This window comes from Pyxicephalus adspersus, chromosome 3 (assembly GCF_032062135.1).
Source record: "Pyxicephalus adspersus chromosome 3, UCB_Pads_2.0, whole genome shotgun sequence".
NCBI classification, from domain to species: domain Eukaryota; kingdom Metazoa; phylum Chordata; class Amphibia; order Anura; family Pyxicephalidae; genus Pyxicephalus; species Pyxicephalus adspersus.
Window position 1 is genome coordinate 77,926,999 of NC_092860.1, and position 72,089 is coordinate 77,999,087.

General features: G+C 36.6%; 2 protein-coding genes across 4 annotated transcripts; one reads left to right on the forward strand and one right to left on the reverse strand.

Annotated features, from left to right (window-relative positions):
- Positions 1-13,067: 13,067 nt before the first annotated feature.
- Positions 13,068-36,740, forward strand: RASSF6 (Ras association domain family member 6). Of its 3 annotated transcripts, none has more exons than XM_072405338.1 (11): positions 13,068-13,208; positions 17,113-17,206; positions 21,154-21,232; positions 23,577-23,725; positions 26,142-26,239; positions 27,300-27,484; positions 31,680-31,781; positions 32,627-32,678; positions 34,109-34,227; positions 34,313-34,410; positions 35,753-36,740. In XM_072405338.1, exons 2-11 carry the CDS (start codon positions 17,142-17,144, stop codon positions 35,826-35,828), a joined length of 1,023 nt encoding a protein of 340 aa, XP_072261439.1. In that variant the 5' UTR covers positions 13,068-13,208; positions 17,113-17,141; the 3' UTR covers positions 35,829-36,740. The 3 variants fall into 3 exon arrangements, with proteins under 3 accessions (XP_072261439.1, XP_072261440.1, XP_072261441.1); XM_072405339.1 differs by having other exon boundaries at positions 13,160-13,290; XM_072405340.1 differs by lacking the exon at positions 13,068-13,208 and adding an exon at positions 16,921-16,943.
- Positions 36,741-38,184: 1,444 nt separating this feature from the next.
- Positions 38,185-51,306, reverse strand: LOC140326604 (albumin-like). Its single transcript, XM_072405347.1, has 15 exons — positions 51,151-51,306; positions 50,643-50,706; positions 49,422-49,554; positions 48,428-48,630; positions 47,223-47,355; positions 46,487-46,584; positions 45,892-46,021; positions 45,493-45,704; positions 44,592-44,724; positions 43,657-43,751; positions 42,239-42,377; positions 41,462-41,685; positions 39,840-39,972; positions 39,051-39,108; positions 38,185-38,314 (listed from the first exon to the last, which is right to left on the reverse strand). Exons 1-14 carry the CDS (start codon positions 51,227-51,229, stop codon positions 39,076-39,078), a joined length of 1,809 nt encoding a protein of 602 aa, XP_072261448.1. The 5' UTR covers positions 51,230-51,306; the 3' UTR covers positions 38,185-38,314; positions 39,051-39,075.
- Between the last annotated feature and the right edge of the window lie 20,783 nt (positions 51,307-72,089).

Consider the following 72,089-nt stretch of genomic DNA (forward strand, 5'->3'; position numbering starts at 1 on the left):
TGGGTGACATCCTGGATTGCTTAAATCTGTGCTTGTGCACAATCACATGCTATGGGCTATGGACACTTGTTACATGCAAATGCATTTGTTTTGCTTTTTTATTTCCTAAATGCATACACTTGATATTCTCCATCATATCTGACTGATGTCGCAATATCCTGGAACAAGATACATGAGATGACTGCTGATTACCAATAGATAGCCACAGTTGTCATAGGTTTGTGGCACGTTATTGTTCATAATGTGGAATGAATATGTAGAACTGACTTTTATTTGATACTGATAGTATTATTATATTTTTATATCATAATATAAAACTAACCATATGACTAGTTCACTCAATTTCTCGATACTCACAAAGGATTTGAGCATATCTCCAGAACACATCAAACTGCTGGTAACTATAACCAGCAGTAAACAGTAAACAGTACAGTATATGTCATCTCATATATATGATACATAGCCTAAACACAACTACCCTAGCCACACTAGTATTTGCCTACAGATACGTATTACTTTACATTTACCTCACTAGGTCCTCCTGCTGGATGGTTCCTTCTAAAAATCAGTGTTTCTCTTCTCTACTATAAGAGACAGCAGACCCATATGAATTTTTTGGGTACTCTTCCCATTGACTATTTATACTCTATATACCCAAGGACCATGTAGGTCTTCTATTTTCTATTAACCTACAATTAGAACACAGTCAGCCATATATATGTTTTTATATATGTTAAAAAAAATGTTTTCTTTCCTTAATAACGCTCTCAATGTGTATACGATTATTTAGGACAATTGAGTATGTCAATCTTTGAGTCTTGATTTACCATAAATGTAACCCTCTATATTGATTTAATCGAACCTATAATAAATATGTATCTGTTAGTTTTTAGACAAAGACACAAATTGATTTCTATTTTGTTTTGATTAGTTTGTTTGCTCATACGTAACCTCTGTTCAATATATTGATTTATTGTATATTTCACTACAAACCAGATATCCTCCAAGTAATTGTGTATACCTGTTAAGCATATCGTTACCCCTGAAGAAGCCCAAGCCTGGGCGAAACGCGTTGGGTTTTCGACATAAACGTATGTGACATGAATTACGTCTTACTATATGTTCTGATTTGAGATCTTTTGTCTAGTGCCCCATTTGGGTGGTCAATGGCCAGTATACACTTACTGACCATTAAAAAAACTGTTATGTTTTTTGTTTCATTAGGAATTGTTATGTATTATGAGAATATATCATTAATACAACCTATTTCTTTGCCAAAAAAAACCCTTCTTTACCTTTGTTTCACTTCCATATTATAAATCAAGGGTTAGCAATCCAGGCCAAATTTTAGGCCTCCATACACCTATTACCCCTGTAAAAGTAAAGCCTTTACCTCAGCTAGAACTGACATTATGAATACTTGCTGAAAATAAACATTTATAAATCGGATACAATAATTTCTACTGACATTTATTTGTCTGCTGCCTTTGTTGGATTTATCAAATATTTATTACATTTATGAAATGCTGCTGTTTAGAGAGGCCTTGTTCTTGGCTAATTCTGTGTATAGGTTGGAACTCATTTATACTATTCCAAGTAAAAATGTATAAGCAAAGAACAAGCAGAAAGAATGGCAAAATTTTAATTGATTGGCCAAAGGGACCTGAAAATACAAAAAATAACAATATTGATCACTATGGGCAACAACCAGACTTTTGTCTCATTTAGTCTCACATACCACGAAGAATAGATAGGTATTTCCATAAATTCTCAATGATAAAAATGGGATTGAAAAGAAAAATACTTCTCATGACAGTGAGCTGTACAATATGAACAGACTTGGATAAGGTTTTTCAAAGTGTAGAATAAATATGTTATCTTTGTGAAAATTGACAATTATCCCGGGTTAAGGGTGGAGGCCTTTCCCTATACATATTACTAATTTAACTACTTTACCCTGTCAATTTACATTCTCTAGCTATGTAACTTAAAGAATTAATACTTGTCCACAAAGCACCATGGTGATTAGGGCATGTTAATAAAAACAGGAGAATTTTACAAGTTTGTACATAAGTAATACATTTTCCATACAATTATATTCTTCCTTGACACTATTCTTATCACTATGGTAAATGGATTAGTTATAAATGCCGGGCATTGTATGTGCAAAATGAGGAATTCACCCGAATGAGACTAAATACTACTAGCCAAGTGTGATATTGACTCATTCTATGCTTCCTTTGACAAATCCCACTTTTTACTCTGAAATTTAGCATAAACAATGTTCAGAAGTTTTTCCTAATTTATACATAGCACATGTGTTTCAGCTAAGCTTTGTAAGTCTTCTAAATAAGTCAAGATGCTGGGCCACAAAGCTTAGGCAACTTTAGCAAGGCTTGTTCAAATTCAAAATGATTTGGCTTAGAGTGACTTACTTGTGCCAAAAACAGCATTGTGTAATGTTTTTCTAGAGATCTGAATCAGAAATGAATCTGTAAGTAGTGTAATTTATTGGAAAATGTAGGTGCTCAAAATAAATGACTGTTCCAGTGCTTGAAATGGGTTGTTGGCAATGGTCTCCCATCTGTCACCATACATCCTCCATAGGTCAGCTGCAGGCAAATTGTTGCTTGCAGCATCCACAGTGATTTTGAAGCTGTCACCATGCAAAGATATCAGATAGATGTCATATTTCTGATGCTAAAAACTATAATTTGCATTTGTTTCCAGGGACAGGAGAACAAACAAGTGGTGTATACATAGCGCTGTTCTGTGGAGAAGGGAGGTGGGCGGATGAGTAAGCAACCCCCATTGTGTTTTCCTCCAAAAGAAAGACCAAAGGTAAGTACAAACACCTTCTCCACTTGGTCCTTCATAAATCTTCCAGGACATTAGAAGACCATTCCAAATCATCTAGGGCTATATTTATAACTTTTTCACCTAAAAATTTGCACTGGATTTGTTCAAAATTTAGTTCATACAGATTGCATTTCCTATTGTGACAGCTGTGCACTTTTGAGAATAAAAACTAGGTGGCAGAATAAGTCATTGGTTTAAAAGGAACTGAAATGGGAAGTGTAGAGATTCAACTCTCTCTGCAAATTTCAGACAGTTTACAAGGGAAAAGTTTATAAATAGAGCCCCTAGTGTATATACATAACTTAAAGGCTTTTAATAAAATGTTTGGTAATGTCACATTCATTGTTCTATAAATTTATACCAAGTGACTGAAACACTAATTCCCATAGCTTTTGATGGCATTTTTATTAAAGAAGATGTTTAAAATGATTGTATAGCTGTTTTTCCTATTCTCTTAATGTGCAATCAACCAATTACACAATTTACATGTATTTTATTAAATTCATAATGACATTATAGTCTGTTTCTTTTATTCAAGTGACCTCTAGTGATGTATGTGTATATGGGCAGTACAGGTATGGTATGTATTTTTGTGTGTGTGTATATACAGTATGTGTGCGTGGGCTATACCCTGAAGAATCCCATACAGGTCAGGATTTGTATATAAACAAGTAATTCTTGACATTTTGTAAAGCACACATTGCTAAATTTCCGGCAGTCTATTAAAAAGTAAAGCTTATTCTGGTCCTTGAGGACTAGAGTTGATCAGGACACATTTATTACTATTTTTGTACCAGAGCTAAACTTGTAATTTCGACTTGTGGATTGAACTGGTTATATTTGAAGGAAGGCTTTACATTAAGTTGAAAAGGTATGCTATTATTTTGTTTTGTTTAGTAGGGATGAGTGCAGAAGTTTCAACCAGGTTAACTTGGACTTAAAAAAAGTTGAGTTTCCATGTAGAAGTGAAAGTCACAGTGAAAAGCCTTTTTATAATTTGCAAGTTAGGTGCAGAGCCTCTGAACATTGTATTGTCCCCAAATTTCTGTGGATGGCTGAGGGACATGTGGGAACATGTCTCAAAAGAAAAAAAATTTTTAAAAAAGCATATTAAAAGTAAAGTATATTATTATTATGATTAATAAACAGTATTTATGTAGCTTACTATGTATTAGGGCAATTGTTTCAACTCAGCCAATGCCATATCGCAACTTAGATTTAGAAAAACAACACAGAAAAAGAGAACAACGGGAAGACAATAATATCACAATATTGTATCAATATTCTAAATAGATAAAACAAATATTTATTTATACATACAAGTATTGATATTACAATAAAAACATTTAGGAGCAATATACAAACATTCTCAGTTATTATTTGTACAACACACTTCGCAGACTATGCCCATTTCCTCAGGAACCAAACTGAGATAGCAAATGTTGACTATAGATTATCCTCTCTTAAAACAAACTTCACAAAGCCACAGTGAGACCCGGAAGAGGCAAAGGTGACAACAGCAGATCATCTCTAATTATATTAACCTATTCAAAGCCTGTAATTCCTGTTTTCAGACAGAAAATATATATTTGTATGTCTCCTGCTCAAAGGATCAAATGTATTTATTTAGGTGGTGAAGTAGCACACAATAGGAGGGGGTATAGAATGGTGGGTAGGTGGTGAGGGTTTAAGGAGAAGAAGATTAGGTAAGTTTGTAAAGGTAAAGATAGAAATAGCCATTTCTAATGCTTGCCACTGACTTTTTGTAAAATACACTTGATTCTTTTTTACATTTTTTAGACATATCCTCATTGGTTGCCCAGACATCTCCAGCAATTTCAGTGACAATACTATGTTCAAGAGCAATACATTTAAAAAAAATCTGCAGCTAATAGTTGAAGTCAAAAGTTCCATCATGAATTATATTTTGATGAACTATGAAACAAACATTTTGCCTATCTCTATTGTTAATAAAGAACTTGATGGATAAACAGTGTAAAAACCACAAATGTTGTACATAGACAGGCCAGCAGAGGGCAGTGATTTATTGGAAACCATTTGTATGGGGCCTATACCTCATATATAAAAGTGGTAAACCGATTGTTCTCCAGAACAGTGTTGTCTTTGTTGCAGAAATATTGATACTTTTCAGATCGTCTTATTTTTTGCCAGATGCCACTTTTTGTCAGGAACACCACTTTTCTAAGACTGCCCCTGTTATATAAGGGTGATTGACATATTTATAAAATAGTGATCTGCATGATGACCACTATATAGATTGCCAGATATTGTTTGCCAATTTGATAGAACATCCCAGTCAGGACACTTTCTGCAAGGAGTTTGTATTTTGTCCCTGTGTCCGCCTCGGTTTCCTCCGGGTTATTCGATTTCTTCCTCCAAAAAGCATGTGGATAGGTTAATCGACTTTCCCTCAAAAGTTGTCCTATATAAATGTGTCCCCAAATGACCTTTGGTTTCCTGTGGAGGATGAAGTACACTATGTCCTCCTATGTACTTCTACATGTCCTAGCATTCAATGCATGCCAAGATACTCCCTCTCTGTTATTATACAGGATTATTATACTCTGTTCACCATATCCACCTGTTAGACAGTGGACATGTTGAAGAAATTTACCAGCATTTATACATCATTCTACCTTAGTAGACAAGTAATACACCTATCACTAGCAATACACAGTCTGTTGAAGCTGACCTTGCCCAAAAGGAAATCAATATTCACCTAGGGGTCAAGTTTCAACCAACAGCTAAAGCTACGTACACACGGCAGATTTTTATCACCCGATAATCGGCATCGGCCAATTATCGGGCGAAAATCTTCCGTGTGTACATTGTCCGGACGACCGACCTGCCGGATCCACGGACGATGGACGACAGCCGATCGTAATGAAAGGGAAGGGGAGAGCGCGCAGCAGGGTGCCGCTCCGTCGCTCTCCCCCTCCCCTCTCCATAGAGCATGAACGGTGCTGTATGTACAGCACCGTTCATGCATCTTGCAGCCCCTTGTCGTTGGAAAGGATCGTGAAAGATCCTTTCCAACGACAAAAATTGCAAGTGTGTACGCAGCTTTAGACAAACAAATGGGGGGAGGGGGGGTAATTGGTTAAAAGCAAAAATTATTAGATAAAGCTGGGCAGGGCTGCTATCAGACTCTGGGCTCCACACTAGTTAAACCTTCTGTGCCCTCCTCCCTCATGTCTAAAAGTTTCAGCGTTGCAAAATCAATCTTTTTTTTGGGGGGACCACTACCCCTTTTTCACTCGGAGGCAGACCTTGAACGGGGCATTATTAAAATGTTTTTTTATAGCTGAAAATGATGGGAAATAAATTTGTTTACCATTGTCCCTGAAACATAAATACAAAGGAAATCTGCCACTTAGAATACCTGTAGCAATGACAACTGTGTTAAAGGAATTTCCTTTTAAAGTGAGTTCTCCAGGAAAAAAAAGTAATTTGGAAACTCCCCAGTATAAAATAGACGTAACAAAACATGCAGGGGATTACACATTTCATAATCCAAAAACTTTCAGCTTCAAATATACTTTCATTTTTATTGAATCTAGGGCAACAAGAAAATTTTTTTCCAGAATGCATGACTAAACATATTCTAAATTTCTGTATTGAAATATTAAAATCCAAGTTCTGCCTGTTAACCGGTTCTATGTCCCACCCATCCCCGGGAATGTCACATTCTTAGCAGGCTGCAGCATGAACATTACATCACACATGCCTGACAAGTAGGAATTTTGAATGACAGATATCCCTTCGGATATTAAATAATCTGGATTTGGGAATGGCATTTTGTTTTCCAATAAACATAGACAAAGCCTCTAGTATTCATGCATTCTCTTTATACATGCTGCATTTTATTGATGTCATCATCACCAAGGAGCTGACTTGCTTCACTCAACAAATTGTGGCCCAGAAAGCAACTGGAAATAAAACAAATTTAGAACATGTGTTTGCACATTACTCCAAGAAAGGAAATGAATTTGTGTGTGTAAATGCATGCATCTTCAGTTTGTAGAAGTGAATCTCATTTTCAGAAATTTTATTAACACTTGTTTGCAATGGTCAGGAGAAGGTACAGGTATTCCTCAAGTTAGGGACATCTGACATACGGACGACTCCTAGATACAAATGGGGCTTCCCTGCTTGTTTATGTGCAGGATGGAGGCTCGATAGGGGGGAAGGGGCTGTTTGCATGATTTTAAGAAGAAGTCTTTCTTTTCTGCAAGCTCTTGTAACACTTTTTAATATCCAAGACAAATTCTTCAGTTGTTTCTGTTTGCATATCAAAGCACAGCTTGCTCCAGAAGTTAAAGGGAGGCCTGCAGCAGGGAACTGAGCGTAGGGTCGGCATGACTAGGGTGTTTTGGGCAGCCCCCACCCCCTTGTCTTTTCTTTTGTTTCTGCTAGAAGGGTCATGCAGGAGTCCTATTGGTAATTGGGAAGGGGAACCCATTGGTAGGGTGCCCATTTAAATGGTATTATGGTGGGGCCCCTGGGGCAGCGCTGGGCGGCTAGGGGCCAGTGTATGGAAAAAAAATTTTGCTGGAATGGACATTACCTGGTTTCCTAGACCTGCAGCTTGGTGGAGAAAACTGGAGTTGTTTGGTGGTTATAGTGCAATCGGGCACAGTATAATGGGGGTTGTGTTATAGTTTATTCTGTTATAATTTATTGTTTGGGAAAAGTTTTATTAATAAATGTAAAGTATATGTAAAGAGTATATTAAGATTATATGCCCTGATATATGTTAATTCTGTTAATATTATTTATATGTTATGCAAATATGGTTATAATTAATGGTTATTTATGGTTATTTATTATTATTTATAGTTATTTATGGTTATTTATGTTGTTGTAATAAACAGCTGCTTGCCAGCCAATTTAAACCCAAGTAAGGTGTTTGTGGTTTTTTGAAAAGGGTGAGGTGTATTGGTTGGCAGGCAAGGTCCGAGGAAGAGCAAGAAAATAAAAGGGGTAAGTTGGGTGCGGGAAATGTTTTATTGAAAATTTTGGTTGGGGTGGTTCTTTAAAGGGGGCGGGGGCGGTAGATCCAAACTACCCTTGGTCATGAATGTCTGGACTCCATAAAGTTTTTTTTTTTTTGCTTTGTTTGTGATTAACTCACAGCGGGGGCTTTATACAGTAACTGACGCCATGCTGCCTAATAATTTATTGAGACAAACATCTGTCCTAATTGCATTTATTAAAATAATGTACCTGTTCCAACTTACATACAAATTCAACTTAAGAACAAGCCTACAGTCCCTATCTCGTATGTATCCCAGGGACTACCTGTATGGCCACGATCTATACATAGTGACAGTCAAGGGATTATAATATTTAATGCCATTACCCAAAAATTCAGGAAAATTATGTTATCCGCTATGATAATAATTATTAAAAGACACCATCCCATCATCATAACATCTTTTTTATTTCTAATGTTCCGTAATAGCAGTATTCATAAAAATATTTAGTAAATGAATTGGAACAGAAGTGACAACCAAATATCCATAACAGAGATGTAACATATATGGGGGAATTTTCAATTTATTTGCAATGCAGAAGCTGTAGTTTTTTTCTGAAGCTCCCTCCAAGTATCCTAGTTTAGGAGATCCAAAGATTTAGGAGGGGTCAGTAATCTTGATTAGGGGATTTAGCATCAAAGACTTTAGGCTTGAAGACCCCAAAGGTGCGTACACACTTCCAATTTTTAGCGTTCCAATCGAACGACGAACGATCGATTGGGCAAAAAATCGTTCGTAAAAAAGTAACCAACGACGCCGACGAACGAGGAATCAACGATCGTCGTCCAATCCGATCCATCGGTCCGGTCATTCGTTTCCAGCGACTTTCCTCGTTCGTCGGCGTCGTTGGTTACTTTTTTACCAACGATTTTTTGCCCAATCGATCGTTCGTCATTCGATTGGAACGATAAAAATTGGAAGTGTGTACGCACCTTAAATGTCATGTGCAAGACCTCTTTTTGTCTCTTTAATCTAAATGCACTATATCATTTTAGGGCTGGCATACCAATCATATGTAACGGTGGAACTAAACTCTCAAATCTAATTTCATACATTTTCATTTGTTGTATTTCCAGCAACATATTTTTGTGTTTCTGTTTTTTTCTAGTCTGTCTGACTGTGCATTATACAGTGCTTCAGTGGAGATTATTTAGCTTTGTGTTACTTGTAAGAGCAAGGAGTTCAACCTATTTCCTAAACAAAAAGAGGCATCCAATGGCAAAAACATTGGACAGAGCAAGCCAAGGTTAACTTCTTGGCATGTTGGCACTTTTCCTTTTAGTTATCGCCCTGTAAGTAGAAAAGGGCAAATTCCACAGCAAGTGAAAATCGGTAGGAAAACATGCTAATGCCTAGAAGGCATGTCCGACAGACAGTCACATTCCATAAATATTTCACAGAGCCTTCTCTGTGACCGCTTCGTAAGGTAGAATTAGTATAAAAAATCAGACAAAAATGGTTACATAGTTTAGTGATGGTCATTTAAAATGTGTGTCCAGACAAAATATATTTCGTTCTGTATATATCGGGTAAGAATTAAACTATTGCTGTTGTTTTTTCTTCAGGTTTTGTTTTCACATCCTGTTTTAGACACAAAGGAAATGACAGGTAATATCTCCAAAATGAACACATTTTTCATCCCAGAGAGTCTTCCGTGGAATTGGTGTCCCTATTGCACGTACAATTGCAAATACAAAACCTGTAAGTAAAGCAAGCCACAAGAAGACATAATATGGAGCACTGTGGTGAAAAGTGGACATTTAATGGAGCTTTACTTAAGTAGGATAGTTCATCTTATTTTATTATCAATTATTTCAAATAAATTCACTGTGATCATGATCAAATTAATCCAATTCATATGATATACTTATTTATTTAAATGTATGTTTATCATGATTCATTTTGCCAAGATCAATGCATAATTTATCAGATGAATAATATATGATTAGTTGATATATAACTGAAAAATCCATATTGGCAAATTTTAAAAAAATGTAATTAAATTCATAAGGATATATAATCAAATTCAGATATTAAGTAATTAAATTGGAGTGCACGATCAAATACCTCTATACCTAAATTCATTCAAATAATCAATTAATGCAATATGACGTTGAAAACTTACTTTTGAAATGTTTTTTTCCCATCATTAGCTCCTGGCTTTCTGTTAGTTTAAGAGCCATGCAATGAGTAGCTGCCCTTAAATGCATCTAGTCCCGTGTCCAACGTGGCGCTATGATGCTATGATCCTTGATGTTTGTTTTTGGGTAAGCACCCAGGAACACGTGGAACAGAGGACTCCTATCAACGAGGGACTATCTCTGCATGCACAGCTTAGCGAATTTTGGCAGATGGGCAGCAATCAGGCAGGTAGCCGGGCCATTTCTGCAATACAACCCTGTCTGATCACACATTTTTGAAATGTAATTTTAGTTGGACTGCATCAAATTAAAACTTCTTGGAGGTGCCATTTACATTAAACAAAGTGTAAGATGAGGGTAAAAAATTTTAGGCCACTTTATGGAGCCTGTCAGTAGCAGGAAAAACTTGCTGCATGTACAAATTTCAAACACATGGAGATTGTTTAGAACTGCATATACATGAGGCAGCCTCACTGAATTCCAATAATCCCTGTCCTTACTGAATCCCAGGCTGTGCCGGAAGGTGAATCCCTGAAATTTCTATTTATAACAGCATTTTCTGTTTGTTTTTGCTGACAGGGTTATTTAAAAGAGGAATATTCAAAGGCTTTTTGCAAATGTAGCTGTTTTAAGGAACAGGACAGCCACTTTCACTGCCTTTATTTGTTAAGTATTAGCTAAACTGATTGGTTAGATAATAGTTTAGGATTAGGAAAAATAAATGGTAAACTGATAGTTTAGGAGTTAAATATTAGAAAGGTGAAGTTAAAAAGAAAGCATAGTTATTTTGTATATATGTATATTGCATGTTGGTTTGAGCCAGTGAGACTCCTACACCTGGTAAATGACAATTTAAATGAAAGGAGACAGAAACATCAGCTTTAAAGTGCATGCAAATCTTAACTGGATATTTCCTCTGCTAATTCACTGTATATAATAAACAATGCCTTTGTGTTTGTGTGTGAGTTTTATCTTAAAATACTGATTTCAATTTATTTTAGTCTTCTCATTGTTGCTGATTTCATGCAGCTACCTTTCTGGAGCTTCCTGTCTATATGCACTCGTTCCAGTTTCAGCCAAACATTTAATTCTGGAATTGCTTCAAGGTGGCAATGGTGGACCATGCCTACATGATGCATCTTGGTTCAGCCACTTGTAGTCTCAACTATGGCTGCATATAAAAACACAGGAGCATAATTGGGGGACTATTGTCAAACTATGGCAGTTTGTTATAGTCAATAATAAACATCTCATAAATACATTTACACATTCATTTTTTATGTTATTTTAGTGATTTGTTTATATCTTTCAAAACTTCAAGTGCTTGTGTGAATGAATATACATAACACTAAACATTCTCCTCTTTTACATATGTGCTTACTGAGCTTAGGTGTCCTATTCAGAGTAATGAAATATTAATATTATTTCAGACACAAAGGGATATATTTATAAAGCACTGAATCTGACATTCACTAAAACATTCCCTGGTGGAGAATTGATTACTAACATTAAAACATCTTGAAACGCATAGATTTTCCATTGGAGAATTTTCCAGTGAATGTCAGGTTCACTGCTTTATAAAAAGACACCAAAAACTAACAGAATATACCTTAGGTACATGGTGCTTCTGACTTTCGTAGGGAATCCTTAGGACATTCATTTTCCAACCTGCTTGTGTCATTTATTTTCAGTTTCTGATAATATGTAAATCATTACGAATGTTAGATATTTTCAGTGTCCTAACTTCTCCTATGCAAACAATATGTATATAATTATAATACTTCTCTTTCACTGCCTTTAAACATATTTAAACTCAAGAATACAAATTTGATACATTTTTAAGTTTACCAGATCTGATAGGTGGCAGCAGCACTCATTTTCCTTGGCTGTAGCCACAGAGATGTTGTATCTGGCAAATCCAGGTAAGAGCAAATGTGTAGGGAGAATGGGTGGGTTACCTAAGGTCAGGGAAAGGAAAACTGGAAGAGGCTCGTTTCAGACCCACAGTGAAACCTTAGTATTCTGCTGTGGGTTCAACCACTGTCCCAACCTCTCCAAAACCATTTTTGCATCCCACTGCAGCAGATCATGGCACAATTCAAGAAAGCAACAAGCACTCTTGCCTGCAAGGTTGTTTTTAGAAGATTCCCACCACCAGCAAACATATTACCTGCAGTTTGGTTTTCTGCTCTCATGCCCAAAGCAGCAATTTGCTATGTGCCTAAATGTATTTGTATGCACATTCATGTTTGAAAGTACAGTTATCCTATAAATATGTTCCGCCAACACACAAACAGAACAGAACTCCTGAGAACTTTCCCTGTGATCTTGTACATCACAAAACATATACCCTGAATTGAATATATTACCTTAGAAAAATATAATTAATAAAAGTGCAGTATACACAGAAATTACAGAAACTTATTAGCTAACATGATTTCTGGCATGATGAACAGGTATTTATTGCACCTAATAAAAAAGATAAAAAAATGCATTTTTAGCAAAGTACACAAGAGAAGTTCTTTGTTAAGATTTACACAGGGGTGCTGGCTATACACTATAGTCAAATTGTACAACCTCTGTATAGACTCCTAAAACAGTAATATGAGGATTACACATATAAATAATATTTATTTATTTTATCAGATTAAGCAAGCCATTGCATTACATAATTGATCTGAAGAAGATTTTATAGTGTATGATCAGCTTTATTTTACTAAAAATAGTGTCTGACACGCATTAAACATCTTTTCAGGTTGTACTTTGCCTAGTAATAAAATGACATATTTAGTTATTTTGAATGAGTGTTTGAGAAGTATGTGTCAGAACTAACACTTTGCTAATAGCAATTAAAATATATCATTTTTGGTTGTTGTGATATGAGTTGTGCTTTAACTGAACACTGGTCATTAAGTAAACTTTCTAGAAGAGGAGAGTACATGCCCTGCAGTGACAGATGTCTGAGCCAGCCATAAGTCACACCCCTCACACAGGTATGAATGTGCATACAAGTCTCTTTCTATCGGCTGCAGCTATCAGGTCTGGTAAACACTCCCGAAATGCACTGAGGCACAAAGGAGTGGCTTAATTCTTCATTACCTGTGTGTCCGGAGAACTATTAACTCTTCATTGGCGTCTATGAGCTGTTCAGGTGAGCCTTCAGGTGATTTGTACAGTGCCATGTTGTATTGGATTCACCATGACCCTACATATGAAATGAACAACAAGACAGGGTAAGGGTAGTCGAGTTATATCACCTATTACATTACCTAGTCAGTGACTTTAAACAAGGAGGTGTAAATCCTTCTTGTTTAAAATCTCATAGCAGAGCCATTTAACTATATAGGTCATTGCATTATTTAAGAACACAGGGGTGCATATTCACTACATAACTCTAGGTACCGTCCTATAAAAACAGGATTCAGGGATCACTGACTTTAACTTCATATTCTTATGAAAGCATTCAACCTTTTTAAATGTTTAACTGAGGTCATGTGTATGTGTACACAATAGAGATGAAAGTCTTCCCTTTGGCTTTTGTATGAAACCATGCATGACGTGCTAACATACTATGCACTCTTTTCACTGAAATTGTTGTGCTGTCCGTTACAGTTTCTGTGACTTTTATTTATAATATAATATATATAATATATAATAATATATATATATATATATATATAATATATTTCAGTGGATACCAAAGATATGGTTGTGTTTTCATGTATAAATGTATTTACTGATCACGAGCAAATCATTCCTCTGGGTACAAGGTTTACAAAAGTCCACAAAGGTCCACCAGCATTTTTTTTACTTTAATAAATTTAATTAGGCACATAGCTGACAATATCGACTTAGCACATTATGGATATGTTTTTTTACAAAAAAATATTTCTGGCAGCCCATAAGCCCCTTACTAGACAAGATCCTGAAAATGCATCTCTTAAAAATCTCACTCTTTTGTGATGCGTACTATTACTCTTCTGCAGGTATTTGCAGCTTATCTGCCTCCTATTTATGTTAGCTAGGATAAGTGTCCTTTGGAACTTATAATTACTAAACATATTAAAAGGGGGTAAGCAAAACATGCAAATTCTTTGATTTGTTTAAACAAAAAAACTTCTTATCCCTTTATTTACCACCAATTATTTAAAATGTTCAAAAATAGATCTCAACTATCTTTTGTCTTTGGACCTGAAAAGTCCCTTTACCAAAAGCCCAATATGTAGTGCCAGTGTTGCTATGCATGGGTTGAGGTAGGTCTAGAGTCTGTCCTAAGTCACAGAAATTGAAACAATGGGCCTGATTTAATAAAGCTTTTGAAGGCTGGAGAGCATACACTTTCATCAGTGAAGCTGGGTGATCCAGAAAACCTAGAATGGATCTGGTCTAGGACACTTGCTAGCAAATAGCAAATGATTTTAGGAAATCCGTTCCAGGTTTGCTGGATCACCCAGCTTTACAGATGAAAGTGTATCCTCTCCAGCCTTGGAGAGCTTTCATAAATCAAGCCCAATGTTTGAGGGCCATACAGGGGTCCTTCTAATTAGGTGACTTGCATCATTGAAGAGGTTGGCACAAAAACATCCTAATGTCTTCAGGGATATCCTAAGCTTGGTATTTATTAGTTTCTGCTATTACTGAGCATTTTTTCAGGAGTGTTTTGAAGTCCCTACCCGAAGAAGATGGTCAGGTTTTTTTGATATGAAGATTGTAAAGCCCCTGCACACTCACCTCTTTCATACCGGTGGTATACCAGTTATGCCAGCCAATATGCTAGGTATGGTGGCTTGCATATTGGTCAAAGGGTATTTTTTATTATTTGACATTTAAAAGAAGAACAAGAAATAAAAACGTTTGTTAGATAAAGTCCTGGTGAATGTAAATTTGTTGTATTGGAATGGATCAGGCCAGTTGTCTGGCAAAAGTAACTAGATGGAAGAACTGATAAGCAGTCAATAAGCTTGGTTGACTATAAGTACTGCTTATGGGATCCTAACCTATTACTGCTTGGCTTTTTAAAATGTTTCAAGGTATTAAATAATTATTTAATATAATATAATATATTTATATATATAATATATATAATTAATATATTTAATTATTTAATAGGATGAATCTAGTAAAAATAATCCTAAATCTTTTCTAATCTGTTTTTAACAACATTAGACATATGGCATGCACAGACACTCATTGTCTAAAGTGTATTTAAAGCTCAAATACTTTTTTATTTAGATTTGAGGGCTGAAGACCAATGTCAGGTTTTCAGTTTGTTGTCTCCGACCCCGCTGGACAGAATGTGAGGAAAAATCCAAAATTTTCAGTTGTTACTGGAACAGGCATAAATGGGAAATCTTCCAATGTGAACACTTGTTCTGGTAAAACTCTCTAAGAAGGGATTTTCCTTACTTTGGTGAGATTTATTGTCACTTTGTTGCTGTGCCTTCAGGACAGCAAGTGACAGGAAATATCCCAAACTGAACAGAGATGGGAAAAAACAAAAATGGGTCCAAAGTGGTCACAACTAGTCTTTAAGACAAATATTGATATGTGAAACTTTCTGCTAGTGCCACATATATGTCTCATAAATTGGAACTCTAATCTAACAGCTAAATATATGGTTTTAACACTAATATTTTTACTGGCTTTCCTGTCAAGGGATTTATCATTTTGGCTGGCAGTTTTTACACTGCTGCTTCTAGGGTAGGCCACTGCTCATTGGTGAGGTATGAGGATTACAAATTGTTCTCCAGAAAGCTGGCTACAAGGAAAGTTGAGTCGTTGAACTTAAAAGTAACCATGTTATCTGCATGGCTTTGTAGTATGAATGAGGTACATAAATGATCGGCTTACCAAAATGATGGATACTTTGCAGATAAAGCAGTGTATATATTTATATTATATTTATTAAAGTATATTAAATATGCAGAAAGTTAAACAGAAACTAAAACAGCATATGTGGAGTTCATGTTGTCTATCAGGACAGTTTGATTTTTTTTTTGCAGATAGGAATGTGGAGAAATATGGAGAAACAAGAAATATAGGCCAAATGAATGTGTTAAGAAATATTGACACATGCTCTATAATTATACAGTATTTTAAAATAGTAATTAAACTATTATATAGTTTATATAAATATACTAGTTATATATTTCCCTGGATTTTGTGCTTTAAATGCTGTTTTGTTTGATTGATTTGTGTTTGTCTTCAAAATAATTTGTTGGTGGCTTTTCATATTTATTCACTGTTTTCCTTTCTATGTCATTGAAATGACAGAGCAATGTATACATATATTTAGGGCTTCTTCCTGGTAATGCTTGAAGTTATTTTTAGCTAACCATCAGCCCTGTGCACGTAACTGTGCCAGCACATTCCTGACTTCATAATTTACTATATAAATAACACTGGCCTTTAAGTCCTTTAAAACAAGACTTTGTGTACATATAAAAAGTCATACAATCTTTGATAGTACTATACTAGTATAGCAGTACTTATATACAGTAAATGTTCATTGTGTGTCAGCTGAGACAAGGGTAAATAAAATACAGTGAATGGAGAATTTTACCTCAACTCAAACCCTAAATATTGTAGTTTTAACTACCTACTTGTAAATCCCCTTTGGTTAAAAACATTATTTTGATATACCAGCATGCAGGTCTAGAGCTTCCCTATGTAGTTTGGAAAGTCCTGGTGTTTTCCCACAGCTAGGGGTACTGAGAAAATCTATTACATGTGACAATGTGACAAATGTAGAAGTTGCTGTTGCCAGACACAAATATATAAAAACAGGTAAAAGCTGTCTCACTAATTGCCTTTCATAAATTTTCTGCTCCATTTTTTTTTAATTTCTTGTATATCTGCATCCGGTCAGCATATGTGGCTCCGTTGTGTAAGTTATGAAACTCCAAAGGTGACCAACATCTTCTGAATTTCCCTTTTCTTGTATTTCCCGTTATGCTTAAAAACTAAGTACATTTGTTATTCAAGTTATTATTAATTACTAGAATAGCTGCATAATATGTAGTGTATGTTAATTCATTTATTATCTTTTTTTTTAGGTATGTAGCATAACTGAAGTGATTTTAAAATGGCCAAAAATGCTTTCTGGGAGTCTCCAGTAGCATTTATCAAAGAATCAAAGTACATCACAAGGTATGTCTTATTGTTCTCTGCATTTCATTAACCTAAATTTTTGAAAAGCTTACATGTATCACTTGAAACTGAGAAAGTGAATACTGGGGACTTCCAAAGGTCTGGAGATCCAGTATACCCAGTAATCCATAGTCATGGCTTTCTAGACATTCTAGCTATCTGCATCTGTTTGGGCCATCTTTGTATTCTCAAAATACAGTTGTGTTTAGAATATTAGCATTGTGGGTATGTTTCCCACACTATGGTGTTTGGCCAATTTATCACATAACAGGGATCGTGGATCAACAAGACAATGACCTCAAACACGCCAGTAAACGAGCAACTTCTTGGGGGTGGGGGGCATCAAAAATGATGTTTCTGAGGAAGAAAACAAGAAATGCAGAATAATTGCGGAATGTAATACCTAAAATTTTTCATCGCCATGCAACACAGATGTGCAGCAGTTCTCCGAAACATTGCTAATACAACTAAATATTAGTTCACTGATCCAAAGGAAAGCAAAATTTTGAAAGATTTCTCAGTTTTTACAGTGAAGTGTGTAAAGAAGAATGCAGATACTGCTATTATTTTGAACAACCTAATATTCCCTGTACTTCACTTTTTGTAAAGGAATAACACAAATGTGATACATTTTTCCTGAAATTTGGAATAGAACGTGCAGTGTTCCCAATACATTTGCATGTATGGAAAAAAAAAAGCTTTTATAAAGATTTTGAGCTTTATTCATTTTTTTTACACATGGTATTATTTTGAACACAACTGTACATAATCAAAGGGACAGTAAATGACCGAATATACACCCTAAAATATCTAAGCTTTTATGAAACATAATTTTTATTGGATTGTCAAAAGTGAATAACAAAACTTGTAACCCATAGAAGCACATAACCCCATACTATTAGATGTATTTTTTATTTCATGTTTTTTTTTAATTGTTTGGTACTTGTGCTAGTGCTGCCACGGAAAAAAACTATTATGCTGTTGTGAACAAGAATGCATAAAGGATTATTTTGGATTATTTTTATTATTAAAACACGAGTAATGCTAAATATATTTTATAATTACCTACAAAAAATGCAGCAAAATGATTGCAATTGTTACAGTTTGGATTTCTAATCACTTTCTGCCCCAGTGGTTATCAGCAGAACAAGGGTAGATCTATCCAACAAGGACATCACAATGATTGGCATAATCTAAAACATACAAAATGCCTATACGTGCACTTTAATCTCCCCTTCCTCTCTGTTCCTTTACATTTTCCCTTAAGCTGAACTTCCAGAGTTCCTTACAATCATTCTGTGTCTCTCGGCTACTTTACTTGTCATGATCATAGGTAACAGCTTTGTGACTGTGTGATGCCTCTTAAGAAATAGCCCCTTGTCAATATAAAACAAATCCTTGAATATTTTTTTTTGTATATCTATAAAGAACGGTCCCAGATGGCTGTCCAGAGTTGGAGTAGAAGGGGGACCCAAATACACATAAAGCCATTCATAAATGAGACCATTTTGTATTATTATTGTGGCTGACCCATCACTGTATAATTGACTGCGTTTGGCATGTAGATTTTATTTATTTAGATAATTATTGAATTAGATAGATACTATGTTTGCTAGGTAGGGTCAATAAAGGATTTCATCCTGTCAGAGAGTAATTGCCACTATTCCATGGCAGGATGGAGCCTTCCTATTACTTTTACCACATCACAAAGGGGTTTTCAGGACGATTCCAAGTTATGCAATTCTGTAATCGAGGCAGCACTCGAAAGTGAAAACCAAAGATGACTAAGTGAAAAGTACAAAAATGTATGGCACTTCTCAGATGTCATCATTTTCCTTTGGTGACTGCAATAAACTGATTTGATTTATACATTATTACACTGTACACTGCACCACTTAATAAAAGAAACCCCTACTAAATAAAATATGGGATCTACCAGAACATTTAACCACCTGGTAAAAATATGAATGTATTATGTTACAAAATGTTACTGCCACTTTAAAGACTACTGGTCATTTTCAATGCAAAGTTGTTGCTATGTTTTGTATTTTGCATATGTCCCTGGTTACTATTTATCAGTACAAAGCATGTTGCAGGATGTGTTCAGATTCATCTAGGCGTAAAATAATGCAAATAAATGATGTGAATATCTCCAGTAAAGAAGCACGACGAGGATTTATTTATAGCATTATAGACTGTAATATTTCTGTTGAATGTACTTTTAGGTTGCGCTGCCACATTTCTACCAAAACTGACAACACAAAGCTTCCCCCCATTAAAAAATGGTAGCAGGAACTGTAGAAAGTGATTTAAGCTTAAGTTATGCAAAGTATTGTCAATGAAACTTTTGACTCAGAGAATGTTGTCTGGTTAGATATTGATTGACATCATTTTTTAAATTCGTTATTTTCATGTTGTACTTTTCACTAGACATTAAAATATTTATCAGGGTTCAATACATTTACGTTAAAGACATTGCTCAATGTTCACCATTTTCTGGGTACATTTAAAAAATATGAAAAAAATGATGAGTTAGTGTTACTGTTTGGATTTGGGGCATTCATGAATTTGGCCGAGGTTGTGAATGATAACAGGCCCAAGCTCTTGGCAGTCCTTCGTGCTTGGATGCACATACTTTGGCCAGGCCACATGATGAGGACTTCCTAACCAATTAACCAGGATTACAGAAACTGCTGGATAGGGCCTTGAAAGTTTGCTCATTTTTAATGGTCTTAATCGCCAACACAATCCACCAGAAAACAGGCTGGATTTTGACATACCAATATGTTGATATTAAACTTTAAAAATTGGCTGCTGTGACTTTTCAAGCAAAAGAATGTTTCAATTGATTACATAATTGAATATATGTGAATGACACCCAGTGTGGTTCTTGTCTACTTTTTTTTTATGAGGAAATGTCTGTACCATTTTACCCACTTTGAGGAAACAACAAAATCTGTGAGTCATGGTCAGGCAGTTTTCAGTAACACCATACAACATCATGGGGCTCAGGAGCTAGAGTCAAAGAAGAGGGCCTGTCCCATCCCCAAACAGGCAATGCCAATTTAGCATTGCCGAACTATGTAGGTACTTTGGTTGAGAAAATGACCAGTATTGGAACAAAAGAAGAAAAGGAATAGTAGGAGGCTACATCAAGGCGATTTGAGTCCTCACAAACCTGATCCACTGTCTATAGACAGGCCAAATTAATATGGGTCCTGAAGGGTAGGCAGTCTGAGCCACATAAGTGTTCTGTTGCTTGGCTTACAAATGATCCTCGCGCAACAAAAACAGTAAATGTTAGCGAGTGGACATCCTTTTGAATTCTTGCTGTATGGTTCAAATATCAGAACTCATTCCAGCAGAGAAGAGTAAACCAGCATATGTCACTATTAAGAAATAACTTAAGGAAGTATTTTTTAGGTAGGTTTTTTTCCTGTCTACATTTACTTCTCCACTGTATCTAAGGAAGGAGCAATGGTTGTCAGACCTAATCAACTTCAAATATGTCTTCCTTTATCTCCATTACATGGTAGATTGATGGAATTAATAGTTTGCAAAAGAGATACAACAGTGTTAATGCTGTCTTCTATGCTCACAGGAGTTGACAAGTACATTATATTTCTGCCAAGATCAACTCAAAACATAATTTCTGTACTTGCTGAAAACTAATACAACAGCCACATATAAGAATAGTTAACCTTCAACATATTCTATTTTTACTTTTCGGTTTAGATACAATCTAGAAATAGAAAAACATGGAAATAGAAAAACTCAGAATAATGAAAAAATGTACATTGCCAAAAAGACCTCTTTCCTTCAAACAAAGCTGTCAACACAATAAAACATTACTTTAGTTGGTTGTTGGTACTTTGTACACGTATCTCTGCTTTTTGGAGAAAAGCCTACATCTACACACTAACATAATAGTTTTGTTTCTCTTCCAGAGGTCAACTAGATTCACTGTTGAAAACATATAACTGCTATTTTAAGGACCAACAGAATCTACATATAACCTACCATCAAGTAAGTTGTAATTCAGGTATATGTAGATGTAAACCCCCCAATCCTGCACTGCTATGTAACTCAATAGGCCTGATTTATTAAAGCTCTCCTAGGCTAGACAGGATATACTTTCATTAGTGAAACTGGGTGATCCAGCAAACCTGGATTGGATTTCTTTGGTCATTTGCAAGCAAATGTTTTGAATCATGGACAAGATCAATTCCAGGTTTGCTGGATTACCCAGCTTCACTGATGAAAGTGTGTCCCTCCAGCAATGGAGAGCTTTAGTGAATCAGGCCCAATATGTCTTCATTTAGATTTCTTTGTACTTATTGTCATTTACTTACTACTACAAAAGTGGACCTAAATTTCTGCACATCAGCAGTGTACGATCCAGTAGCATCAGTAGGGTTGTGAAACAGGTTGAGACTGCACCAGATAACAATCATCAGGAGGGCAACACCAAAATGACTGTCTGATATATAACATTTTTAGTGCAATCTGTGTAAACTGTTGTTTTTACTGCTGCTGTTTGTATTTTCATAGTTGCAGATTTTTTCTTAAAGTTTCTATTTTAATATTGGAATTATTAATATTTTTGAGCCTCTACTGAGATTTTGTGTAGAATAAAATAGTAATTAAACCTAAAAACTCCATCGCTGGTTCTAAATTGTACTGGAGGCTAAAAAAAAAGCCTAGCCAACATTCAGCAGCATCAGACACTGGTGGAGAGCACAGGCAGTGGGTATCGAGTAACATATACCGTGTTTCCCCGAAAATAAGACACTGTCTTATATTTTTTTGGGCTTCCAAAAACACACTAGGTCTTATTTTCAGGGTAGGTCTTATATACTTGTTTTAATGAAAAAAAACACCATATTCCCAAATTCCCCTTCTGATCACTCTGTGCTTTTTTTCCACTGTTCGGCAGTTAGGACATGGAACAGCAGGTGGCGCTGTGCCGGTTTCTTTCGCTCTGCTTTACAAACAGGAAAAGACACGATGCTGGCAGAGGAGAGAAGAGAGACACGCTGCAGCCAGAGACACACGCAGGATCGCGTATCAGGTGAGTATATTATTTTAATTTTTTTTTTAACACATTTTTAAGGGCTCACTAGAACTAGCCTGGTTACATGCACTTCAGCTTCTGACAGGCGAAGTGCATGTAATATCACTCCGCCTGTGACAGGAGCCGGAACTACAAGGAAAGCATCGGCTTGTGCGGCTGTGTGTTAGCCCGCTGTGTGTACGCCCGCTGTCTCCCGCTCAGTGAGTACTGTTTTAATTTATGTTTGCTTTTATTTTATTTTATTTTTTTCTACTAGGTCTTATTTTCGGGGTAGGTCTTATATTAGGGCAGGTTGGGGGAAAAGTGCTAGGTCTTATTTTCGGGGTAGGTCTTACTTTCGGGGAAACACGGTATATAAGGTCTGATATTGTATGAGGTCCATATGAGGGTTTAGGATCATTAATTACCACAGTGGGTGACCCCAATTAGAGTTATTGCCAACAGTAAGATCATTTAAGTCAATGGTCCCTGATCTCTTTTGCACTATGGACTGGTTTCAGGCAACTCAATTTTTCCATGGATTAGGGGATGGTAATGGGGTCAGCTATAGAGTCATAGAAAAATTTTCTTACTTAAAACCAGTCGGCAGGGCAGAAGGTGGGTTAAGAGCATCCATCTTCATCAGCTGCATTCTTGCAAATGTGTCCCCTCTCCTGTCATTTCATTCAGCCAATCACGCAAGCTTGCTTCTCTCTTCTGTCATTTCAATGGATTACATGGTTGATCAAAAAAAATAATTAAAGCGAGTACACATTTCCTTCCTACCACAGCCAAGACTAAAGCTGACAAGGACAGCTGTAGCCCGGTTCAATACAGCCCATGACCAGTCCAGTACCAGTCTGAAGCCCAATGCTTGGGGACCCCTTCATTTAAAGCACTGCTTCTTCTTACCGCTAGTATCAACAGATTTGTAGTGAGGCTTGGTGAAGTCAATACTGTGTGACCTACAGCTTCTGCTTTATTTGTTCTGTGAATCTGTGCTTCATTTACCTCCTATTTTATTATCACCCCACCAGTCATTAAGGGGCAATTCAAACATGAGGGGGCAAAGCTATTAAAGTTCGAGGTGGTGAGGTTTGGAGGTCACATCATATCACATGAGCTTTAAAGGTAAAGGTATGTTCTAAATACACTTGAACAACAGGAGAGCTCAGATTACATTGACCAATGAATGATTCCGAATGTGGATATAACCCCATGGTTATAGAAGACTTACAATATTTTAGGAGTAGGATCAAAGCATAAGTAGAATGAATTTGTTGAGAAAATCTAATTAAACATTATATCTCCCTGTAGGAGCCTAAAGGACCAGTTGTTTTATCCGGTCTTATTGAGATATTCTGGGGAGTCCAGCGACCAATACGATTCAAAATACAAGATGAGAAAAGTATGTCCACAGAATCGATTCAACTTCCAGAGGTCATTGGTTCAAGTATAGCAAAAAGGTAATCCTCATTTCTTTAGCTCATAAATAATCTGCAGTAGGAGATGATCTAAAACATAATTTGCTTACTCTTGCCAGTAAAGACTGCTTTTCTCACAATATTTGGGATGCCCTTATGAGCATGGTAGTGACACTTGGTGATGTGATGTCTAGGGATGAGCGAGAAAGCCAGAGAAAATTTCCTCAAAGTTCTGATGGGTTCAAAAAATTTTGCAAAACCATTGGAAATCATTATAGGAGTATTATCACGGTTGCATTCAAAAAAACAGCCATGGGAATCCCCCTGTCAGTGAGCGATCCCCGGGCACTACAGGTCAGAATGAGGACAAGCCCTCATTCTGACCTGCAGTGCCGGGGATCTCTAACCAAGAGGAGGATTCCCACGGCTCCATTCATAAATGCAGACATGATACTCCTCTCTCAGAGTGAGTCATGCGGCTTGTGTTTATGAATGAACGCAATTCATTCATGAGCAGCCAGCGAGACTCACACTGTGTTCCTGGATAGAGAAACTCTATCCAGGAACACATAGTACAGGACTCTAACAGGAAACTAGTAAAGGGCTGGAAGAGCAAACAGGGGAGGCAAGCTGACAGCTCCGCTCCCCTGATTGGTCTTGCAGGTCCCAAAAATTCGGTCTCGTCGGCCGAATTTACAAAGGCCATTCTTGCCTACATGACTCATCCCTAGTAATGTCAGTCATGCTTATTGTTCTTCTACAAACCTGCTAGAGGGGAGTCTGCACCTAAAGATCTGCAGTACATGATGATGCTTCTACACTAATTTGGTAGTAGGTACTGGTAGGTACCAATTACTGGGCTGCTACATTATGTTTTGGGCCTGTGGTAGTATTTAAGACCTTTTTATGTGGTTTCTGTTAAATATGTGTATAACTGAGCAAAGGGGGTGCCTTGCCATGGATTAGATCATGACAAAAGCATGATCTGTGGGGGAGTCCTCACACAATGCTAGTGCTTAGCCCATCGTATACTGCTTGAAAGAAAACTATAGGATATTATTTGTGGTTTGCTCACAAATCCCATCTAAGCCTGCACAAGAAATTACCAATTTAATGGTGGTAATCTAAATTGCTAAAATTAGTTTTTGTGAATGTTTACAGCTTCCATTAGTGGTTACCTAATTGTCCAATACAGAAGAGACTACAGGACAGATTGACAACAGGAAAAGGGTTCAAATTCCTATGCCCTATGTATCAGGGTAGTGTAATTCTGAGCATTCAATTGCTATTAGACTCATCACTGTTTTAATCAATATTAATTTATCCAGATAATCAAAGTTTTTGTTCTAAGTAAATATTAGTTTTCTGCACTCTTTGATGCACTTTGTGGTGCAATCCCCTGACCCCTTCACCACTGTAGTGACCTGCAGTTATTGGGGCCAGTGAAAATAAGTACTTAGTGCAGCAGGGGTCAAAGTCTGCCTCCTATCTCAGTGGTACACCAGAAGATAAGGAAAGCTCAGTGGAAAACAGAAGAAAACGCTTAACAGGGGTTTTAACCCTTCTTCATTCTAATAAAAATTATTTGTATTTATTGTCTACATTCTCAAAGATAATCTCCCCAACATAGGGCCTGATTTATTAAAGCTCTCCAAGGCTGGGGAGGATACATTTTCATCAGTGAGGCTGGGTGATCCAGCCAACCTGGAATGAATCAGTCCAGGATTGAAAAACATTTCTAGCAAATGACTTTGAAGAAATTCATTCCAGGTTTGCTGAATCACCCAGATTCACTGATGAAAGTGTATTCTTCCAGCCTTGGAGAGCTTAAAAAAAAGGCATATTGATACAGATATCATTAAAAACCTGATTAAAGTTTGAGCTGTTCCCCGTACTTTCTAAAACGTAAAACATATGACATTCTGCTTTATTCTTAGGTTTTATATTTTCCTACCTTCCCATTTCCAACTACCAGGAAAGGACTAGGTGCTGCATATAACCATTTTTATTATAATAAAATAATACAACTGCACTTTACAATAACAGTGATCAAACAGGTCTGTTAGTATAAGGATTTCATCCTACTGTGAACAATCCTGTATCCTGGTACTGCCCAGCCAGCATAATACTTCCATGGCTGTCTTCCTTATACCTACAAAATGTTTGTTCACTGCCAATGTAATCACAAATGTGAATTGTGTTGATATGAAAAGGTGTTACATGCATTGCCCAGTGCACCCTTGAATTCCTTGTTTTGTTTTTTTTTTTTTGCAAAATACATAAAATAAACTACATAAAAGATCATATGTTACCATAAATTATAGGCCAGAAGACCAATGCAATTACCATCTAATGCTTAGCTAGTGATCTTTTATTGAAATATTAGGCTTTATTCATAAAAGATTCATAAAACTATTTATACTAATGTTATATTCTCATTGCAATTTTATTTTTCCAGTGGCATGATGCGGTGGGGTGAGTTTGATGACTTGTATCACATCCCTGAAATAGAAGAAACTGAAAAGATTTCTGACAGTGACTCGGAATCACAGAATGGTACAAATTTTTGAGTCATTTAAAGTGACAATCACAAATAAATATTATTTGTTTCATATAAATGAACATAACGAAAGGAAAGAGAAAAAGAAAGTAACCCTCCCCTGGTCATGTAGTCTAGGGTTCCAATCATAGGGCAGTTTTATAGAATTCCCAGCTCACATTGTAATCTGTACACAAGAAGGCAATGTTCTGTGGTCTGTCTTTCATATTCTCTAGCATTATTATTATTACTAATATTAAACAGGATTTTATATAGCGCCAACATATTAAGCAGCGCTGTATAATAAATAGGGATAGAAAATTACAGACAGTGACACAGGAGGAAGAGAGGACCCTGCCCCAAAGAGCTTACAATCTAGGTGGTGGGGGAAGTCTCACACAATAGGAGGGGAGATATGGAGTGATGGGAAGTAGTGAGGGTTTTAAGAGACAGAAGAACAAGCAAGAGCAAGTCTGAAAAAGTGTGTTTTGAGTTCTCTTTTAAATGAGCAGAAAGTAGGAGCAAGCTGAATAGGATGAGGAAGACCATTCCAGAGAGCTGGGGCAGCTCTGGAAAAGTCAATACATTATGTATCGCATACAGGATTTGGTGGATCCTTAAGATTCCTCCAGAGGTTGCTAGGGGTTCATTAAGCAATAGGCAGTTTGTATTTTTCAGATCAGTTTAATGGATACCAATAATCTTGTTGGCTATCAGTAAGAGCTAATGGAAATGGTCTTCAATGTAAGAGGCATTTCTCCCACACACTAATATAATGTGAGCTGCAAAGAGCAGAAAGGCAAAGAGATAAGCTCATCATGTTGGTGCTTCTCCTATCACCCTCTAGGCTCAGGCTGGGGTACGTCCAGGATGTCCTAGGCTCAGACATAGTGGGTAGAGTACTGCGGGTAACAATTTAGGATTAAATTTATTATTGGATTTGTTATTATATATATATCCCTTTGCTGAATAATCATTTTCATCTAGTTATATCCAGTTTCTTACTTTACTAGATATTTTAGTTTCTCTCATTTCTACATTTTCATATATTGTGGTTTCTTCCTACAACCTTTGTAGACTTTGACTATAACAGTAGCACCTTGAAGCCTCGCCTTAATGACCATGCCCCCGACTCCCCATCCTTATACCGCACTATGAGTGATGCCGCACTAGTTAGGAAAAGGGTTTGGCCGGACACTCCAGACAGAAGTCATCTGCAAAAGCATCGATTTTCCATCAATGGGCACTTCTACAACTACAAAGTAAGAGACATTTTTTTTTTATTTAGAAATTATTTTACATAGCTAACAAACATATGAAATATATTGCATATCGCATTGCAGCCCTAGGTTTCTGTGATTAGTTTTAATGGGCAATACCTGCACATTGTTTGTATGTTCTTTGCACATTTATCTATATTTCCTCTTTATTCTCTTCTGTCTCAGAACACATTGTCTGTCGCTTGCATTGCTTATGGTGTGTGGGTTTGTATAATGGTATGGCAGTAGTTGGGACATACCATCGTAAACTTGTTTATGGACCCCATCATTTTAATACCAAACAATGGAATCTATTTCTAGTTACGCACTCAATAATAACTACTGAATCTGTATTCACATTATCTTCTCACTAGCCCCTGCATTGGCAGATTTGACAATATGCAATTACATTGTGAGCCAGACATGCTTTATTACACTGCACAGCGTTTAGGGGACTGAAAGATGTTTATTCTGTTTACATGAGAGTAAAGTCAGAGGTTATTTAATGCCTACATACATCACTATTCTTATCACTTTTATTGTAGATAGATTGGAATGTGCTGTCTGTACAGAATATTGCTTTTCACCTAGGAATGCAGCCTTGGCGTTGTAATAAAGTAGTAAAATTTTTCCTGATACCTGAATGTACATCTGGCTTGCTTGTTCAGCACATCACCTGGGCATATTCAAACTATACACCATTTTAACATTGATAAAGGAGTTGAGGAAGCCAAAACTAAAAATGCACTTGAAACATTTGTAATTTACTAGTCTGTTGAATGACACACCTCTACCACACTGGATAGAAGGGCAGTTTACATTACATCCTATGTAGGCTTTAGGGCAATCCTTTTGTATATAAGTTTGCAAAATCACATATCACAAATCACAGCACCCTCACCCCCCCCCCCCCCCCCCCCCCCCGGGTGCTTCCACTTACAACACAGGTGTCCAAACTTTTTGCAAAGAGGGCCAGATTTGGTGAGATGAAAATGTGTGGGGGACGACCATTCAGCATGTACTTAGGGTTAGTCTGGGCGTGGTCTTCGGGGGTCCTGCACACACCCACTATATTGACGTAGGGGATTCCCTGTGCACAAATGGGGACTCCCGTCTCCCGCTGAGTAGTGAGCAAGAAAATTGCAAGGTGGTTGATCAACTCTAGTGAAATATAAAAGATCGTTTTTTTGTACGTGTGTATTTTATACTGTGGTCAACAGTGCTGGCGGGCCGCATAATATTGATTTTATGACAGAGGCTGTGGGCCGAAAATCTGAACTCCGGCCGGACTTTAGACATGCCTGACTTACAATGGCTGCTGCTGTGGCTCCTTTGCTGCAACTGTCAATAATTATCATGAAGACAAACACTGCAACAAATTGTAGCTAAAGGACAAGGGTATGAGCATGCCATTAGTGATAGACAATAACAACCTGCTTGGAGGGCACCATTTGCATAGCCTAAATTTCCTATATGAATGTGATCCTCATAAAGGTATACAGAGAAAGCTCAGATAGAGATCCACAATTATGAACCATTTGTGATGGCTTCTGAAGTAACTAAGAGATATGTGTGTGCTGAAACTGGGGAAACTCATAGGAAGGAATATAATTCAAGTAAAATGGGAAAGCAGCCATTGCTTACCAGTTTCTTTATTGTCATTCTAATCCAGTGGCTTCTGTAGATTCTGAATTACTGATCAGAAACAACTATGCACATCAGACATTCAGTATACTTGTTATAGGTCACTGACCCATAATTGAAAGCTTTTGATCTGGATTTTCAGAATATTAGCAATAGCAGTCTACAACTTTTTTTACTACATGATTTTTTTAAAGGAGATTTATGAACAAAGTGTACTTCTCTTGGTTGCCAGGTAGCTACAATTACACAATAGGCTGTATTTTTAAAACACTGCATTTTAAGATTTTTAGATTTAGGTTGAGCATGCGCAAAAGGAGCAGCCAGAGCCTTCCCCGATACGTGCTCTGTGTATCTCACAAAATTTTGCGTTCAATTTAGGGAAAGGGCAGATGCTGCACCCTTTTTTTTTTTTTTTAAAAAAAAGGTGTTGCATTTAAAAAAAATAGGCATTTTAAAAAAAGTCAATTTTTACTTTGTCTACCCCAGGGGTCTGCAACCTGCGGCTCCGGAGCCGCATGCGGCTCTTCAGCCTCCTTGTTGTGGCTCCCTTCGGCTGCCACGGGGAGATCTCTGATGGGGGATCCCCTTCCTCCCAAGACACTGCGGAGGTGGGGGATTCCCTATCCGGTGTTCTAATGAAAAAAATCTACCAGTGAAATAAATCTACCACGGGGCGTGTACAAATGGGTGTGTACAATGACATCCCCCCTCCTTTGAACCCCAATTCCTCTGGAATGGGGAGATGTACAAAACCAAAAATGTAGGTGCAAGTGGGGGACACCTGTGACTAACACCCCCTAAAATTTAATTGTTAGGCTATCATCAGAACATAAAGAACTCTGCCCATCAAAAAAATCTACCGTTACACATTGCTGGAGGCACCTGAACCCCAATTTCTCTGGAACAGGAAGGGGGTACAGGTGAACAAAATTAGAGGTGCAAGTGGGGGACACCTGTGGCTAACACCTCCTAAAAACTCCACCCATCAAAAAACCCCTACCCTGTTACACATTGTTGGAGGCTTCTAGCACCTAAACCCCAATTTATCTGGAAACGGGGGTACAGGTGAAAAAAATTTGAGGTGCAAGTACGGGACACCTGTGGCTAACACCTCCTAAAAATTCATAAAAACTCTGCCTATCAAAAAAATCTACCCTGTTACACATTGCTGGAAGCATCTAGCATCTGAACCCCAATTTCTCTGGAATGGGGGGGAGGCGGTACAGGTGACCAAAATAGAGGTGCAAGTGGGGGACACTTATGGCTAACACCACCTACAATTGAATCGCTAAGGCATCGTCAGAAAATAAAGAACTCTGCCCATCAAAATAATCTACCCTGTTACACATTGCTGGAGGCTTCTAGCACCTGAACCCCAATTACTCAAGATTGGGGGTACAGGTGAACAAAAATTAAGCTGCAAATGAGGGACACCTGTGGCTAACACCCTTTAAAATTTAATCGCTAAGGCATCGTCAGAACATAAAGAACTCTGCCCATCAAAAAAATCTACCCTGTTACGTTAGAAGCCTCCAGCTTCTAATGTAACAGGATGATACGTTGCAAGCTGGAGGCTTCTAGGGGCATAGTTCAGTGTTTAATTTATTTCAAAGTAGGCCTACACATGCATACTTGTAACAGGTAAAATAAAAAAATATTAAAACTTTTAAAAGTTTATAAACTGTGTTATGTTTTGCGGCTCCAGACTATTTTTCTTTAGTGGAAGAGGAGGCAAAATGGTTCTTTTGATAGTAAAGGTTGCTGACCCCTGGTCTACCCTTTTATGTAAAGTAAAAATTTTAGTTTAGGTAGGGCTTTAAGTCTAAAGCTGGTTACAATTACAACTTGCATGGTCAAGTTCTAGGAATCATACAGTTGTGACATCTAGTGGCAATTTTAGGGACTGCATATATTTTCTTTTTACATAAAATATAAATACACTTGCCCATCTTTCTTGCTTGCAAAACATTGCTATCAATAACTGGCTAATCACTTGCAGCCCACAACTAGACACTTACCAGTGTAACAAGACATTTTTTATGTTTTGGCTGATCCATATATATAATATATAATGTAAAGGCTTTGCGTAACCCATGAGTTTTAAATGGTAAAACAATATAATAAGATCCTTTTAGTTTTTTTTTTATGGGACCTATTTTTGTCTTCCGAAGCAATTGTCTTAAATGTGTAGGTTTGCATATATTGTTTAAAATAATGATATAAATTGTTGCAGATGTGTTGATCTCCCGGGTCACTTGCATCACTTCCTTCTGCTGAGATTGACATCAATGCTATCTCCTGTAATTATGTGTAACTCAATGATGAATCAATAGGAGCTGAAGAAACCCAGAAGATCAACATTTCTGCAAGTGTTTGTTTCTCTGCATGTATTTTAGGAAGATCTCTACTTAACAGAAAGGCATTCTAAATGTATTGGGAAGTCTCCTTCATTTATGTTGTTGGTATAATTGTTTCTGAAAGTTGCACATCATGATAGGATCTCTTCAGATCTCTACATTTGCAGGTGTTACCATTTGTGCTTTCTTTTTTACAGACATCAGTCTTCACTCCAGCTTTTGGCTCCAAGACAAAGGTCATGATCAACAGCACTATGAAAACAAAAGAAGTCATTAAGCAGTTATTGCACAAGTTTATGGTAGGTACATAGAGAATATATATATATATATATATATATATATATATATACGATATATATATATATATATATATATATATTTATATATTTATATTTATGCGCACAGAATGCTTTATAAACCAATGACAAAAAATAGATAACAAAGACATTTGAAAGAAGTTCTACCCAAACAGAAAGAAAAGGTTTTATTCAAAGTTTTATTTCCCAATTTTTAATTTCCTGTGCTTTTACCTTTTTCATAAATGAACATACTTACACTTCCACGTTCTCCAACCTTTTTCACTAGTCTGCTGCCTTACGCCTGCTGCCATCTTTTTTGCTGTCTCTTTTGGGTCCCCAAGGATAAAGTGCCCAATTTTCCTCTGCACATTCAGATAAGGGTGCAACATCATATCCTTGTTGTGTGGAACCCCCCATGATTATGCACACCCAATCTCTCAAATGCCAGTAGGATAAGTAAGATCAGGTCCTGCTTTGCTTTCATGGAACCTTTTAGGTGAGTTTAACTGACTCAAGACTTAGAAAAGCTCAATAAAATTTCATAATTACAGTACAGCTATGACTATGTTGTATGTTTCACATTATGCTATTTCTCACATTCTGGTATTACTCTTTGACATAAGCATTGGTGGTACACTGATCCTTCTGGCATCTACAGTTACAGGAAGCATGAAACCCAACCATTCCTATACAGTGCTAATCATAGGAGAACCACTGTATTACAAGCATACAGGTCAATATCATATTATCTTTGTTGATAGATCAGCAATAAACACATTCAGGAAACATTTTAAAGATAAATTACTAGGGTGCTTACAGAATTGATTGTCTTATTTTTCTTACAGGTTGAAAATAGCCCAAATGAATTTGCACTGTATATAATTCATGCATCAGGCGGTAAGCAAACACAAGTCTCATGTCAAATAGTGTAAAAAGTTCCACAATAAAAAACACAACTGCAATGTTACCCTAGTCATGCCGTTTCCTACCCTTTTATAATCCCAATTTATTGAGGGGCAGTGGTAAAAAAAACCCTTTTAGCTTGGTGGCCAGTGGAAAGAATGCTCCCTTTTACTTCGATGCATACAATATTACTTTTTTATACTACTTAAACCATTATTGTTATACAGCTGGCCCAGAACTATGTGGGCATCTTTAAAAGGGAGTACAGTCAGCTACAGTTTGGGGAACCCCTACCCATGTCTGGAGGAACTCCAAGGAGAATGGCTGTTCTAGTTACAAAAAAAAAGGAATTGCTCAGTAATTTGGAAAACAATTACACATTTATAACGATTTATGGAAACATACCTCTGCATTTTTAACCAAATAATCTAATAGCAACAATCACTGTAGTGCCAAGAAATGTTTGAAGGCAGATTTTAATTGTCCAAGAAAATCACAGGGATGTTAAAACTTGATGAAACTATCAGGTGCAAATTAACATTATGGCATCTGGGATTGGTGTTTCTGTTTGCGTTAGATGGCTAAAAACAGGAATTGTTGTCAAACTACCATAGTAAAGATGTTGAGATAACAAGGTAGTTGTTGTTGTTGAGATTTAAAGGAAGTGAAAGATAAGGTTCAAGGGCTCCAGCTTTTTTTTTTTAAAAACTGTTTCAGTTGGATGTAGATGGCCTTTTTTAAACCAGTTTATCAAAACCATTTCCATCTCTGCTTAAAATCTGGCATGGTTAGAAGAATGTCTTTTTTCATAAAAGTGCAGGAATACTGTTATGTTCTGAACTCCAGAATTACGTCCCTACAATATACAGTTCTCTACTTATGTCTGAGGGTGTTGCTGAGACTGGACCAGATCCATTCCAGCTTTCCTGGACCACCCAGGTTCTCCCACGATAGTGTATCTCCAGTCTTCAAGTGCTTTAATAAATCAGGTCCTCTGCATCCTACTGTTTAAATTATAGTGTTCTAGTCTGGTGATTGCCCATTCAGTCCCTTGCGCTTCATTTGGAAGAAGGTCATCGGCTCCTCTAAAAGAAAAAGTTCTGAGATGCAAGGTAGTGTTAGAAAGGTGAGAATAAATGGGTGTCTGTGTACTAGTAAAAAGACTCCTTGTAACTTTTTTGTCAACAGTTGCTGCAGCTGACTGCATTATCGTAGTTTGTTCCAACTCCTATAACCTACTTTGCTAGTTTGGTGTGCATATAAATACGGAGAAAATGTAAATAAATAATTGTAAAATAAAAATGTGTTACTATGCTAAATTGTCTAAAAGTATGACCAAGTATATAGTAAAAGCTCTATATTACATTATTAAATAACACAATATATAAAATATTGGACATTCTAAAATATATTTTGTCTTCCAGAAAAGAAAAAGTTAAAGGACACAGATTGCCCTTTGTGGGAAAGGCTCTTGCAAGGGCCTTCAGGAAGTATAGCAAGGATGTTCCTCATGGACAGAGAAGCAGAAGAGATTACCAGTGATGTAAGTATTTACTACTGGACTAGTTCTCCCTCAATTCCTAGATATTTAAACATTTTAAATATGCTCTTTGTTTTATTCTTGGCAGGTAGCACAATACATTAGATTTAGCCTTCCGCTTTTAGAAAATATACTGCAGAGGTTAAATGATGAGGAAGAAAGGGAAATTCAGAGAACTATTGCTAGGTAAGTATTAGTGGTCTACGTGATACTAGTGTATAGTAAAGTAGTTCTACACTTAAAGTGCACCTGGGCTATAGACATTAAAGTAGTAAAATACACTTAACAATTAGGAAATGAGCCCTATGCAAAGTTGTCACTACTCAAACATCTTCAAAGATTACAACTGGGACTTCAGTAGGTTTCTAACTATTTTCAGCAGCTTGTGTTCATTACGTTAAAAGGCCACCAAGATTTTGCTCTCAAAGAAAATAATGGGAAAATGTTCTTAAGTTTATATTTGAAGATTAATTTTTCCACAGTTCATATAACTACTAGAGTGAATGAGGGCATGTTTTAAAGTGTTTTTACTGCTTGGTTATAATATTTTAATACTTCATACAAGCTCACTTTAACCTTCCCACTGCCAGAGCCTTTTTATACACAGTAAAGCTGCCACAAACACTTCTATCAGAGGGCTTGTGGTTCCCTTTACAAATGTTAACAAACTGCAGTACAAGTCATAACCATGATCATTATGGTTGCATCAGTAAAAGATTTAAAGTAGAACAGTGGCCAGGCTATGGAAAACAAATTAATAGGCTCTGTAGGTACAGGCACTGTGGAGCAATTCATCTTTAAAGTTAACAACATGCAGTTAAGGCATTGGGTCACAGCAAAATAATCCCTATGTTTTGAAAGTTGAGTAAATATATACAAAGCATGCCAAGCCTTTGAGATGTTACAAACTATGATACCCAACATTTTATATCGGCAATGCTTTTAAAATATCATAGTATTGTGCTATTGTTCCATAGTATTATTTTTTTCTTCCAGAGAATATTCAAAGCCCAGAGCCACCAGACTAAATTTGAAACAATTCATGTATGTTCTCCCCGTGTTTACTTGGGTTTCTTCCAGACACTCTGGTTAGCTCCCAAATCCCAAAAACATGCAGTTAGTTTATTTGACTTCCCCTCAAAATTGTGAGCCCCTCTGAGGATGATTAGTGACATGACTATGGACTTAGTAAAGCTTGCATGATATGTTAGGGTTATATGAGTACAAGTTAGCTGCTATTGCAACCATAAACTTTTTTTTAACATTTTAAAGCATTGTAACACATTACCACAAAAGGGTTGATTCAACGTTAATTATTGCTGGCTATGAATATGTAAATTGGAACGTCCATAGCCTGGCCACTTTAGGCTTATGAAGAGGAGTATACAGTATAATTAACATTTTCTTTAAAATAGTATGTCCTTATCCTGTGCTGCAGTAGTGTAAGTCCTATTTACTAAATATTAGTAATTTTAGTAATTTACTATGGTTAAAAAAATAAAAGTTTCCACCTTTCTCTTTGTTTTAGATACGTCCATGAAAAGTCCATAGTGCTTCAATATCTTAATATGAAAACAGTTAAGAAAACTGAGACTACAGTTTAACTGTATAGGTGCATTTTATGAAGAGAAGCAAAGTAAACAATTTAACTAATTAAAACTGTGTAACAATGATGAGCAATACTACAAAGACTACAATGCTGGCTAGCTGAATCCCACAGATTTAGTTTGGAAGACTTGTAATATTAATTTAAAAACAACACGTACCTCCGACTGCAAAAGATGTAGGCAGTGTGATTTTTTTTTTTCATGAATAGGTTCTATTTATAAAACAGGGAATATCAGATTCCATGCTTTTAAAAAGCCCAGTGTGTTTTTTCATAGTTTATATTTTTTCATAGTGTATTTTAAAGCCACTTCTTTGTATTCAGCAAAGCAACTGCTAAAATACTAAGGATAAATTTAAAAAATGAACTGACATTTTTTTCTGCATATGCATCTTTGTGATATAGATGTAGATGATAATACACTCCAAGTGGACAAACATTTCATAATCATAACCCTGTTTTCCATATGCAACATCAAATATAACCATAGAGTGTGACCACCATTTTACGAATGACACTCACAAGAAGATGACCCTTCTCTCTATACCGTGATTTTAAGGGCTCTAAGCTCATGTATTTATTGATTTTAACATAATGGTGCTTGTTGGTTAAACTGTGGAAACAAAGTTTGGAGAAAAACACTTTTTTTTAACAAATCACACATTTTTTTAAAGGATATTAGGTTTTGTATAAGTCATATATGACATACAGTTAGAACGGTTTCAGATCAACAAACCCTATCCATTCTATTTGAACATTGGTGAAGAAAAGTTTAAAGGAATGCAAAACTGTTCACTGTACTATATATATATATATATATATATATATATATATATATATATATGTGTGTGTGTTTTTGTATTCCTAAACTGAATATATTTTTAGAAATAAAATATATATTTTGTGATTACTGGTGTGTTTGGTTTATTTTATGTGTGTATATTTCTGTGCATTATGTGGTTGTTGGTGTGGACTGTGTAATTGCTGTGACTTGATTGGAGAAATGATACTGTGGAGTATAACAGAATTTCGTGGGAATTGCAATCATGGTATTCTGGCTGCACATTCAAAATACACAATCAACAGTTGTTGACAGGATGCAATACACAATACTTCCATTACTTCTCCTCCATGGATACTTTTTCTAGTTCATCCTTTTACTCACTGAATACGGCAGAAGATCACCCCCCATTAACAAGTATAGCTTAAGCTAAATTCAATTGACTTTCCCTAGGTTGAAATTTTCTCATCAGTCATAAGCATTTCCTCAGTTATAAAAAGAGGGGCTGCAAGAGGGATCTAATATGGATACACAACCAGAAAGTGCTTAGTGTCTCAGTCCATAGCTGAGTGTTATGTGCAATTATTAACCTGACCTTTAGTACTTTGTAAATGTTTTCCAAACCATCCTCAAGTCTATTTTATAATTTTTTATAAATATTTAAAATAATGAATTTACTTTACCAAGTGAAAGTACCAGTACATGTTTTTAGAGTACCTACCAGTTCTATCACATAGTAGTAGTATGCAGTGACACATCAATAGTGCAATCTGTTGATAATGATCATGTTGGTAGCCCAAGCAGCTGGTTGTTTAGGACAATTAGATCATCTTTGGACTAGAACACTTTTCAAACATAAGGCCCATTGCATTTAAAGCTTATCTTAACCCAAACACAAAAAGTTAATACATTGAAGATCACCATTCTTAGATGTGCTGGCTGTTTTTAGGCTTTTTTCCTGAAATTATTATTCATTATTATTATTAATTATTATAATAAATTATTATCCTTTTATCACCTGGTGATCTAGCCAGTAACAGACTTACAATTTTAGGGTGTTTACATTCAGTGTACCAATTTTATGTAGAATAGATGTAGCCACATTTGGAAGCAGAACCAACTAAGACAGGGTAGTAAAATAATGCAAGATTTAAGTTTCTGGGTTGTGACCATATTTGGTTTAAACTCTCTTAAACTGAATTTTATGTTGTATTCATTAGGGCATTTAGAAGTTATATTTTTAGGTAATGATGTTATTGCAATGTTGTCAGACTTATTGTCTTTCTTGTACTATGAAAGAGCCATAGCTGTGCTGATGGATCTGTGAAAACACAACCTGACTAGGTTCTAAGTGCCAAACGTGAGTGACGTACATGTGACCATGGGGTTTTATGATAAAGATTGGATTGATGCTGAACTGATAACTGTTGTAGACAATGCAATATATTTTATGTAACAATCACCAGAAGTGAACTATGATTATACCTTGCATATGTGTTATATGTTTCTAGTGGAATGTCAGAAGGCTGAAACTATAGCTTAAACATTACATATTAAGACACAGACCCCAAAATGTAGTTTATCAAGAGTTTATTTATTATGGCAGTTTTTTTCACATGAGCCTTCAGAAGCATGCAACAGTGACTAGTTGATTTTGGTTAAATTGAATGTCCCAGTGCTGTCTTGTTCTTTCAGCTTGCGGTCTGTTTAAAGAAAAAAAATCAGGTTTAAACACTGCAAAGAAACATAAATACGTTCATTGTATTTAGACTAAATACTAAGACTGGGGAGCTTGCTATTGTTTGGTTTCTGGGTTTTTTAATTTAGTGTCTTATGACTATATGATGTTGATGATGAGATTCTGTATTTTCCAACGCAGGTATGATTTTGGTTGCTTAAAGACAAAGGATGGATACAATCCAAAGATACTTTATATGGAGGTATATCCCTTTTTCTGTTTTAGGAATGGGATCACTATTATTTTGGCATTAGAATGCCATCATAATGCAGATGAAAGAATGCAGGTGAATTCAATCAGCCCACAAATCCCATTATGTTTTTTTAGGTTTGGTACACATGAAAGGTAAAAGAAGATGCTCATCATGAACTTCTGATACCAACCAGGCGTCCCTTTAAAAACAGTGCAGTAAAGCAACTGGAATTTTGCATAGGGGAGAGGTTACACATTGTCACCAAGTTGATGTCAACTTGTGTGTGGCCAGTGTTTCTGCTAAAGGGGACAATATCAGTATACTTTTTTTTCTCAGTACATCATTAAAAATTATTGAAAACAGGCGTTTACCTCCTCTGTATTCTATTCAATGCTAAAATAAAAAAGGTTAGACTATATGTACACTATATACATGAAAGCCTGCTGACTTGTATCTACAAGGTAGAAATGCAAACACATATAACAGTTATGTATGTTGTATGTTTTACCTGTTCCATGTTAATGTTTATTAGTCTAATGTGTGACTACTGCAAGAAGGCCTGGTTTCTAAAAAAAACAAAACAAAAACACAAATAACATAATTAGTTTAGCATAGAAATAGATACACTGCTTTTAATCACTTTTATTAAAGGCTCACCTTTGCCTATAATCCTAAAATGCAAATAAATAACCTGTCAGTTGCACTACCAAGCAATATTTATAAATAAAGTGTACTATGGATTTGGATCGGTTGGTATAGGTTACTGAAATAAGTACAAATAACCAAATACGTGTTAGATACTTTATATTAAAGTATAATATAGCATATGCTTCAAATATTTCATTATGTAGAAAAGATTTTTTATTAATATTTTTTATCCATATTTGCATGCTTAGATTTGCAGGGTAGAGTAATGGAGTTCTTGTATGTCTTGGATAAACCAATAATTATATTTGCCTGTCAGTCATATTTCCCAATATTGTTTTGTATTTGTTCACCTAGGAGTTTGGTAGGCCCAGTTCCTGGATGGTGGGTATTGCACTTGCATGACCAATTTTTCTTTTTTTTAATATCTTTTTTTGTCCAATTTCAAAACTTTTCCCTGCAGGAATGCTGATTGCATGGCCCTCCAAATAGATTGTCAGCTTAAGTCAACACTATTCATATGGGAACATTTAGCTAACAATTACAAATAAAGGGAACATAAACAGAACAGAATAACAGAATACACCCTTAATGCAGTCACATTCTATCGGGGTTGTCATTATACACATTTTACAGTACTCCGATAACATACCTCCAGATTAAAGCATACTTCATGGCTCTCTGCTGCACAACATTTTTCTACTATTTTTCTGAAGGATTCAACAACTTCTTTAAGTTTTTCAGCCCCAAGGTCAGGCTTCATTTTTAGGTAATCAGCCAACAATCTGTAAATAAATTACATTATATTATCCTACATTAAAATGTTAAGAATATTATAGGACTAGGAAGATCATGTTGTAGGACTATATTGGAAATAGGATTTTTGCAAGAAATATGTTCATTACTTCTAGATGTAAGGTGTGATGTAGAGTGTGGTTTTGTAAGGGGCATGAAAATCTATTAGATCCAAACTCTAGCAAAAGCACAATTTATAAGCTTTCCAAAGAACAGAGGAGATTAAGAGCCTCTTATGAGGTCTTTTTAAAGACCAGCTATTGAACCTTTAAAACACATAATTTATTTCATCATCTAGGTATCAGATGATACTGATACCTAGATGATGAAATCTGCAAGAGAAAACACCTTTTTCTTTTGGTACTTGGACAAATACAAGCCCTTATGGCAAGGGTAAGGATTAGCCTATAAAACTCGTTTATCACTTACACCATTTTATCAAAATAAGTTAGGTATCTCTGCACTTATATACAATGGTGTGATTCTTCATTCATTTACTTTCCTTCTTTAGTCTCAGTCTAAAGTGATATTGGAAGCCCTTTGACATTCAGTAGCAGGAGCCTAGTGGCTGGCTAGTAGCCACTATTAGCCAGCTACTTGTTAAGCATGGGTGTTTAGCAAACAGGTTCACAAACATTGTAGAATGTTCTCTGAACCCGTAAGCGAACCAATTAGGCAATTTCACCTATTACTAATCTCTACCTATATTGTGTGCTGGTGCTGGTACATTGCCCACTGCTGTAATAGTGTGTTGGTATGCTTTTAAATACATTAGAACTATAAAGGACCACATTTTACACAATACAACAACTCAGATGTGTGTAAAGAATTTATATGAAAGATTTGTTTAAGCTATGATTTTTTAACATAAATCTTTTTTTCACATCTTTAATGTAGTGCCTGAACACAGCTACTTTATTTCTTACAGCACTACACTTTATCAGGAATTCCAAAATTATCATGAATGGTTCTGCAACTGATGACATGGTTAGGCAGCACATTTGAAAGTAAACTAAACCTCAATGAATCCTAAATATTTCAAAAGTAACATTGGAGTTTATAGGAGTTTAAAAAACAATCTGTGTAGACCAGCGGTCAACAATCTGTGTGTAAATTTTGGTGGTCCATGGCTCTGGCCAGTGTGCCCACGAGCGGTGTCAGGAGAAGGACCCAGCTGGGGAGCACACCAGCCAGAGCCGTGGACAACGTCCAATATGGATCGAAGGCTTAGGGAAATGGAAAGGGAAGAACTCAGGGCTCAGACCTGCGATAGGAGAGTGGGCGGGTTCTGGCATCATGACATCACTGTGGGGAAAGTTTCTCCCCCTTTGAGTGACACCCAGCTCCCCACGCATGTGCGGTCCTGAGCAGGTAATTTAAGTGGTCTGTGGGTCCAAAAGGGTTGGCGAACACTGGTGTAGACTATGCCTTAAGTAGGAGCAGAGAATGGGAAGTGTTGGCTGTTTTTGTACAACTTACATCAGTTTTTTCTCTTGTTGTTGTGCTGCTGTACCATCACATAAATCAGCAGAAAAGTGGAGCTTACTTTCATCCCATGCTGGGGCTACATATTTAGTATCAGGTTCAAGTTTAGTGAAGCATGGTCTTCTAAAAGAATATGAGTCCCTGCAACAACCGTCAACACCCTCATTTATTTTTACTTGCTTTCCGCTTTCACACATCTCTCCCAAAACGATATCCAGCTAAAATAAAAAAATGTATAAAGTGTAATATTAGTGTAATATTCTAAAAGACTTTCAAAATTAGACACAATGGTGTATTTAAAGAAAAAAAAATAGACAAACACTTATCCAAAAGAACATTACATTTTGGACTGAATGTTACATTTTTTTGAATAGTTTATGTTGTTCTAGACCAGTGATTTTCAACCACTGTGCCGCGGCACACTAGTGTGCCATGAGAGATCCTTAGGTGTACCGTGGGAAATTATCCAATTACCATTGTCGAGTGTCTGTGCTGTAGTGACTGGCAGAGTAATGTAATACTCTTTCATGTCAGTGGGTGGCAGTAGGTAACAGTTTTCTTGTTTATTCTTAGAGACAAAAGAATTAGCTACAGAGTGTCATTTTGTAACATTTTTGATTTGTGGTGTGCCGCAGGATTTTTTCAATGTAAAAAAATGTGCCGTGGCTCAAAAAAAGTTGAAAAACACTGTTCTAGACAAGCTCAAATATGTCAATCACATTAACTCAAGCATGTTACATGTTACAACAGAAAACAAGAAGTAGAGCTAACCTTCTCTTCAGCACAGGGTTGCTTTTTGTTGTCAGGCAAAGAACAGCAGTAGACGCCAATCTTGGTCATTCTACCTGCTATATCAACGAGTGTTGGGGATGTTACTTGTGGCATCTTTTTAAAGTACCGATAAAGCAACCTGAAAAGAGAAACAGGAAAATGTTAATGACTATCTGAACTGAGGTCCAATATTATAGTGTGATATATTTTCTTGCAATATGAAAGCCTAAATCCAACAAAACATTTTTTATTAGTTTTGGGTAGAAAATGGAAGGATTGGAATGGGTCATTGTGGGTGTAAGGTGGAAGTTTTAAAACCAGGTTATGGACTTAGGATGGAAGGATTAGAACCCTATTTAGTGATGGGTAAAAGATTATTATTATTATTATTATTATTATTAGAAACGCTTGCTATGGAGAACGGAAGGCCTAAAGTCTCCAATTATGGGTAGATGATGAAAGGGATATAACCTTTTTTATGGATGGAAAGTAAGGGTTAGAAACCTTGTTCTTTGGTGAATAGATGATGGAAAGGTTTGAACCTTGTGTTATAAACAGAAGGTGGAAGGGCTAGAACCTTGAGTAATAGACAGAAGGTGGAGGGGAAAGAACCCTGAGTTAGGCATAGAGGATAAAACCTCTAACTATTAATAGAAGGTGGAAGGGTAAGAACTTTAGGTCTAGGTTTTAACTCTTCTGTTTTCCACTCGTTGTCAGGTAATTTAAAAACAATAGGCCAGACTCAACCTACTGGACACTTTACACAGCCCTTGACTTCCATTAAACTTAAAGCAGATGTAAATCCTCCTATCATCTTCAACATCACAAGAATGAGTCCAGTTGAATATGATGAACGACTACTAGATATTTCTTGCAACCAAAGAATTTTTTCATAGAAAAATACTTGCCATTTCACAAGTCAGTGTAGGAAACTGGAAGTAGTTTAGCAAAATACATAAATACAATAATTTCTGCTAAAGAAGGTAACACCAAGAGACCTGTATTGTAAAAGGTCCCCTCCTCTGCTAGGCAGGGCTGTGTTGTTGCAGAGAAAATAGACAAACTGTTTCTCCTATTACTGTCCGGGCACAAAACAGGAAGGAGACTTGTTAATGAAAATAAAACTGCAACAAACAAAAGCAGGTCTCCGCACCTGTCAGATAGGTGCTATATGTCAAAAATAATATATTTTATATAGTACAGAAATACAGTCAGTGTGGCAGTTAAATTGGGTATCATGCATATACTTAATTTGTGTATTTAACTGTTTGCCTGGAATTCAGCTTTAAGCATTTCCATTACATTGTACATTTATTTTAGGATTGGTTTTCTACTGAACATAGGAAGACCTTTACTAGATAGAATGTTAACTTTAAGAGACTTATTCACAAAATTGAGGTTGTAAATATTTAACTTACCCAACATAAAAATCTTGAACACCATGTTGGGCTAAGCCACCACAGTTCTGTTTAATTAGCTCTTCATTTTCCTTCTGTGCAGCTAACAATTTTGGCTAAAATAAAAATAAAAAATAAATACTTAAGTAAAACAAGAACAAAAGAACTTACTACCTATACCAGTGTTTCTAAACCAGGGTTCCACCGGGCATTGCTAGGGGCGTTCCTTGAGCAATAAGCAATTTGTGCCTCTCAGGCTGGGTCTACATGGGCGTTTTTAAAAAATGCGTGTAAATGTTCCTATTGCGTTTATATGCATTTTAGGCACTTTTATTAGCATTTTATAGCTTGCCTTTAAAATGCTGGAAAATGCCTATGCCACATTTTCCCATGTTTTTATCACATTTTACCGCATTTTAAACTAATTTACATATTAAGTGCTCAAAAACGCGAGAAAAACCACGGGAAAACATCCAATCGAAATCAATGGAAGTGTTTACCCACAGTTTTGGGCGTTTTCCAGCGTTAACACAGCGTTTTCATTTCTAAATCATTGCAAGCAAGGTTTAAGATAAATGTCATAAACGTGCCACAAGGAAAAGTCCTGGTGTAGATTAGCCTATTGGAATGCATGGGGATTTCAAACAAGGGCTTTAAAAGCCTCAGGTTAAATGCTGGAGAAACAATCTGTGTAGACTAAGCCTAAGGTCAGTTTAACTGATATCAGTGGTCTTTTTAGGAAACTGTAAGGGTGACATTCTTCCCACTGGCCAGCAATATGGGAGGAATTCTTTTCACTGACCACTACACTAATGTACTGTAAGCTTTGGATATAGTAATTATAGCAGGTGTTCTCTGAAGACCTAAAGATTATTTCAAGGGTTGCCTCATTTTATAAGGTTGAGAAACACAGACCTAGACTGTGTTTATTAATTCACTGCTGTTCATAAACATACCGCTTCCTTGAGACACTCAGCACGGTGCTCACCAGCACAGCACTTCTCAACCATTTCTTCATATTTTTTAGCAACTCTTAAACATGACAGAGATGATGATTCCTGGTGTGTTCGGGAATACTCATATGTAAAGCTGTAAAAACAGAAGCAAAAGATTGTTTAAATATTTTTTTACCTGGCCAAAGCAGGTAATACTGTTTAAAATAACCATGCAGAATGCACAGGAATGTGTGTGCCCACTAGCAGGATTGACAAATCAAAAGCCAATCAGACCAAACAGGCTGATTGCTAGGGTTCATTGTCGCACTTTGAATTTAATCTGTCACATATAAGGCTGGAAATTGTAAATATTACTTTTGATTATCAATGTCTGAGTACCTATGTACTTTTATCAGTTGGGGACCCTTAATATTGCAAAAGCAAATCTTCTGACTTGCAAAGAAAATCTCCCTGTATGCAGACAAGTATATTTCCTGTGCTTATGCACAGCAGAAATAAGGCGAAAATTCACATGCTTAGCTATATATCTAGCTGTTCTGGAGATTATATTGGAGATATCCAGTGTAAATCAGATGTTCTGGCATCTGGTACTTAAATGATTACAAGATATTTGTTGGAAGCTATGTGTCAATGGAACTCATAAAGCTGCTTTTTAATTGTACTACAGGTTATTATACAACATGGTGACACCCAAGGCACTATTGTCTCTCAATGGGGGTCCGTGGAACCCTGGAATTCCTCTAGTGGTTACTAAGGGTTCATTGAACAATGAGCAATTTTTAACTCTCAGATCTGTTTAACTTATGATCTTTTTGAATGTCTGTATTTCCATGTTAAAAAGGTTGAGAAAGGCTGGTCTAGACATTGGCAATATGCAAGAAAACAAAAAAAGTTTATTTACTGTGCTAGGTGGTTTTGCTTTCCTTTTTGATAGTCCTCACACACATGTTCCCCTTCATAATATTTTGTCAGATCTTTGGAAATGTCACTGCCATCGTCATCTGGCAGGGCAAGAATGCAGCGTGTTCGTTCTGGACCATCTTTAGCACAACAGTCACCTAGTTTGTCTGAGTATTTTTTGTGGTCTGCACATATATGGTCTGTCTCTTCCATCTGTCAAACATGTAAAATAAACAATTTCATGAATTACACCTGAAAGAAATACGCTTTACAGATGTAGGCATATATCAATCTCAGATGTCAAACTACTACCAAATGAAAATCTAGATATCAGGTAAACGTTTAAGGTGATCCATGAAACACCCAGATATATTGTAGATAGAGTAGTTTATAGACTTACCCTCTCCATCAAACATTCCACAGCATCACCTCTGCAACAGTCTTGGATCAAATGCACAGTTTCCAAGGTCAGTTTTTGCACATCAGCAAAATCTGCATGTGGAAACTTTTGGGAAACTTGAACAAGTGTCCTGATAAAAGAAACAGAAGCTTTAGTTTTGGATGGAATCAGAAAGGTTTAATAAAGTTTTGATTGCCTTCTCTGTCCCCATTGAGCAGTCAGTAAAGCCAGTTCTTGAAGGATCGAGATTGTTCACAATATAAATTTTCAAAAGTAAATTCAATCCACCATACTGGACTAGTGAAGGACCACTGTGCGTTTCCATGGAGGACAGCACAGCGGGGAGACGCTTGCTCATCCTCCCCTCTCAATAGAGCAAAACAGTGTATGTGTACAGTGCACGTTCATTCATCTGTCACTTGAAACAAGTCACAAAAGATAATTTCCAGCGACAATTAAATAATTAAAAATTTATTAGTTGGAAAATTAAATAGTTCATGTAGATATAACCTATTTTTTAATTTTGTTTGGAAGATGAGACAAGCTCTCTGCAGTTCCTTTACATAACATTACTGGAGTGAAAATAGATACTTACTGTGCTTGAGAAACTCTTTCGGGAAAGTAATCAAGAATACGGCATTTCTGTTTGTGTGTGTCTTCCACAAAGTTTGTCAATTTTTTTACCTGAGGCATCTGCAGAAATATATAGTAATATATATATAGTTATATAGTAAATATATATTAAAAAAACACATATAGTAATCCAAGTTAAACACAACATAAAATAGAATGAGTGTTATGTTATGCACATTGACCACTACTATATCTGTTGTCTACAATGTGCTATAGTTCAAGCTACAACTTATGAAGTCAAATGAATTACCCTTTACAACTGACTCACGTCCTATCAAATAGCTCTGCTTTAGACAAAATTCTATACATATAGAATAAAATCAATAAATAAATAAAACATAAAAAGGATAAATTAACCTGACATAAAATTGTTAACATTTTATTTTACTGACATGCATTTAGGGTAACTTAATTTACGCACGGTTTCCCTTTCAGCGTGTAAATTTTTACAGCCTGACTACATGCATTTATTCTACTCCTTTTTGTTCTGTAGAAAAACACTGCAGAACAGAAAAACACAAATCCAGTGAGCTCCTGTCTGTTTCAGTTAATGACACACTGTGCAGCTGCTATACTGAAATCCCAAGCCATCTTTTCAGTCTTATTTCATTTCACTTCTATTTGAATTTTGTGATCAGGCTCCAGATTTCGGCGCAGAAATCGTAGGCATACAAATATGAAGTTTCATTATGGCATACCCGTTCACCAAAGCATTTTTCTTTGTTTTCAGCTTGACAGCATTCAGTGGTGATTTGATTGTATGTTATAGCAAAGCCCAGAACAGCTGATGGAAAGAGCCTTGGATGTCTTCTCCCAATATTGGAGATGTAGCTATAATGTAAAAAATAGAATGAATACATTGCAAATGTTATACTTAATATAATGCTACACAAACATACTTGGGCATAATTAGTCAAAAAATGCATGGCTCAAACAAATAATACTTTACTGTGGTCATGTCATCTAAAGATGAATTCTGAATTAATAGACAAGAAAGGCAAATGCTGTCAGTTGACAATTATTTATCATGTGTACATATCCTAAGTAACCGATGTTGCCAGATACACTCTATTTCTTTCTTTGCAATAAAAGTCTGATGATGGGTTAGGTTGCTGGTTGGCATTCATCATCCCACTGCCAAGAACTTAGTAGAGTTGACAAAAATCCAGCAACCTCAGAGCCTGAGGAGTGCCATATTTTCAAAAATTCTCGGTTTTTTAAGGTTATACTTTCCTCCTCTCATGGGCCAGCCTTCCTCTCGCAGCACCGCGGACATCTAGCACAGTTCGCGGAGCAGGGACGTCTCAGTATGTATTTAGTGTAGCAAGCAAGACCAAACAGCTGTTTCTGGAGAACAGCACCAAAAAAACATAAGTGGTCAAACAATGTACTACAGTTCCTGTAAAGAAAATGCGATCTGAAATTAATCCCTGAAAGCTGAAGGAAACGGATTATCTAAGGTCGGATTTTCGATTGTGAACTGTACTCCAAATCTCAAAAGAAGATGCTGCAGCAGAATGCAAGATAATCTACATAGCAAGATCAGGGTTACTCGAATGTATTTTTTCTTTCTTCCTGAAAGATGGATGACATTGCTTTTTTAAAAGTTATATTTAGTAGTTCAGCAAGGAAGATAGGGTCACATTACTTTCCTAATGCTTTAAACTTGGTTTAATTTAAAATGTATTACTACCCACCATCATTTTCCTTTCCTGGCACCAAATAATGGCAGCATTGGTATGAGAGAGGACAAAGGTATTATAAGGCATTTTGAATCAAAAATCAGTGACAAATCATAACATGTAGGAATACTTGGCTGCAAATAGATAAAATGTATGAGATTTCTATTCGGCTTTAAGCTGATACATTTGAAACTTTAATACATTAATAATAAAATACTCACTAGGAAAAGGCATGTTGTGGGTTTTCTTTGTGGTCTTTGCAGGCTTGTTCAACATCTGGAATCTTATATTCTTCAACTTTACTATCTCTATGGTTTCTGAAGCACGTGATCCTCTCTGCCTCCTCCTTGGCACAACACTCTGTAGTCCAGGGGTAAATTGCCTCCAAATCTTCTTTGCAAACTGTGTCATGATATAATGTCATCTGCAACAACAAGAGGCACAAATAAATGATGAAGGCAGTTAACATATACAGGCTGGATCTAATGAAAGGTACTAAACTAAGCAGTTGTTGAGGGCCAAACTACTAAAACAAATTGTTGCTCCTGATTATCCACTCCATTAGGTAACAATAATGACCATTCCTGTTGGTCACTTACTGATCTTGCAGGACAGAGCATTTAACGGTGTTGGGAGACATCTGCGCGGATACTGGAAAAATAGGTTAAATAATCTTGATTTTTTTTTCTATTGACTCCAATGCCTTTTGCCAAATTATGAGTTTTTGCAGAAATCTGCAAATTTTGGATGAACATTTAGGGAACTAAATACTTTTATTTTTTAACTGATAGTTTGTTTTATGTAGATAGCCTACAGGGTCACGTTCCCTGGGCTACAATTTAACTTGCACACAGCAAAGTATGATCACAACAGGCAGGTTTCAAATCTTGCTCTTGACAGAACTAAAAACTATCTTCTTAATGATTATGACAGCCAGGGAATGCAAATATATGTTATTGGTGTACTTGGAGACTAGGGACGTGCTTCGGCAGTCAAGAGAGAAATTATATGAAACTACTGGAAATCAGTGTTGTTGACCCTTTACAAATGAGTGTTTAAAATTCAGTTCAAAGCACCTGGAAAAAGCCCAGTGGCATGGTAAAATGAAAGTTTAATGCAACCGTAAGCATGCCACATTCACCTATCTACATCTCTGAGAGGAAGGCCACTACTGATATGCAAGTGGAATAGGGGAAACAGTCAAGAATGACATACCGCTGGTGTTTTGCATTTAGCTTCTTCTGGATGCTCTACACATTCGTTAACAACCTCCATTAGTTTTGCCTGGAGTTTCAGATGTTCATCCAGTGAGCATTTTTGGAAATCCTGTGCCACTAACACCAACAATCTGTAACACATGACAGCGTATTATGTAAAAAAGAACTCAAACATGGTTTTTCATCATTAGTATTTGTAACATATCATCACTATAGATTTGATTTTCAAAGGGATTGTTCACTAAGCCACAAAACTTAGAAGAGACCTTGCACATAAAGCTATTTTTTTTCTTTTTCTTTTTTTAATATATAGCCACAGTGACCACCACTGCCAGATGCCAGGTTCAGGTTGTATCCACTGAATGCCAAGCAGTTAGACTATCCCAGGGACATGCTCATCTGTAAGGATCAAGCTTTCTAGTGATACATATACCCCTGAAATAGTTAGGCATGTCTATGTGTTCAAATTAATTGGGCATTGAATTCATGAAATTACTACAGTTGGATAAAAAAAACAGATTTCATTTGGCTTCTAAAGATGACAAGAGCCTGCTTTTTGGGTAATTAAAAGATTGGAAGGCTAAAAATGTTTGCTGGATGGAAAATAAAGGGACTTTGCTTTTGTTGTGAATGTTTTTATTTTGTGATTACCTTGTCCACGATTACTATAGCTATTAAGGTGAATGAGGGTTTGTGTTATAGTGCATGTCACAGTATGTAACTTTTGCCAACTAATATTGAATTATCTTTTTCCTTATTGCTTGATAACCCAGGTTTTTCCATAATAGTCTTCATAAGCATTATTTAAAACAGGATCAATGAGTGTTTGCATTATTTACTTTTATAGGGTTAAGGGGGATGATTACACTACGTACATTGGTATTTAATATTTTTAAGCTTAATATTGATCCTATTGTTTTACAGCCCTCTTATATTATCAGTGCCTAGTTCTATAAACTCACATGGAACATTAAGGGCCATTTTAAACACCAAATGAAAAAAGAAAAGGAGTAGTCATGAGGGGCTAATAGTAAAAAATATTTTTACTCATACTCACTGAGCATAGTGCAATAATTCAAAATCTGATTTGTCACTGTAGCACTTTGTAAACCCTTGAAAAAGTTTACTTATAAATATACTTTACTATTTTTAAAATCAGTTTAATGTAAAGTTTGCAATTGTTATATTTACAACAGCCTAGAGAAGAATAAATACTTACAGTTTTTCAACAAGTGGTTTTCCAGCTTGTTTTACGATGTCAGGAATGAGGCGAATGTGTTGTTCTAACAAAAAAGTGACACAAAATTTAATAAACAGAAAATGTACAGATGGTCTCATTAAGGTAGACATTCAGCATATTTTCCTATTAAGTTCAAAAATGTTACAAACTGCATGCATGAGATTATAATAGATCATTGATCTTTACAAAATAAGGAATCTGCTATCTTCACAGCAGAGAACCAATACAAAAGTTGGGAAAGGACAGATTGATGTATTGCAAGCCCTACTTTTATCTATATCTTCTCCAATATTATCGCAGCAAGAACACAACTTTTTGGTTGTGAGGTTTTTACTGCTGTTTGTATCCTTGTTATAAAGATGTATTCTCATTTCTGTTCACAGACAATAGGAAGGGAAAAGAAATCTACCCTTAGGCAGGGGGAAATATCACCTAGTATGAGGGACAGGAAGTAAGGTTAAATTGCTGCTCAATAGTTCTCTCTTACCATGATGACGCTTGTGTAGGTGTCTTGACTCAGTGGCTATGGAGAGAATCAACAAACTAAATAGAGTGACCCACTTCATGGTTGCAGATGTGTTGAGGAGATTCTCTTGGAAGCCTAAAGCAGCTAAGGAAAAGCCAGGAATTTATACTATTTTCTGCATCCTATTTTGAAATAATTAACCAGACTGGTTTTATTATTAATTACAATCTGGCTCGTTTGTCTAGATTCACGAGTGATGGCAAAACTCAATAATATATTGATTATACAATAAGCTTGCATTGGCAGCAAACTTATTGAAAGACCTTGTAAATCAGATATACTTTCACTGATGAGCTAAAACAAAGTCTTTGGTAATTAGGCTGTGAAACTACGAACAAAAGGTTAAGTAAAGTGATCCTTGCTTTTGACAGTATCATAGTCTGTGTCTGTAGCCTCCATGGTTTCCAAATACGTATAAAGGTCAAATATTAAAACACTAAAATATAATATTTCATTTTCCAGCATAGTTTTGGTAACTATCTAGGACTATAATCACCTGGATTTTACCATTTAAATTGAAACAATTTATACCTAAGTGCCTAATATGACACAAAAGGTAGAACCAGCTGTGGCTACTTTTATCACTGTTTTTTCCATATCTTTTTGGTAGAATGGCTTTTTCAGATATAGTGGGGACCATCAGTGAACAGAAATTTTCAAGCCTTGCCTTAGATGATTTGGTGTGTGGCCTTCTAATGGGCCATACTAGTTCTTTTTAGAGTTTTTGATTCGAACCAAAACAGCGTAGCTTTAATTCTACATTTAAGGCTTTTGCCTTGATGGGAAAGGTATAGTTGCATGTGAACCTTCCTGTCAATATATTTTATATGTCAATAATTTGTTAGTTTGATTGTTTAGTAAATGTCCCCTTCACTGCATTATAAATATGGCATTAGAAATATTTTTTCTACATCAAGATAATAGATTACTTTGTATAGTTCATTAATATGAAATTCTATAGAAAAGAAATTTTAATTCCAAATAGTAACAGTAGGAAATATGAAAACATACAGGTAGCACGGCCGCTTAGTGGCTTGTACTCTGGCATTTACAGCGCTAAGTCCCATGTTTACATAATCTCCTTGTGTTTGTGTGTTTTTCCTTTTGGTACTCCAATCGCCTCCCATGCTCTATGAGCATGAGGTTTGGTTAGGTGGCTTCCCCCGAATTAGATTGTATTAAAAGACATATGACTATGGTAGACATATGACTATGGACCAGGATCGCCAATACAAAGATAAGTGACATTCTTTGTTTAATAAAAGTTCCGATCCTGGGTACCTTGCAGTCAATGAGTTGAACATGGACTCCTGCAAATACCAAAATAATCTCAAATCAAATTTGGGGCCATCAGAGCAGAAAATAGATGCCAAACACACAAGCAAATCTACAACGGAATATCTGAAACATAACAGAACCAACAATAGACGTCAGATTGCATTTTCCAACAGCCTTGCACTTAAAGGATGTATCTTCATGAGGACGCAGGATTTGCAACACAAAGGAGTTGGTGAGAAATTGCAAGGCTTAAATCTGTTAAGAGAAATCTAACTGGATAAGAGATCCTGCAGTTGCACTGTTACAGGCATTACAACTATACAGTCAGTTTTTAATTTGAAAGTTATTTCAAAGGATTTACTTAAACTTTACATCGGTCAACATTATTGATTTCACAGTTTGCCTAATTCATTTTTGACTTTTGTTGGCTTTTAAAAGATGTAAAACTATTAAACATCAGTTTGTTTTAAGTGAATTCACATAAGGAAGAATAAGCATCTAGTTTAATAAAATACATACAGAAGTGAATTTTATTTGCAATAAATGCAGTGGTTTCAGACTGGGTGGTTATAGCTATCGCATTAAAGTAATTACCATGTATAGCTCTGTAATGAGCTTACCGCATGGTCTGCACATGCAGATTTTACTACATAGATAAAACAACTAGGATGCCTAAAGAGACTAGTGAGGGTACTCCACAGTTGACACATTTAAGAATCATGGTACTTATTAATATTAAAGTAAGTTGGAGACCATAAAAGTATTATGAAGCAGAGTTAAAGGTAGAATTCTGCAATAAGAAGAAGCAATACTAATCTCCCGTGCATGAACTAATGTTTATGTTACAGAACAGAAATGAATAGGGCATTTTATCATTTATTATTTTCTGGTTACTAAAGTTCCACTTTCAAATTTTGGGATTGAGCAGTGCTTTACTGCAGAAAGAGCCAGGTGATGTTTCTTCTGAAAAAAAACATTCTTACCTGCCTGATCACTTTCCTCTTAAAAAAAAATTAAATTAAACATGTGTATCTCAGTGAAGGAAGCCAGGATAACTGGCGGGTTTTTTGTACTGCTCAACAGTGCCAGCATAATTCTAACACTGTCATCACAATGGTAAGTACCAACTGGCTCTAATGCTGGGTAATTCTTTCTCCTGAAGATCCAAAGGCCATTTCCACTCTTACTGACCACCTTTTCCAAGGGGCAGTCTTCTTTCCACTAACACCAACGTAAGGGGTAATCTTCTTACAACTGACCATTAATGTAAATGTAGGGGGCAGCACATGACTAGGCTCCTTAATAGTGCACTTTGTATGTTGTGCTGCAAGTTACACAGACCTGATCATTGTTCTACATTATTATTAATAATATTAAACAGAATTTAAATAGTGCCAACCTATTACGGAACACTGTACATTTAATAGGGGTTGCAAATGACAGATACAAACAATGACACAGGAGAAGGAGAGGATCCTTCTAGAAAGAGCTTAAAATCTAAGAGGAGGCATGCATGTGATGAGGTCATGAAAGGAAGTCATTAGTTGGTCATTGAAAGAGCAAAGAAAGTGGCTAGGGTTGTACTTTTCAGGTCAGAAAGGTAGGTGGGACAGGAGATGTGGAAGGATTTGAAAGCAAAACACAGGAGCTTGCTTTTCACTGCAAGCGGAAATGGAAGCCAGTGTAGAGAACTACAAAAAGAGGCAGCAGAAGAAGCACAATGGAAAGGATAGATGCGTTTGGCTATAGCATTCATAACAGATTGTAGTGGAGAGAGTCAGGATAGGTGGGTTAAGGAGGATATGAGACTACCGAGTGTACAGAGTAAAGAGAACCGGTCCAAGGACTGACCCCTGGGGAACACCAACAGCGAGGAGAGTGGATGAGGAGGAGTTACCATTGAAAGAAACTTGAAAGGAGCGGTCAGACAGCAAATCAAGAGAGAGCAGTGTCACTGATACCAATGGAGCACATGATTTGTAATAGAAGGGGGTGATCAACAGTTTCAAAAGCAGAGGAAATATCTAAGCGAAGGAGGGAAAAGTTGCCTAGTGACTTAGTCCTGCCCAATGCAAATAATGTTTATGCAATGCAAAGACAGGAGAGCTATGCTCTTTTAGTCCCCTTCAACTCTTCAGCACATGTGGCATGTTCATTGGGTACCCAAGCCAAGCATGGTTATCTTGCAATGCCCAGTTATAACTGAATAGAATGGTAAATTATTTCTGGTTTTTCTATGTCTAAAATGTTGCTCTTATTGCTATTTTGAACTGCCAAGCATGAAAATCTAGCTTACCTTTCTTATATTTTTCTACTTGTTTCTGAGGAGGGAACAAATATTGATTCTTGTAGTTTGGGATTCCATCTACATTTAGCTAATTACAAATCCAAATATTGGATTTACATTTGCATTTAGCAAAGTAAAATAATTTCAAACATTATTTTAAGTGACTATTTTATATTCAGTTAGGATAGGGATTGTTTAATGAAGAGACAAGTAACATTTACTAATTTGATGACTGGTAGATCTAGGAGGATGTATCTATATGCACCAACATGTGGTATCTATATGCACCAACATGTGATTGGCAATTACATGATATAAGATGAGCACAGTGCCATATTATCAAATTACCAAACAAAGAAAGCAGAATGTTTTCCTTCCTAGAAAAAGAGGGCAGAGTGCCGCTGAATCTGTAATCCTGCCGGATTGGCTTCCATTGAGAAAACTAAAAGCTGTCTGTAATAAACCACCAAGCAGAGGGTGAAAATGCATGAGCAAAATGCAAGTAAATCACCAGAAAAAACAGGAAAAAGTGCTTGTGCAAGGGTAAATTCCTCAAAACTATGACCAGCTCATGATCCTCATGGTAGATGAGTTAATGGAAAAGTCTAAATATGTTTGTCAAAACACTGAAAATGTAAAAAAAAATAACTTTAAAGCTTACTGCTACAATTACAAAATAAAGCTTTCATTGTCTTTCCAAATAATGTCTTGCATAGCCATTTTACATTTAAAGTTAATAAAGTGATTGAATTCGACTCTGCAAATGTTCAATAACCCCTATAGACGAAAAAATGGTGGCCATTAAATACAATATGCATAAGAGCAGCAAAGCAAAGACCATGTACTTTTTTTAAACCTAGTCAGTGTGCTATCTTTGGGAAAAATACCCACTGAAGCCTTTCAAATATTCAAATCTAATTTTTACATATAAAAAAACACACCCTACAGAGAATGTTCTGTGACTTGCACAGGTGTACTACCCTGTATTTGCATCATACCCCTACACCCCCTGCCTTTCGCGTTTTCTCTTAACTTCTTTCAGTCGACCACCCCACTCCAGCCCCAGCAATAGCTGAGAAAGATCATTCTTTTTCAGACCCTGACTAATAATTAATATTTCACTTTAATGCTAAAGAACACCCTAGTTAAAGTATATTTATGTAGGGATGTATTTAAAGTTTTTAAAAAACTGTAAAATGTGATTTGGTTTTTGAAACTATTGTATGAATGAATACTGATCATTTGTATAGAATTAGACTGGAATTTTACCTAGTAAAACCTGCAAAGTTAGCAGGAACAACATGCTACTATACATAGCTCTCTCTGAGTAAATATGCAAGTTTCAAAATACAGGGTCCATGTTTATTCTCAGATTTCACAAGCTTCTTTGGCCCTGAATTACCAAATTGTATAAAAACAAGCTGTGAAAAATATGTTAGTTTTGACCTATGTAAATTTATGATTTCAAATTTCACTTTAAACCATCAAAATCCCCAACACTCCTCAACTAAAGTTAGCGTTCACCCCCTTGATACACATTCAGTATCTACAGATTTGTAGATAAGGAAGTACAAAGGTTTGTGCTAATGTACCCATAGCACGCAGTTGGATTCCAGTTTATTCCAGTCAGATCAGTAAATTATCATTGCCAACTGATTAATAGAGTTTAATGTGGTTTGCACAAAAAAAATATATATATATATATATATATATATATACCTGTGCTCAGAGTAAATGGACATAAAATGCTGGCTGATGATGACTGGTGATGGAAAAGAATTACTGTGTGGGGCTCTGGTTTAAATAAAAAAATAAATCTTACCTACATTTAGAAAATATGGAAAAAAATGGAAGCTAAAAGCAATGCCAAGGCAACTCTGTAAGTCATATTTTCTAATCTATGAGAGCACCAACATTGCTGCACTAAATTATTGACAACAAGTTTGTTTTCAATAAGTTTTTTTTTTAATTTTTTCAATGAGCAATGATGTCATGCACAGCAGAAAAGGATGAAAAAGAAAAGAATCCATAATGGCCCAGACAAAGTCCAGGCTTCAACCTAATCAAAATGCCATCTCAGTACCTTAAGAAAGCTGGTTATAAATGAAATGCCGTAAACCGCAATGAACTAAAGCTTTTGCCAAAACTGGTAAAGTGCGACAGAAATTCTTCACAACAATATGAGAGTTTGATAATAGTCATACAGAAAATGATTACGGTACTTTAAGTTAATGCTGCTAACGGTGGTTTAACAAGGTATCAAATCATGGGGTGTACTTAGTTTTTCACTTAAAGCTTCTCCATTTTGGCTTCATTTTTGTTAAATAAATAATAAAACAGTGGGATATGTTGTGTGTGGTTAGATTTAGATTTTATTACCTGCTAAGGACCAGATGATTTTTTATATGTTCTGAAACCTTACAATTTTCTCATGACTGTAAAATTAAGCACGACAGCGCATATTTTTAATTTGGAGTTGTAGAGATGAGTAGAAAAGTTTTTTCTAGTCTGAGCCCGAATTACAGTCTAAGGTAACACCTTCACCTTCAAATATACAGTACAGTCAGTGAGAATTGATTTATTAAAGCTCTCTAAAACTGGAGAGGATAGAATATCATGGAAGAACATGGGTGATCCTGCAAACCAGGAATGGATTTGGTCCAAAACATTTGCCAAATAATAGCAAATAATTTTTAAGAAATCCATTACAGGTTTGCCATATCGTCCAGGTTTTACCACAATAGTCTATATTCTCCAGTCTTGGAGAACGTTACTAAATCAGGCACAATCTCTCACTAAGACAGAATGTGTGTTACATGTATAACCTCAAGGTGAAAATGAAAGGGAAAAGCCCCCAAAATGGACACTAATGTAGTTAGGACTGACAAAATGCAAAAAAATGCATTTTTGCTTTAGGGTTTAGACATAAATTTGTTAACTACTAGTATTGCTCAAATTAAGACGACTGCCCTTTTTACTAGTTTTTCAGGCTACTGACTGATTTGACAATGCACTTTTCTGGCTGTGACCTTAGCTATGCAAGCTAAACTTTAATTCTGGGCTTTTTGCCCATTACCCTAACATATTTTGAACTCTTATCCTAATATGTTTGTCTTCTGTTATGTTGCTTGTGGTACTAGTTGGCTACTGTACTGCTTTGAAGATATCTATTTGGCAACCAAATTCTTTTTTTGATTTGTCATGTATTCTTTCTTTAATGTAGTGGATACCTGTCAGAGTTTCCCTGGGACTTCAAAGGTGAAAATAAAGTGTTTTTTTAAACAATACATTCAAAATATGTTTTGTCTTTCCTTCTTTGTTCAGTTTCGTCATTTAATGAAAGTATAATGTGCCACAGTACCGTTTACAAAGACCTAACCAGCCATAAAAAATAAATACAGGCCTCATCATTTGAAAAGAAATTTAGGAAAAATGTATGTGCTACAGCAATGAACAGTCATATAAAACAGCAGTCCCCAGCCTATGGTGCGAAGGAAAAGGACCCTGCTCTGGGGGGGCACACCGGCAAGAGCCACTTACCATGTCTCCTGCATGCATTGCAAGCTCAGGGCAGTGGGCGTATTGTGTCTCTGATCTGAGCCTGCAATGGATCTCCCTCCAGCCGATTTAGTTCTTTGTCCCCCTGCACCTTTACTGGGGGTATTTGGGAAATTGGACAATGTCCAAACCTCTGCCAATGAATACCTGTTGAATACAGAGTGTTCCAATGCCTTGTGGGGAAAGTGCTGCATATGGCATCTGTGCCACTGAGGTGATGATATTATAGATTTTAAGGCTCTAGGAAAAGTTTTGAATTAGCTGGCTTTTTAGTTTGTGGAAAGCCAGATTGTTGGGGTCCTGACCATGGAAAAGAGTGGGAGGGTTTCAATGGTCCTCTGGATTGTCCAGAGGATTTCCGGGTTTTTACCTTGGAAGGCGAAGCACAGGAGTGCCATTTAACTAGGCAGCATTATTTTGCATGGGGCTCCATGTGATCCCAAAGCTGGAAGGAACAGAGCTCTTAAGGTAAAAAACTTTATCACAATGACTGCAAAGTGACAGTATTTCTGTTTGAACTTTAGTCAGTCAGGGACAATAGTCACCCATTTAGATATTCAGCTAAACCACGGTTTTGTTGTTGATTCGCTAATAAAGATACAGGCCGAAGACTGCATTTGATTTTAACTAAAAGCCTGGTGTCTCTTATTTTGACCCTGCTGATACCCTGTTGCTACAGGTGATCCCACATATGGTGGAGAATGCGGGCACCTAAATACTGAAGACAGCAGTGTTTGGAACCATTAAGACATTTAAAGGGCCAGAATGTATGTTCACCACTCATTATGGCAACCTGTACACAAAATTGGCAGAAAAAATTTTAAAATAATTGTTTCCTGTGTCATGCTTTTCATTAGATCAGCAATTCTCAACTAGGATTCCTCCAGAGGTTCCATAAGCTGTGGCAAACTGGCCTCCCATTGGATGGTGCGTGCATTGTTTTGATGCCAATACTAATTGATAGAACCAGAACCATGAAACCAATGAACTATTTAGCTGTTTTTAAGGGAGAGGTGGGTATTTTTCCCACTAGTCCTTTAGCATTGGTTCTAATTACCTGAAAATATTTTAGGGGTCCTTGGGGGTAAAAAGGGCTGCATCATGTAATCTATCAGTAGAGGAAGTTGAGTAATGACATGTATCCTGTGCCAACTGTTACAGTAGTCAGTATTTATAAGGTGTGGGTCTGCCACCACGTCCTGCAAAACATGCAAAACACCCATATGTTAGACAATTATATCTATATATGTTTTAATGTGGAGTTACCAGGTTTGTAATCTAGATCTCTACCTGTTATTTACAAAACCTGTACTAGCACTGGTTTTAATAGGAATCTTTACAGGCACATTGGGTAGATTCCCTCCCCTATGGACCACATTTTCCCCTGAATGGGCTGGTAATTTGGGTTAGATGGACCTTTAGCTCTTGGGAGATTGTGGCAGTGTGTGCTTGGAGAGAGACAGAGACTGTCTGCAGGTTTGTGCTACATGAACCAGCAGGAAAAGACATACTCAGCATCATCTCAAACCTAGCCAGGAATTTAAATTGCATGTTGTCTTGCTTTACTGGACTGGACTGATACTGATTCATTTCAAAAGAGACCTTTGAGTTTTGTTACTGTAGCAGTGGATATAAAAAAGCAGACTAAATGCTCAGAATAATGTCTGCATTACCTTTCAAACAGCTTCCACTGGCAACCCATACTCAACTTCTGCAGAACACTGGTTATGTTGCACATAACATTATGTTGCTTCTCAGGGTTGTCAGGTTGCATGGAAATACTTTCCAATTAAATAACAGACAGTTGGAAACAGTTGGAAACAGTTGGATAACAGTTGAAAGTGTTCTGAAGGAAAGTAGATGACACATGATCCTTTGTGACATGTGGCAAGAGAACTGCAGTGCAACTGTTAAGCAAATGTTCATGTCATGTCCTCCCTTCTAAACTATTTAAGCTTCAGTATTATTATTCCAAATAATCAGTCTTTTTATCAAGCTTAAACTAAGACTAAGTTCTTTAAATGTGTTGTGCTAATGTGTGTGTGTTACCAGTAACAGGACACACTGTGTGTGGGTTTTATGATAGCATTCATTTAGAATGGCACCCCAATGCACAAGTACTTTAGGTCCCAACAGGCATACACTGGACAGGCTTTGCATTGTAGTGCATTGCATTAAAATAAGTATGTCAACTTCCCAAATTCTCCTTACGGATACCATGACTGCTTCCTGGGGTGTTGGGCCTCTGATGCCTAAGTCCACCATCCAAATCATCTAAACTCTCAGTGTCCTCAGAACACATAACACTAGCCTCATTCTCAGGTGCACCAGATCCAAAAACTCTTTAGGCAGGCCTAACCAGACCCCACAGAGGACCTTCAGGTGGACTGCCCAAGGCACTGTTGAGATCACCTCCCATAACGCAGGTCCATCTTTTAAATCACACATGGCACTTCCTTTACACATGATTGTCCCTATTTATCTATTCCCCTCAACCCACATCACTGAGCAATCTTCACAATCATTGGTTAAGGCCATAAAAAATCTGAAAAATAGTTACACCTCTGGCTGGCTGACTACAGCACTCACACCAAATAAATAGGTAAATAATGATTGGGGCACTTCTGACTACCTACAGGTGCAGTTCTGTTCTTTTTGTTCCATTTCAATGGATTCACAATCCATTTCAGACTACATGGATTCCTAAATGTAATACACATTAACTTCAGCTCGTTCCACCTCCCTCCCCCCCGGTTTTTGCTGCAGCTTTCACAGACACTGTAATCTCCAGCCTTGGTGCTCACACCATCTATTACCCGAGCTAACCCCCACTTCTGGCATTGGAATTGCATTTAGAGTACTACAACCATCTCCCTTACTTCCAACATGCCAGCAGCATACCTCTCTCCTCTTCTAGCCCTCAAAGCTAACACCCCACCACCAGGGCACGTTTACGTTATCCCCAACACCTCCATGCTCTCGCCACCCCAGCTGTTTCCCCTGCACCACATGTACACAGCAACCCTCACTCTCACCACTGTGCCTGACCACCATGCTAGATTGAGAAATGGGCTGTGAGTAAGAAAGATTTAAAGTCTATAGATCATCCACAAACCTGTGAATTAGCATTTTAAAAAGAATGAATTTCTGCTAACACAGCCTATACTTCCTTTAAAAATAGTTGGAATTAAATGTGTTCTCTGCAGAGTAATAAATTGATGACAAGATGATGGTAAAATGGTATACAAGTTAAATAAGGTCACACTGCATTGATAAATGCAGACAGGCAATGAACTTTACACAAATGTTCCTTACAAACAGGATACAAAAGAATAAATGTGTACATATAAAGTCCTTTATACATATGAAGTGAACTTAATAACAAAGTAGCTCCATAAATGCTTAAGTGAATGATTTAAAAAAAAATCTTTAGTGTTCCTGGTAAAATGGTTCTGTTTATTATAAGCTTTATTCAAATTTCCACTGCCAGATCTCATGCTATCAGAAAATCCAAGCTATGGCATCTAATAGATGGTTCCTATCCCAACTACTCACTTTTACAATGTGCATTAATACAGAAAACTGCAATGTAATGAAGCAAACTAGGTTGCAAATCATATTGGTTACCTGTGGTTGATTGAAAGTTTAGTTAATTTCTGCACAAGCATACTTGCAACACATAATCAGTGACTAAATTATTATATATAGAAGGAATCTAATAATCAGTATGAAATAATTTATTGGTTTACAGGAGCTACTATTGTTTCCCTTATAAATGTCTTATCTAACTTTGCTGTATATGAGACCTAACATATTAGTCATGTGTTTAAACTCCATTTATCTTGTGTTTCATTTTCCCATTCATATGCTGAATCTTTCAACCAGACACTGACCAACCTGGAACTGCACAGCAATGATAGCTGTAGATAGCGAGGTACAATTGTACAAGTTGGAGGTAACATTTGTCAGTGGTGTAATGTTAGAAAACCTGCAGCTCCCTATGTCCCCTGCTGGTGGCAGTCTGGTTTAGTACCTCTTGCATGTGCTTTCACTGGCAACCAGCAGGGGGCTTGCTGTAAAGTCACCTCCTGGTTTGGTAACAACTGTGGCTTGTTATTAGTAGACTTATATATTTTAGCTTTGCAAGCCTATCATCACTTTAGCTTTGGTTTCTGTATCCTTAACCTGAATCCTTGCTGGTTCACTTGCCGCATGCCCTCTGGAATCCTGTTCCAGCCTTGTTCCAGCACATTGGATATAGTTGTATATAGCTTGTTGTACTATGTTTGAGATTCACTTATTGCTGTGTTGTGTATGTATTCTCTTGCAATAAACACACTTAACCCTGACTTTGTGGCTTTGTAGTGTATGCTGCCAATGCGGGTCTCCCTCCTGTTCCTGCTGGAAGAAACCCTGACAGGTAAATGTAGAATGTTTCTTTAAGCAAATATATGGAATGTCTTGTTTTAACTGTGGAGCCATTGCAGATTTGATTGTGCTGATTTGGAGACCTGATGTTTTCAAGAACTTTACAATTTACATCATTCATAACCCATGAAAGGGCTAATCGGAGACAATATGAAACCATTTCCACAAATGCCAATTGTGCAAGCATTAGACAACCAGCATGCCAGTGGACAATAATGCTCCATAGTCGTAAATTAATTCAGGCATTTTCAGACTTCAGATCACTCCTAAGTTGTACACATTTACAGCCAGTATCAACAACAATTCTTGTAACATCAATGATAAAAAAAACCCTCAGTAGATTTACATGCATACCTGCTGCAGCTGGAGGTTCATGGGGAGCAAAAATGAAAATGGGTCGGCATCTTAAATACCTGGCATTCACTACCACTGGGACATCTGCTACATCAGGGAAGTGGGTGGGCCTCAGGCAAACCACGCTTTGTATTTGAAAGCATAATGAGTTGTTAGTTACAGCTTATGGCAAAAGAGTGCCATGTATTCTCTCCTTTAGTTTCCAAGCTAGACAACTTGATCCATTAGAAACTATATGGACAATTAGGTTGAGTTGTCACCAGGATAAAGGTCAGATCAGAATACTGATTCAAGTGGCATTTAATACCACTTTGGAGTTTTTTTCTCTCATTCCTTCTTCACTTCTATTAATATTTCTTCAATTTTTCCAATTGTTCTCAATCCTGAGGAAGCAGCCAAAGAGCTGTGAAACATGTTGAATGAAGACCCCCGTCTTCACCCCTCTTCTATAAAATCAACACTTTGATGGATATGGTTTTGGGGAGAATGTGACTATATAAGTAATACTGCATTGCTCTTTATGAAATTGTGAAAAACTGAAAGTTTTATTGTTTTTATGAAATTGTGTGCTATGTTTAGGTATATGTTTGTTATATAAATAACAAGCATATATAAAATTTTGCCCATTTATTTGGTGTGAGTGCTGTAGTCAGCCAGCCAGAGGTGTAACTATTTTTCAGCCTTAACCAATGATTGAGAAGATTGCTCAGTGATGCACGTTGAGGGGAATAGATAAATAGGGACAATCATGTGGAAAGAGAGTGCCATGTGTGATTAAAAATATGGACCTGCATTGTGGGGGGTGATCTCAACAGTGCCTTGGGCAGTCCACCTGAAGGTCCTCTGTGGGGTCTGGTTAGGCCTGCCTAAAGAGTTTATGGATCTGGTCCACCTGAAAATGAAGCTAGTGTTATGTGTTCTGGGGACACTGAGAGTTTGGATTTGAATGGTAGACTTGAGGCATCAGAGGCCCAACACCCCAGGAAGCAGTCATGGTATCCGTAAGGGGAATTTTGGAGGTTGACATACTTATTTTAATGTAGTACACCACAATGCAAAGCAAATAATTCAGGTTATTTTAAGGAACTATTAAAGGCTGCAAGAGCAATAAGATTGCTCCTGCAACCCTTTACTAGTTGTATGTGTTGAACTCTGCAGTTCCAATACAATCCCCGGGGCAGTAGAGGTTAATTAACCTCTAGTTCCCCAGGGATCGCACACTCTTCTTGATGATTGCAGCCACGGTTGCACTCATTGATGAGCTCAGTGTGCAATCCCCAGGGCACTAGAAGCTAATTAACCTCTAGTGTCCTGGGGATCGCACACTCTTTTTAATTATTGCAGCCACGGCTGCAATCATTGGGAAGATGCCTGGCACTAAAGGTCTCTGACTGGCTGGAAGTCTCCCCATTCAAAACCTCTAGTGGTCTAATATAAGTATCTCTTACTCTGTAACACACTTTCCATTAATATGAACATTTGTTACATTTTTCTTGCAGTGGATAAAAGAAAAATGTAACAAATGTATCATAATATTTCTGTGCTGGAATGTTTGTTACAGAGTAAGAGATATCATGTCATTGTAGGATAACCTGTAAAAAAAAAAAAGTTAAATAAACACAAACACTCAATAAATGAATTTAACATTCATTTTTATTTTTTTTAACACAGTTTTTTTACATTATTTTCCCGAATTTTTGCTGTCAAATCTCGTTTTTTTCAGGTCGGGTCTATCCGAATTCGAACAGCCATATTCGGGTCAAATATAAGGACTACCCGAATTCGAACACCAACACTTATGACCTGTCATCTCTGCATTAGGAGAACTGACATCTGCACAGTTGACTCCATGATGGACTTCAAGGAGCACATCAATCTTTTGGCTATTGATGATGTAGATGTGCAGGATTTACATTGTCCCCAGCACCCGGTTCTGTATGCGCACGCCACACACAGAGCCAAGTTCTACACTACACGGTGCATGTGCCGCACAATATATGTGAACTATAACAAAAAAGCCACCAGGAGCTTGGGCTTCATTTGGCATTTTGACATTGCATGTATCTTTTGTCATTTATCACTTTCTGGTGACTTTTTCTTTTTTTGATCCTAGGTCCAATTTAATAAAAGAACATAATAAAAGAACATAATTAATTTCTTCTATTTTATAATTATGAACACTTAAAATAACATTGCAAAACAAGTCAATGTTTTTTGAACTGGGTTTTTTTTTTTTTACATAAAAACCAGATTCATTCCAAAATTGACAACAATCCCACGCATAACTGTTATCGGTCAAACTATGCCTCAGTGCTGAAAACAGTCAATATTTGATCTCCTGTTTAAATTTACACAAGGGACATTTTAAATAAAGTTATATAAACCAAATTACATCTGAATAAACATGTCATTTTGATAACAATGCAAGGCTGAACAGTATGTTTTTACAAATAAAAAGGACTTGCCACTTTAGCTTTAGCTAAAACAGAATTACTAAAACTATATTTCATTAACCCTAAACTTTTAGGGTTGTGAGTGGTATTCACTATAAATCATCTCCCAGCACTTACTGTAAACTGTTTCCCAAACACCGCCTCATTTTATTCTAATACCAGGGGCATCCACTATAAGTCACCAATCCCTTCTTCGCAACAGCCACCAACTCAATTCAACTCAAAGTCACCAAAAGTACCCAAAAAAGTAATTTCCCCATTTTACATCCACCTCAGACTGATCACCAGCACCTTGTGTATAGGCTTACAATCAGCAGCACACAGCAAATGAAAAAATATTTGTACCACTGCAGTGTTACAGCAGTCATCAAATTAGGCAGCACCTTCTAAATGTAAAAGATATCGCCTTTCCCCCAATCCCTACCCATAGTCACAGGCTATCAGGACTGCAGTTCTGCCATATATACTCAAGTATAAATTGGGATTTTTTTCTAATTGCATTTTCAGGTAAAAAAAAATCAAATCTCAATTTAGAGTTAGGTCACACCACTAGATGGCATTGAATAGGTTACATAACAGATTCTTGCTTTCTGAGACATTATTAGAGTTTGTTACACACTTTACAGAAGGACATAGTGCCATCTACTGATGGTCAACAACCTTGCACAAAAGATCATTTAAGAGCAAGTGATCCATCATACCAAACTGAAAAGTACAAAATACTGTAAACATACCATGGATGTATTTGTTCATAATAATTTTATTGACATTCTGTTGAAAACTGTTTTGAATGTTAGCAGTGATTGTTGCATTTTGTGCCCTAGGCTTATACTTGAATCAATATAGTTGTATTTATTTATTTTAAGTATTACCTCAGTTCATGTTTGGATTAGTTTAAATATTAAATATTTATGGTAATAGTAAAGAAGAAAGAAACAATCTACAGATGCTGACGGCAAGGGCACATAGGCTAGCTACTTCAGAAACTTGGAAGCAGGTCAGATAGGCACAGGGGATTTTCAGGTGAGGCCTTCTGGTTGCCCTAAAGCAATATAGTGGGGATAATGGAGGACTGGGAACTCTGAACCTGGTAGAGTAAACACAACCAGCTCAAACTTTCTCAGAAATCACAGCCCAGTAAAAGGGGTGTACAGCACAGCATATGGAATGAAGCAATGCAAAATAGGAAATTAACAACCACTTACAGATTGAAGCAGTGTGGAGCCATAAGCTTACAGAACAATGTACAGAATGTGAAAATGTGAAATAGGGAAAGCACAGTACAGAATACAGCATGACATGATATACAGTGCAGTTTACAGAAGGATGCAGTGTGAAATAGGAAATACAGAGCTCAGCAGACCTCTTTCAGGTCAAGTGGAATGTAGACTGGAGTATGCAGAATGAGGTGGCATAGAATGGATGTAGAACAGAGAATTGAGCTGTGTTGAATAGGAAATGTAAAGTACGGTAAAACAGCATGCAGAATGACATGGAGTAGAATAAGAAACAGAGTTCAGCATACAGAATAATAGTGTAGTTGACAAAGCACAATACACAGAATAGGGCACTGTAAAATATGAAATGTGGAACATACAGAATGAGAAGATTTGGAATATGGAACTAACAGCACAGAACAGAACAAGGTGGCGTGTAAATGGGAATGTTATGAATTATGTAGATGTGGAATAAGAGATGCACAGGACAGCGTAGAAGATAAGACGGTCTGGAATAATACATGTACAGAACAGTGTGCTAATTGAGTGGGGAAGAGTAGGGAACTCAACTCAGAGTTACTGAGACATGCAATAACACACTGTATGCATGCATGGCAATTCATTTATTTTACCCCAACAAACTTATCAGGTGCACTTTAGTTTAATTAGATAACATACACCTAACTGCATAAATTTTTTTAGGATTAGACTCCAATGCATTAACAAAATCACCATATGCAATGGTAGCCACATTCACATTCTCCAAGTTCAGATTAAGGATCTGGTGTGCAGCTGCAAATAGCTGCTCCACTTCCTCTGTGTATAGGTGCCGTCCCAAATAAAAAAGTGCTATTAGATCAAGAAAATGACTTCTTGATCCCGGAGGATAGTTTTCTTCTGACTGGAGCTTGATTGAAAGATGTCTACTTTTTGTAGTATGCTCACAAATAAGATCAGGATGGTGACATGGGGCACTTTTCAGTTGCAATAAAAAGTGTTGTATTCTTTTGACCTCAGGACTCAGGAGTAATCAGCAAAAGATGCAGGGCATGTACATGGAGTGTCAGCACTAGGGAGGCCCACAACAGCAATATTTTAACAAGGTTGTTGCTATATTTTCCTCTTGTCAGCAAGTATCCAATGCTAGGTTGACAGAAATAATCTGCACTACATCCTGATACGTTGTAGTTTTTTGGACTGAAACTTGTTATGGTGCTGGACTGCACCTATACTTTCAGTGCCACCTAAGTTGGTAGAGAGGAAATCTTCAGAACAAGCAGATGTCCTCAGATGTTAGGGCCTGCGCTGATAGGCTCTTGATCACATACGATGGGCTTGCTGTTCCTTTACAAATCTATTGAATGCAAAACTTTCTTGATGCAGGTCAAACACAAAGTCAGAAGAAGATCAACTTAAGTCAAATGCACCTGTCATTTAATTCTGAATGGTTTAAGAAGTTTCTTAAACTGATGTCATTAACTCAAGTACAAAGCCACTTTGACAAAAGCCTTAAAATAGCATGCCATACACAGACCTTAAGACGATTCTTGCCCCAGCCAATTAAAGTTCCACTTGTGTTTTATTGCAGAAAACAGACAGGTGGTGTCCCTTTCGCAATTAACCTTCTTACCTGCCTGATCTCAACTGATCAAAACTGGCTTGGTTGTTTGCAAGGATACCCGGCACACGCCCACTTCTTCTGTGGGTGCAGGGACCGATTGTACTGATTGGACTGATCATGAACCTGTGCTGGAGTTAGGTCATTCCAGCCCAGCCAATCAGGATGGCAACAATTAGAATGCAGAAGAGAAGTAGACGGAAGGCTCTATGACAGAATGGAAACAGGTGAGTATATTCTAGGTTTAATTCCTAAGTTTTTACCAGATTTGAATTTATCCTTTCTTCTGGACTCTTGTGGGCCCACACTCTTAAGATGCCATCCTTTAGAGTGTTGTTTTTAGGCAGGATTGTTTCTATAGTGGTCGCCAACCTTTTCAGATCTATGGACCACTAAATGTATGGACTCCTGACCCCGCATGCACGGGGAGCCATGTGTCATTCAAAGGGGAAGAAACTACCCCCAGAGTGACATCATAATGCCCACTCCCCCATCGCAGATCTGAGCCTGTCCAGAGACACAACCTGCCCAGCGCCCTGAGCCTACAATTTGTACGGGAGACGTGGTCAGCAGCTCTGACCAGTACGCTCCCCTAGCCGGGTCCTTCTCCTGACCCCACTGAGAGGGGCGCACCGGCCAGAGCCGAGGACCACCAACATTTTCTCGAACCACCCATTTGCGACTGCTGCTTTAAAATGTATACAGCACTAGACTCAGTGTCCAGGATTTTGAGTCCACCGCTACTTTTTTGGGTAATCCTTCATCTGCTCTGTTTGCTAGTTTCTTCTCATTCAAGTTTTTTTTCTTGGCTACTCAGAAAGCCTATCTGTTGCAGGGGAGCAAAAAGATATGAAGTGAGAAAGCCAGGGGTTTACTTTGCAGCTCTGGAATGGATAACAGAGTGATTACTGCATGTGGGACAATAAAGGTGTTGCTGTGAGTATTTATTCATAAAGTACTGCTTCCTTAACAACCAGAAATAAAAAATAAGTTACCTATTGAGAACACACTGTACTGCAAAGCACACTTTGTAGTGTATAGTGACATGCCATGTTATGCAATCCATAAAAAATAAATGGTCTCAAATCCTGAAGGTTAGCACATCATTAAACCAAACCTCTGTGCAACATGTAGATGAAAAAATATTTTATAGTTACCTTTCCCTCCAACTTCCTATGCAAGGGATTTCATGCTCCTTCTGAATGGGAACTCTGCAAATCACACAAGAATATCCTGCAACATCTGTGAGCAAGAAGATTTGGATCTATAGCATCAATCATTTAATTACACAGTATTTATATAGTGCCAGCATATTCCACAGCTATTTATAAAGTCCATAGTCATGTCACTAACTGTCCCTTAAAGGGGGCTCACAATCTAATGTCCCTACCATAGTCATATGTAATTGGTACAGGGTGCCATGGATGCCATTAATCTAGGTGCTATGGATGAAACCTGGAGAAAAATTAATTGTACTGTCCAAATACAGGTCTTTTTTAAATGTCTTTTATGTTGTGTTTCAGCAATTGGTACCTGCCAGGTCCACCTTATAAAATGTATTCTCAGTAAACTCTATTGCTGTATGTATATACTGTATTGTATTCATAAGCTAATGTATATTTTTTTCTACAGTATATATAAACAGTATAGATATTACCAGAAGATATGGTACCTTTCTGTAATAAGAGAAAGTGAACCAAGAAAGTAAGGTTTTGTCTATTTTGAACGTACACGCTATACTGTGGCAGGGAGCACGTTTCAGTGCTTAACCAATTTATTTAACCAATATTTAACCAATACCTGATCTAGTAAGTCTAGATTTCTGCTACAGCATTCAAATAGTAGGGTCAGAATGTAGAGTCAACAGCATGAAAGCATGGTTATATACTTCCTTGTATCAACAGCTCAGGCTGCTGTTAGTGGCGTGATGATATACCAATGAATATACCAGTGTATAAGTGATATATACCAGTATATACAAATATACCAGTGAGTGTAAGTGTATAGCTAAAATTTGTCATTAAAGCAAAAGGTGAGGTGATTTTTTTTCAACTGAGAAACCTGTTTTTGTGATTTCAAACAAGAAAAGCAAGCCTGTTGAATGCCTGTGCTAAAACATTATCTGCTTAACCTTTGTTCAGCAACAACATGCAGCACATGTTCCACCTAGTGGAGGTAATACAGAATGCATTCTTTTCATTAGTAATGGATGCAAATGTGCAGTTATATCAGTTAACACTAAGTGCTGCTGAAAATTTCTTCCACCTAGTGGAGATAATGCAGAATGCAATCTTGTGATTAGTAATGGATAAATAAATGCTGGTATATGGCTGAGAAGAGCTAAAATGAACTAATGCAATAACAAAAACTTTTTATTTAAAAAAAAATATGTTTCCTATGGGGGATATAAAAACCAGGTCATCTTAAAGTGGAACTAAACTAAATAAAAAAAATTACACCTTTAATTATGCAGATCCCTCAATCGCATTGGAACTTTCCTCGATTAGTTGCTAAGCCATCCTGAGCCATGGCGATCAAGAAAAAAAGGAGAGGTGCTTCACCCTTTTTTTTTAAAAGGGTATTGCAGTTACAAAAAGAAAAAAAAAACAATATTAGTATAAATTTGAGTGTAGGTACACTTTAACCAAAGTTTGCAGAAATCAAAAAGAGCTAAAACAGTGAAAGTAATTTTTTTTATGTACTTCCACTTAAAACTAATATACAATAAAAGATCGGATCTAATAGGCTTTTATAGTTGACCCCTAAACCAGTATGCTAAGTATCAAAAGACATTTAGGCACCAGTTTTGATAATAAATTATAATTTTATAATTAATAATAAACCACTGACACTGTAAAAGGAACGGAAGATATAATAGGTTACTATTTATGACTTATTTTAAAAGTGCAGTTCCTGCAGTTCCTTCATCCTCATCTTGCTTTACTAACCAGAATTATTGACCCTCTATAGGTATTCAGTACTTAGATAAAATATCAATGGCTGACTGCAAGCTCTAGTTATTGACTCATTACCTAGTAAAGCCAGGATCAAGATGACAAAATATTCTGTACTCCCTTTAAAGAAAATCAAAGTATATTCACATCTGAGAATAATTGCTGTACCATTTACCTAAATCTGGCATGGTTTTAAATACTAACATGCTTCCTGGTCAATATTTCCACCCTGTATATAGTTAAATAGCTGAAAAGGAAAGACTTATTCAAATTTTGCTACACTCATTAGCGCCCAATTAACTTCTAAAAATCCTCTAAGAGGCATCTATACACCCATTTATCTTTCCTTGGGGTTTTCTGTTTCACTAGGAATGGATATAGGAATTGTATTTCATTAAAACTTTATGGAATATTTATTATATAAAAACACAATTGAAAACATAAAAAGACAAAAAAAACAACAAACAAATAAACATAAAGATAAACTGATAAAAAAAAATCTTCAAGATAATGGAAAAACTGTTTTGGAACCTTTAAATTGTATAATTTAGTTTCAACCTTAAAAAAGCATTTAAAAACAAGAGTCCTATGAAGTCCGTTGTCTCCCTGATTTTTTGTTAGTTTTAGGGATTTCAATATTTCTTTTATAAGACAATCTTGTTCCAACAGGACTCTTGGACATTTACAGAAGGTCATTATAAACATCCAGCATTTATTTTGGTAACAATTGGCTTCCCCAGACCCAAGATATTT

Coding starts and splice junctions, on each gene's coding strand:
- RASSF6 (XM_072405338.1), top strand. CDS start 17,142: ATGGCCAAAAATGCTTTCTGGGAGTCTCCAGTAGCATTTATCAAAGAA. Junction 26,240..27,299: donor TGACTCGGAATCACAGAATG/GTACAAATTTTT, acceptor CAACCTTTGTAG/ACTTTGACTATAACAGTAGC. Junction 31,782..32,626: donor AGTTATTGCACAAGTTTATG/GTAGGTACATAG, acceptor TTTTTCTTACAG/GTTGAAAATAGCCCAAATGA.
- LOC140326604 (XM_072405347.1), bottom strand. CDS start 51,229: ATGAAGTGGGTCACTCTATTTAGTTTGTTGATTCTCTCCATAGCCACT. Junction 50,707..51,150: donor CCTACACAAGCGTCATCATG/GTAAGAGAGAAC, acceptor CTTTTTTGTTAG/AACAACACATTCGCCTCATT. Junction 49,555..50,642: donor AAACCACTTGTTGAAAAACT/GTAAGTATTTAT, acceptor CATGTGTTACAG/ATTGTTGGTGTTAGTGGCAC.